Genomic DNA, 52,899 nt, shown 5'->3' on the forward strand with positions numbered 1-52,899 from the left:
ACGGACCCCTGGTCGCGTAATAAACTTCGTTACGATGATTCAACCAGTGGCCAGTCTTAACCAGTCTTGCCAAACTAGATTTAATTAACTAGAGAGTTATGAAGCCGGCTAGACCATCTGACGAACCACAATGATTGCGGTGCCCCCAACCGTCCATAATTCCATACTATTCAACAACATCTAGACGCTCTGACCTGCGTGACATACACCCACGCTCCGACAAGTGTTAATCACATGTTGATTACATGCAATGTGACATGTACACCGAAACGTTATTAGTACTAACAACATAGCTTTTATTTCCTGACTCGATGATCATCAGATTGTTTGCAAAAGCAGGACACACACACGCACACACACACGCACACACACGCACACACACGCGCACACACGCACACACACACGCACACACACACACACACACACACACACACACACACACACACACACACACACTCATATATATATGTATATATATACACACACACACATATACATACATACACAGAGACACAAACACACTCACACACAAACACACACACACACATACAGATAGACACACAAACACACACACACACACAGACAAACACACAGACAGACACACAAACGCAGAGACACAAACAGAGAGAGAGAGAGACAGAAATACACACACAGACACAAACACACACACAGACACAAACACACATAGAGACACAAACACACACACACACACACACAGAGACAGAAATACACACACAGACAGATAGACACATACACACACACAAACGCCCACATCACTCCGTCCCCCCAAAACAAAACAAGAGAAAATTGTAACAAACCAACAAACAACAGGAAACTCAAAATGATTAACCGCAACAACACATGTACACGCCATGAATTCCCCGCATTTAGGTAACCGTCTTTTATATTTTGGATTTAACCTTCACCAAAAACATTAAACCGTCTTTCCCTAATAAAATCCATTGTTTACCTATTTCTATTCTAATCAAGAGTTATCGGGCCCCGTCTGGTGAATAATATTACTCATCGTCAGAGATATATAATAACGAACACTGATACCCTATAAATGCCAAGTGTTCGTATTCACAGCTGACATACACAACTTCGTCTGATCGGTAAGCTTGATGAAGAACAGTTTGATATGTCTGTGTCAGCAGAACACCTCAAAGTCAGTCAAGGTCAGCCTTTTCACCTGCACGTCGTTAGCAGTCGAAACGGATAACCAAGTTTCTCGTAAATATGAACGCTCAGGATCTCATCCGTGGTGTCATTATGGGTCAATGATACTCGAAGCAAAATTGAGTGTTGTTTGTTGTTTTATCGCTGCACCCAAAACTATTCCAGCGATATAGACGGTGGTCTGTAAATAATCGAGTCTGGACCAGGCAACTTAGTGATTGGCATCATGCGCATCGATCCAAGCTATTAGGATAGGATGACATGCATAAACCAAGTCGGCGAGCCTGACCACCCGATCCTGTTAGTCGCCTCTTACGAGTTTTCTGTTCAGAACAGTTGTGTATAGAGTAGAAAATCGCTGATTTGACAGACGTGTACTTGGTTCTTTTCTGTGATTGCCAATCCTTATATGTGGTATTATGTGATACATACCTTTTATCAAACAATTAATGAAGTAATGCTTGCATAATGGTAGATGATTGGCATTTATTTTCCTGATCATCCAGTGAAACCATGTGCATCGATCTTCGCAATTGGGATATTGCATTAACCAAGTCAGCGAGCCTGACCAACCGATCACCTTAGTCGCCTCTTACGAGATGCATGGGTTGCTGGAGACCAATTCTAACCCGGATTCGGTAACCCAAAGAAAAACGTAACTCTTATGATATAAATGAAATATATACGTGTATATCAATCATGGTTATGAGTAACTTACAGACAGAATAACATAATCTTAGAAATTGGCACTAGTCCCATAATCCGTGGCAAACTTCCCAATAGTTAAGGTATCATAAATACTAGTTGAAATTTGCCCCTTTTAAGGGTTTTGCTATATGTTGTCATTATAAGGATTAGTGGACTAAAACTGTTAGTTTGTATCGCTGTAATTGTGTACACAACAGACCTCTTCCCAAAACGGGCTCCGGTAGTTGGATGTGTACCGTTTTCAATAAGAGGGTCATGCCTCAATATATCTTTTCAACAGTTAAATTAAAATTTTCAGGGAAAACGATAGGAGTCTGCGTTAATCGCTTCATTAAGTCGTACGATCGTGGGCGTAGATAAACCTTTGGTCTTGCGTATGTATACAACAGTTCCAACAGACTTTAATGTAGGCAGGTGTTTTAAACTTCCAGCCTTTGGTGTTTACATTTCACCACTTTTGAAGTACGATCGAGACTGATCTTTCTACGAAGATTTCAAACAGCGTCATACCACTCTAGCTTAAGGTTACAACAATCAAGGTCTCATAATGCTTCCAAGACGCTTTATAGTGGACATGTGGAGAACATTTCCAGATTTGACGCATCAGTGACAAGAATGATGTCCGAAGTAGTCCCATATTTCGACTTGTACCATTTGTTCCCGTGTATTTTCAGGTGAATTATTAACTTGCCTTTGCATGTGTTTGTGACGGATGCCACCGGTGGGGCAGGATATGTTCGCCTTTTCGCGAACACCTGTTATCATCACTATTTGATAGTGATTAAATAACACGTGCTCATGATATAGTCGGAATCGAACACTCGACTCTGCTTTTAGCAGTGATTTCTTATGAATATGGAAAGGGTTTTGTCGTTTGTATTTACATCACAGAACAGAATGATCAATAGGGATGCTCTTTAATTGATTTGTTTAGATGGGATTTAACGCATTACAAAGCACATAGATATATTCTGTGTGGCATGAACAAGTTTGTAAATCAAATATGAAGCCGAAGAATGATTTCCCAGTGGAAATTACATGTCTGGTTCAATTGTATTTTAAAACGTCATTTGTATTTGATAAATGCATTTCTATGGAAGCGTATCGGAGAAACACGACACCCAAACTGTCTTATCATCTCTTTTGATGAATATCAACTTTGCTACACTCATGGCATTAGATTTTGTATTCAGGATATGTAAAATGGTATGTATATATACTGCATAGTTGTAAATGTTGAAGAGAATATTTCTGCGTATATACGTGTATTATCACACTACTCGCGATTATTTGGAATACCTTCAGAATGGACTGTAAAACGTTTTAGCTATACATGTATGAGTGAGTGAGTGCGTTTGGAATTGAACAATATTTCAGTTATAACACGGCGTGTCAGCCTGATGGGACCGATGACGGTTTCGTGTGTGAAGTGACTGATTTTGAGCCTTCTGTTCCACTTTTCAGGCCGGCCGACTTCATCCAAGCGAAGGACTCTGCACGGTTGCTGATCTTCTCAACACACTGCACACAAACGCGATGCAGTGGTCGTTCAGATAGCCTCTTCTTGAAACAAATGAATCTAGGCCCATTTGAAATGGCACTTCGCTTTGTGGACACTCATTACTGTACCGTCCAGCAGTACAGAACCATCAACAAAATCAACATTGACATTGACGTTAGGTCCCACATACTTCGCTCGTTTAAGAAAACTGTGGCATGCCCCGTTTTCATCATGAATCATGACATGCTTCACAAGAGGATCATCAGACAAATAAATGTGTGCTAAAATGCACAATACAATTCTATCATGAAGAGCCCCAGCGTTCAACAAACCACGCTCTCCCATTATGATTGGTAATTGTGTGGTGGGATTTGTTGTCTGACATGAATCTTCATGTGAGGGTGTCAATATCCTGGATTTCTTGTTTCGTCCCATTAAAACAAGAAAAAGATATGAAAGGACGGGTACAGCATAAGCATTTGTGACTTTGACTTTATGCGAGCGTTCAGCTCTGACCTCCAGATTTTCTTAAGTCTACATTTGTATCGTAACTGTATCAAATACATGTTTTAATGTTGTTTTGTACCTAGAACATGTGTTATAGTGGACAGAGGGTATTGAGGATGTTTGTGGTCAAGTATCTCTGATAGCCAACTGTCCTTGAACATCTACCGTCCTGGTTCACACATCTGCAGCTCTCTGTGATCATGATCTGGTCCTTAAACCATGAGATGGCATCTGTATAGATAATAACATTAAGTGTTATAATCAGCTACGATCCCCCATCGATAACAGGGACAATGATAACAAAACTGTACTCTTTCAATGCTTGTGAAGCGAACTGACAAATTATCTTTATATGTCTGAAATCCCTAAGGTTAAAGTGCCACTTCATATAAAGTACACCGGTGTTTGCTCAATAGTGAGATAGCAGTGTGGACATAGGAGTTATCGCACTCAGGGCTTAAGTCAGTTAGCCTCCCGCCGTTCCTCCACACACATTTTGACGTCTTATATCAGAAGAATGAAATATTGGACATCCTTTTTTTTCAAATAAAACGATTCATTTCTAAATATATAAATTATTAAAAAAAATTAAACAAATTATCTAAACCTCCTTAATTATCTAGAGGTCGATTATTCCTTCATATCGTGGTAGCGATCGGATCAATTTATCAACTGAGGCATTTATCATTTCACTTGACGCGTCTTGCTGAGGCTTTTAATTTTGTAACGTCAACTCTCATACTTTCTAACTTTGAAGTTGACTTAGTTCCTTTTTACACAGGGAGAGTGATCCAGTGGTTTAAGGCTCCACAAGACCGCTTGGAATCTATTGAGTGGGGTTATGATGATCGGATAAAATTGGGTTTAACGTCGCGTCCAAGATTATTGCACTTATATAGCGACGTGTATGCACGTGTGTGTGTGTCTGCTTGTACTAATCGGACTGAAGCCGATGTATAGTGCTAGCCCACTCAGATACCATGCCGCAGTTTAACATGAATACCCCATTCAGACACAGTATACAAAATCCGAGCCGAGCAGTCCTTGTTTCATCCCCTTAAAGCCTGGCGCCAGGCAAGGTAACAACAAGTTCCAACGTCTTTTGATATGACACGACCTTCCGGTGATTTACCGGTCTTCAGTTCTGCAGACACATATGATAGATCTAGCATCATATCATGGTGAATTGTGGGCAATACTATCTTATGATAGTATGAGTGGACATGACGTCTTCAGACTGTTGTCTTGTTTGTATTAAATATTTATATTAATTTAATGAAACTCTTGTAAGAACATTCAACCACATAATGGAATTTATTGTGTTCTATCGTGACAGCGAATACAAAGTGGATTTGAATTATCACGTTACTCCTGTTTTGGTAGGATGATAGTGGTTGCTGGTTCAAGATCCTCTAGGGGGCACGTGTGGCCCAGTCGTCTAAGGCGCCGCGATTCACTGTGCAGAGTTGCGTCCCTTGGGCACACCAGAAACCTTTCATTGTGGGTTCGAATCCCGGTTCATCTACATATTAATAGGCAAAGCCTTAATTATAAGGTAGTTAATGAATCCACATGCATCTATGAATACTCTATAATTGACACATTCACATAAACCACAAATTGACAGCATGTGAAAAGATTTACGACAAACATAGGGTACTAGGATGGGAAGGAATTCAAAGAACATAAAAACAGGGTTATACGTTGCCATCGATGGGAGTTACCATCTTAATTTTCAAAAGAAACTAAAATATAATCCCTTAGTTGTACATCTATTCATATTCGTACAAACAGAACTGATGGAAACCTTTATTTGGAAAGCATTGTAAACTTAAACCCTCCAGGAACATACGTCAAGGTCATAGTAGGGAAGACCCTTGAAACTACTTACCTCAGGTAATTTTAGAGGATGCTTTGCGATTCACATTCCAATACATGTGCAAATAGTATCTAAACATCACATGGGATACCTATATGCACTGAAATGATTAATGCAAATTGAATTCTGAAAGATTCCCGCTGTCGAGATCCAGTATCTCTGATCGAGTTCCTCGCCCATTAGTTGAGCTGCAGCAAATCTTATTATCCATAACATTATCCGCCTTTCTTTTTTCTGTCCGGTGTGGGAGTCAGATTCCAAACACCCAAAACATTTTATCGAACACGCAAGAAAATATTGACTTATTGCTTGATACAATTTCATCCAACTTAACCCTGTATGCAGTGTATGTCATATTGGACGTCAAATAGCTTCGTTATCATACAGTGTTATGGAGCAGCATTTGAACGCGTAAGCACATACTCAGGATTGGGGCTTGGAAGTGCTGACATGTGTATTATTAAACTGTGTACTTGTCTTAAACAATGGACTTTTCCTGAAAGGGATAGTAATTTAGTAACCAAATGATTAAGAAGACTTTTTCAACTTTATTTAACAATGTGTTTTCCGAAACAGGTCTATCAAAGCCATCATTGCAAATATAAATAGAATAGAATATCAACAGCACCTAAAGAATGGGTCGTTTATTATCAATAAGAGAAGAAAAAGTGTCGTTGGAATGAATTCACAATGCAGTTTTAGGTAGAATAATTTCGCATAGGTTTAGTTTTATGTTGCCTGACAGAATATACGATTGGAATAGGAGATAGAATTAATGTATTATGGTCGAATTATATCTGCACTGTACAATACTGCTACATCACCCGGCACGTGGGTACAGTACACGCATGCGTAGTTTGTTTGGTCTGTGTTGGAGGCACGGAGCACTACGTCTGCGTTGGAAGGGCGGATTCAGACCGTTTTGTAGTTGATTTTGATCACGGTGATGAAACGTTATTACAAACTACAACAATGTCAAGCTACATTACATGTTAACCATTTCGGCAGACAATAAACTTCCAATGAATACAGTGTGTTCAATAACTAACACATGCTTCTTTGACGAATTTCAGAATGAAAGTGTGACGGCTTTTGTGTTAACGCTTCTTTGAACAGTATTCAGCTATATTAGGGCCGAGCGTGGTTGCTTGGTGCGGGCGGAAAGCTCAAAGAGGTGCAGGTCGTTGCCGTTTGCCACAATATCGAAACCCATGAGGACTGATTAAAGCTCTGAGTGACCAATAATCATAATCGGAGGTAATCTTGGAATCGAACTCACTGTTTGCTAAACCATGCACAGCTAAGGGGCGCAACTCTGCACATCGAATTGCAGCGCCTGACACGTTGGGTCAGGCATGCCCCGCTGCGTGAAGGAAGTCTCGTGTTTGTCCTGTTGAACTGAGCGCAGAGAGACTTGACCTTGACCTGTGATATCACTAAGCTGCCACAGAGGCCAGTCAGACGGGGTCACTGTGATATAAACAACAAGATTAAACTGAATTTATGCTGAACTTTTAACCCGTAATGGCTGCGATAAACGAATTTAAATTTACGTATAAAACTGTATGTGACTTTAACATTTAAATGGAATTATGTTCTTATTTGAAAGTCTTTAACTTGTATCATGCTATATTTGTACCCATAATTTTATATCCCATAATTAAGGTGTTTTTCAAAAATCGGATGTAGCTTGAGATGGACCTTTCTGACCAATGGTTGCAACTAAAGTCTAGCTGTTAAAGTGATGGCTCGGCGGGCGGAAGGTTGGGGTTCGATTCCCCGATTGGGCATAATGTTACGTTCCTGGAATCCGCGGCCATGAAGAGTGAGTGAGTGAGTATGGTTTTACGCCGCTTTTAGCAATATTCCAGCAATATCACGGCGGGGGACACCAGAAATGGGCTTCACACATTGTACCCATGTCGGGAATCGAGTCTGGATCTTCGGCGTGGCGAACGAACGCTTTAACCATTAGGCTACCCGATCGCGCACGGCCATGAAGAAGTAGAAGAAGAATTTATTTATTGTACATAAACACCCACAGGGGGCAGGGTACAAAACATGAACATGACTTATCAAAACATTGACATACACAATAGAATACAAATATTGCTATGATTATATTGCCAGAGAGGAGATGCATCTTTTCTTTGCCTGAACATTTTGTGAATGAAATAATTTTTGCTAAAGGCTCTGGTGGATGTAATATTATTTTTAGCGATATTGGGTGCATAGGAAAAGTGGGTGATGAATATAGTTCCTGTCTCAGGTCTTTGTAGAGAGGGCATCGCAACAGAAAGTGTTTCTCATCTTCTATTTCATCAATATCACAGAAGGTACATAATCTTTCTTCTGTTGGAGTGTTTAAGTATCTTCCTCTCTCAATTTGACTGGACTTTTGCCTTTGCACCGGCGTGGCAGGATACGTTTACCTTAATGCGAACATCTGGTATCATCACTTGAGATAGTGATTCATAAACGCGTGCTAATGATATAGCCGGAATCGTAAATCGACTGCTTTTGTCAGATATTTCTTTTTAATGTGGAAAAGGGTTTTATTTAATTTTGCTGAAAGTTCTTAAACAGATTCACATCGAACCAGGGAAGATGACGAAAGATGAAGATGATATTTGCTCAAGTCTTCTGTTTTGAATGATGTTTATTTCGATAAAGTGGACTTGTTGATTAATTTTCTGAGAGAGCCAGTTATACTAAGCAAACTGACACAAATACATGTTTCTACATCCGATAGAAACAGATTTGTTCACTGTGTAACCGTACTATCAACAGGGATAGAATACCACCAAGCTACAGGCCCGTGAAGATCTGGGGTAGAATAGATCTTCAGCAACCCATGCATGCCGTAAAAGGCGACTATGTTGGTCGTAAAAGGCGACTAACGGGATCGGGTGGTCAGGTTCGCTGACTTGATTGATGCATGTCATCGTATCCCAATTGCGTGGATCGATGCTCATGATATCAATCACTGGATTGTCTGTTCCAGACTCGATTATTTACAGACCGCCGTCATATAGCTGGAATATTCCTGAGTGCGGCGTTAAACAACAAAACCAACCAACCAACCAAAGCTACACTATTTGATGCCGCTGAGTTGTCTCCCACATGTTACGGGAATATCAACAGAAAAAGACATGGTGTGATATCCTCTTCAGATTGAATGTAGTTGTGCTGTTCACTATCTAGTCCTGCACCATGCCCGTTTAATATATTTATTTTATGAAAAAAATAATAATCTAGAAATGCATACAAAAGCAAGTCTAGCCAGCTCAAGCTAGCTTTATTCCACAGCCCAGGGAATTTTTTTTAGTTTTAGAGTCAAGAAGGATATTGTGTAATATAAGATTTCAGAGACTAAATGTTTGTCTATTCACTATCCTCCACATGTGACTATCAAAAGATAAGTGTTAAGACATGAACACCGGATGCTCGACTTCGAATCACGTGTGTAAGTTCTTCGGGAATTTGTCTCTTCCTTAAACTCGCCTCTAAGATGCTATTTCTGGCTCCCTCAAGGCATGTCGTTTAAATGTTCCTACGACAATCAGACTCGTGTGAAATAGGCTGAAGAAACGCGATTTTCCCCCATCCTAACCCCACTCAATATTCCACTGCCCAAGTTCATTACACACTTGACACTGATGCTCATCATCAGCCCGAGTTTTATACGAAGTATGCCCCTGCACTCATTATTGTGGCCACCATGTGGTCAAGCACATCACGCCAAGCGATATATTGTGGCTGTAATTAAATGCCGCGGAGAATCGCTTGGCTACCAAAGCCAAACATTCAGGCGGTAGCCTGCTTCTGATTAAAAACACCCACTATGTGTTCAGCATATGTTATTTCTGAGATAAATGGCTGGATCCATCAGTTCTACATATCAAACCACGTTACTTGGTGTGGTCAGGCAGTACTCCACTGGGGTCCTACTTATAAGACGAACGCCTTCAGTGCAATCTTCCAAGGTCCTGGAATCAATGGTTAAGCCATGTTGAGGCATACACCCAGAGTACGGAAGGTGTGTCCTAAAGGCCACCTGTGATATGAGATAGATTGTATGGTTAGTTATGTTTCATGTCGAGATAATTGGGACATATGTTTAAAATAAGGTTAATGACAAGCACACAATCCAGATTCTTAAAAAGGTTCATGGTGTGTGCACAATACTGAGCTCTAAAACGGTACATGGCACATAAGAATCATAAGAAATCTCTACTAAAAGCATATTCTCAGAAAAAAAATGTTTAAATCAAAACAATTTGTTTCTCTTTCTCGAACACGATTTCGTCCCAAACTATATGTGATCTTAGACGCCCCCAAAGTGTTGACACATATGCATTAATGTATTTATGACAGTCACACATCACAAAATGAAATCCAAATGACGCATCCAAAGTACGAAGAAACGTTAAAACCTCATCCGTTTATCTGCAGCTTTGACACCTTTTCCTAAATAATTTGTCTCATTTTCACTTGAAAGAATGATCGTGACACGGAACTGGCTTATTGGCGTCATTATTCCAAGACAACAACCTTAATGAGAACTGGTTGATGAGGAAAATGATCGCGGCACTTGTTAATCTCACAACGAGCTTCGGAGACGAAAAGGTAGGTGTGATTACTCATCTCACTGTCACCATCAATAAGTCCATCTTTACACTGTGTTGTAGATTTCAATTAAATCGTAATGCGTTATCACATGCACGCACGCCCGCCCGCCCGCACGCACGCACGCACACACGCACTCACTCACTATGTATTTTACCAAAACTTTAACATAAAACACAACACTAAATACGTTCTTCAACATGTTTCATCCGCATCCTCAAGGAGAATAAAAGTTACACAGGTTATGACATCAACCGACAGTTACAATAATAACGTCATCAATCCATAATGGTATAATTTCTAACAAACAACTTGAGACAGTTTGGTCGTTTTTGGAACACAGACATCCAGTCATGTAGTTGGACACTGCAAAACAACTTGGATAGAAAACATTTGCTGTGGATCCAAGTATGTAATACAAAAGTTGAAAAAAACAGAGAAGAAAGGCAGAACGAAAATGTCGAAAATCAGGACTTGAGGTTCATAGACAAATAGACAAATCTGTAAACAAGCGAAAACGAATGTGAAGAAAGAAAGTGAACCTACCAAAGAGAAATAATGTCAAGAAGCAAAACTTTAAAATATAAACAACACCTCAAACTCTTTACACTTAAATGTGTAATGCAAAACTAAAGATAAGATACTTTGTACAGCTGAAAATGGTGAAGTACTGGCAGAATCCTTCAAACAGTACACAAAAGGAGGTCGCTCGTCTCTGACGATAGCCATTCTTAACCTAACCAAGGACCTGACCATCTGCCTAAAATGTTTGGAGACATGCAATACGTTATGTCACAAAAACATCAAAACGTGACATTATCACAGCCGCTTTGGAATCTCTGTATTGGCTTCCATTTCAGGCAAGTGGCGGCTGCCAGAAAATAGAAAGAAATTTCAGAATTCTTGAAAGACATGAAATCTCTGTCCTTATCGCAGCTCAAAACATATCTGTTTAAAAAAAAGTGACTTGTGGAAATCCCAAACAGGGCCCATGCTCTCAGTTGCAGTGCATGTTAACAATCTAGTATCATTTCCTCATTAACAAACTGACTATGAACATTGTAACAGTATTCTTAATGTAAGCGCTTTGAGCATACCCCACTGTATGGATAAAGTTCCATATAAAGAATCCTAGTAGTAGCAGTGGCAGTAGCAGCAGTAGCAGCAGCAGTAGAAGTAGTAGTAGTAGTAGTAGTAGAATCCTAGTAGTAGCAGTAGCAGTAGCAGCAGTAGCAGCAGCAGTAGTAGTAGTAGTAGTAGTAGTAGTAGTAGTAGTAGTTGTTGTTGTTGTTGTATTAGTAGCAGTAGTAGTAGTTGTTGTTGTTGTTGACTATGAACATTGTAACACTATTCTTAATGTAAGCGCTTTGAGCATACCCCACTGTATGGATAAAGTTCTATATAAAGAATCCTGGTAGTAGCAGTGGCGGTAGCAGCAGCAGCAGCAGCAGCAGTAGTAGTAGTAGTAGTAGTAGTAGTAGTAGTAGTAGTAGTAGAAGTAGAAGTAGTAGTAGTAGTAGTAGTAGTAGTAGTAGAAGTAGAAGTAGTAGTAGTAGTAGTAGTAGTAGTAGTTGTTGTTGTTGTTGTTGTTGTATTAGTAGCAGTAGTAGTAGTAGTTGTTGTAGTAGTAGTAGTAGTAGTAGTAGTAGTAGTAGTAGTAGTTGTTGTTGTTGTTGTTGTATTAGTAGCAGTAGTAGTAGTAGTAGTAGTAGTAGTAGTAGTTGTTGTTGTTGTTGTTGTTGTATTAGTATTAGTAGTAGTAGTAGTAGTAGTAGTAGTAGTTGTTGTTGTTGTTGTTGTTGTTGTATTAGTAGCAGTAGTAGTAGTAGTTGCTGTAGTAACATATAGCAATTCTTGACACTGAGATTTTTAAGAATAGCAAAACATTGGATAATGACACAGAAGCAGTTCCTCGCGTCACACCAAAAGACGTTTACCTTACAACTTTTCACGACAATTATGTACCATTGTGTCTAATGAAGAAACACGTGGTCACGGGCTTCGAGAACTAAAGGGCTACATATTGGTGGTTGGGTATCCGACAGCACTCAAAAGCAGTTATTGGCAGACAATAAATCAATAGCTTTTAGATCCAGCTATAATTTGTATTAAAACATATTTTAGAAACTTTAAGTATTTAAAAACAGAACAAAAGAATGGAAACTCTTCTAAACTCTGTTGACATTAAACGGCGACGTTCGAATCTCAAAAACACGTGACTTAATTCCAAGACGATCAGTTTAACCCCATCATGGATCGGCCATATGTCGCAACAAATCATAAGCATGAAAACATCGGCTACATGTCAACAATTGATGTAGAATTCAATTCGATCTAATTGCATATGCGAAATACACACTTTTTCTTTTTTTCCACCACAGCGTTGCAGCCTATATTCATATTGTGTTAAAAGTGCTGTGTCCGAGTTGGCTATTGTTGTGATGTCAGGGCCGCTATAAGGATTGTATTCAGTTTGTAAGCATGTCGACTGTGTTGTGCGTGTATATGACAGCATATATGCATCAATGGACCATATCCATTTCGCACACATGAAATGTTCCATTTTTGTAAATTATCAGTAACGATGTTGACAACATTCATAAACACGAACATGAAATAAAACAGCGCAGTCAGAATTATTCAGCTGCATCACAGCAGCCTGTTAATGAAACCTGTTGCAGTTATGAAGCAGACATATACTTGTAAATTGGCAATCAATTAGTGCAAGTAATGCATGCTGCTCATATAATATTCGGTCACGACTCCTTCATATTACGTTCAAAAACACTGTGTACATGTACCTCGGAATGGCCAACCGTGTTACATACGGCAGTCTGACAGGTATCATGTTTGTCGGGATGCATATCGAAATTGATGGCATGCGGCTAGACTAACATAACAGAAATAAAGTTGTCTTAATGAAAATATAGATCTTCAAAACAAAAATGTATATCCAAATAGAGCCCAGAAGTGGAGTTCGCCTCGCCCCCAACAATAGGGAGGAATTAGTCATAACACATATGGGTGTTTAAACAAATTCCGCATACTTCTAATAATGAATCATATATTTCCGGAGATATTGCTTTTTCTGAATGACATCGTCGAATAATGTGTTAAAACATCTACAACATTGGAAAAAGACGGACGGGTTTAACGTTGTCGGACAAAATGTCGGAGTATGTGCCACTTTGGACTTTCTGATTTGTCTGTCATGTTGCTTGATGTCTTGGGCTGAGGCACTCGAGACTTGCCTAGTCAGCGTAGTCCTAAGTTGGATTCAGGGGGTGGCTTAAGCACAAAAGTTGGATCACCATGACCGGGTTCGATTCCCCACATCCATAAACATACATCGTTAGAATACCTTTGTTTGTTTTCTCCGCCTAGATGTGGTAGAAGCAGTGCTAAATACTTGTAATGTGATCTCACTCACTCAGACTTGTTCTTACGTCACGCACGCTACCGACCGTGACGTCACTCTGTCTCCATGCAAAGACATCTCGGTCCAGTGGTGCATTGAAATCCATTGTATGGACACATGTTCCTGACAATTGTTACGTTGCATAACCTTATACTTATGTAAAGTTTGGATGTACCCTCGATCTGTTTCAATGAATCTATTTAAATATGAATATATTAATGAAAAATATCTAAACCGACGGCCATCGTGGTATTGTCCATTTGTTTACCAGCAATTCCCGGATAATGGATGCAATAGGCTTAGGTGTTCTTTCAAAATTTTGAAAAACCTGATTTTGTTTATTAAATGGTATCTAAATAATAATGAAATAGTGGATGTAATGAAAACAGTGACCGATTTAGATCCGTGGATGGACAGTTCCAGAGGAGCCCCAACATCCACATCTAAGCACGTGGATCATTTTCCTCACCGGGCAAAAGTAATTTTGTGTTGACGAAGTTATCGAAGCTATCGAAGTACATCCAGGCATGTAAGCTGGTAGAACTGCCCCCTGCTGACCGCTGTCCGTGGCTTGTGTTACTGACCAAAGCTCTGCATGCAGGTCACTTCTGGCCCCGACGCATACAAGTAGCCACACATTAATTGGTGTTTATCGCCTGTTAATTTCCTTCTGTCTGGCTGTGTTCCTGAAAGGCGTGTTGGCCGGCAGTGTGGATGGCGGACAGCTCTCTGCTGAGACATATTTAATTGCCAAACTCATTTGAACATACGAACTCAAGATATGCTTTGTAAAATTTCCTTTACGCCTCTTGATAATCGACAATACTCATCTTGCCTTTCAGGAAGTGTGTCTTCTCTATCATTTGTAAAGCTGAAGACTTGTTGGTGATTGCAAGCGTTTAATTAATGAGTTTGGTTCAGTATGCGAGCGTTTGTTGTCGTCATGCCTACGTATGGTTTAATGTTTCTATGTGTACGGCTTATATCGTTTAGCGTATCCGAGCGTACGGTTTAAGATATCAGAATCTGTGGTGTCACGTTACCATTCATGTAGTTTCACGTATCTCTTCGAATGGTTTAACGTTTACCTGCCTATGTGTAAACGTATCCGGTATATGTTTTTGCGAATTGTTAAACATATCCCTGCGTATGGTTTAACGTATCCCTGCGTATGGTTTAACGTATTCCTGCGTATGGTTAATGTATCCTTACTTGATGTTTAACGTATCCCTGCGTATGGTTTAACGTGTCTCTACGTGTTGTTTAACATATCCCTGCGTATGGTTTAACGTATCCCTGCGTATGGTTTAATGCATCCCCGCGTATTGTTTAACGTATCCCTGCGTATGGTTTATTGTATCCCTGCGTATGGTTTAACGTATACCTACGTGTTGTTTAACACATCCCTGCGTATGGTTTAATGTATCCCTTCGTATGGTTTAATGTATCCCTGTGTTTTGTTTAACGGTTCCCTGCGTATGGTTTAACGTATCCCTTCGTATAGTTAAATGTATCCCTGCGTATGGTTTAATGTATCCCTGCGTATGGTTTAACGTATCCCTGCGTATGGTTTAACGTATCCCTTCGTATAGTTAAATGTATCCCTGCGTATGGTTTAATGTATCCCTACGTATGGTTTAACGTATCCCTGCGTATAGTTAAATGTATCCCTGCGTATGGTTTAACGCATCCCTGCGTATGGTTTAACGTATCCCTTCGTATGGTTTAACGTATCCCTTCGTATAGTTAAATGTATCCCTGCGTATGGTTTAACGTATCCCTTCGTATAGTTAAATGTATCCCTTCGTATGGTTCAATGTATCCCTGCGTATGGTTTAACGCATCCCTTCGTATGGTTTAACGTATCCCTGCGTATGGTTTAACGTATCCCTGCGTAAGATTTAACGTATCCCTGCGTATGGTTTAACGTATCCCTTCGTATGGTTTAACGTATCCCTTCGTATAGTTAAATGTATCCCTGCGTATGGTTTAACGTATCCCTTCGTATAGTTAAATGTATCCCTGCGTATGGTTTAACGCATCCCTGCGTATGGTTTAACGTATCCCTGCGTAAGATTTAACGTATCCCTGCGTATGGTTTAACGTATCCCTTCGTATCGTTTAATGTTTCCCTTCGTATTGTTCACGTATCAATTCGTATGGTTTCACAAATTCCTAGGTAAGGTGAAACGTATCACGAGACGATGATAATATAGGGAGCAAAAAACAATGTCTGTATCGATTAGAGAATTCTTTTTTGAAACGACTTTATATTTTCTTTACCAATTACACTTGATGTGGAACTGAGTTGTCAGAATAAAAATGGGAAAGACACTTCATTGGATTATATTCCAGATCCTGCTCCGGAAAAAAAAAGAAGAAAGCATACATTATTTTTAGCCGGTAGCTAAAATATGACCTGTCGAGCGATGAAACAAACAAATAAATCATGAAACAAATGATTTCTATAAGCATAGGCGCACAGCCTGTTCCTGTTTTATGCACACATCTACACAATAACTGATCACAGTGTTCTCTGCAGGAGAAGTATGCAAACCTAACCAAAACTTCAACACATTCCCCAGGACATACTTCTGAATCGAAATTAGATTCATATTTAAAATAGGCTACGGTATTCTTTCAATATCTGCAAGTCCAATAAATAATTTCGCACTAATGCTTTGTCGTGTAAAGTTGCTCATGGTGATTCTAAGGAATTGTGTAATTGCCCGTCACCGACAGCCATATGAAACCTTTCGATCGATATTTTTTATGACAATTTGGCATGAGTATCAAACTAAAATATACAGCTAAAAAAAAGTTAAAGAACCCCGGATTCATCCAAAAACAGTACAATGCACAGCGGGCATATTCATTACCATCAACAATTAACAGATAGAGATTATGAGCCGAATATGTATTTGTATCATCAATATTATATATTAGGAATTTAACTATTTTTGATTGTCTCTCGCGAGCTCTTTCTTTGCATAATACCTTTTATGCCGAATAATATGTACAACAGGACGGTACATTCGACTGGTAATCTATAATTGTCAATTCGGGGATTTTGAAACATTGAATGATAAATAATATTATTGGCAGTGCATATATCAAGTCATTTCATCAGTTTTGTAAACAATTGAATGATATAAGATATTCGTTTCAGTGATGCTTTGGTGAGAATATTCTTGGTTTCGAGAGTAGTCCAGACAAATCAGGACTTGTCATGATGGAGTGAGTGAGTGAGTGAGTTAGGTTTAACGCCGCTTTTAACAGTATTCCAGTTATATCACGGCGTGTCAGCTTAATGTGGGAGGAAAGCCCGAAGTGATGCAGGTCTGAGACGTTTACCACTTCGATGAAACCAACGAGCACGGGTATGGTGCTGACAAACCAAGAAACATAATCGGGGCGAACCGAGATTCGAACCCACAATCATAGGTTTCTGGCGTGCCCGAGGGACGCAACTCTGCACAGCGAATCGCGGCGCCTTAGACGACTGGGCCAACCGTGCCCCCTGTCATGATGGAATCTATTAGATCTGGTATGACGTGGGTACATGGTGAGTTTGGGTAGCCAACTGCACACGAACTGACCGCAGTCATTGATGCTTGTGACCAATACCGCCAGCTGTTCTAGTCGAGGCGGTATAATAGACGCAAAGAGACATGCAAATGACACAAATGAGTTAGCGACGTCGATTAACACGGGCAGGGTGTGTAAGTGATGTCAGTTTGCGATTGACGTTGTCCACCATCTGCAGTTGACAGACCAACGAGTGATCCGGTCAGTCCAAGATGAGACATCATTCTTGCGCCGAAGCATTTGCTGCAATGATTGCCATTTTTCTGCACAACGAGTGAGTGAGTGAGTGAGTTGGGTTTTAACGCTGCTTTGATAAGTATTCACGTTACATTACGGCGTCGCAGCTTAATGTGGGAGGAAAGCCCGAAGTGATGCAGGTCTTAGACGTTTACCACTTTGGTGAAACACTCGAGCACGGTAATGATGCTGACAGACCTAGAAACATCCAATCGAACAGGTTTTAAGCGTACCAAAAGGCACGCAACTCTCCATGGCGAATTGCAGCGGTTCCGAACCAGAATAACCAGCCAGATTTGCATGTTTGAATTCATAGTACTATTAATAAACTCGAATTTATGTAATAGAAATGTGCCCCATGGGGATTCCGGGTTTGAATGGGTACCAATGTTGGTCATAAAAGGCGACTAAATGGGTCAGACCCGGGGCTTTGGTTAGCGCGTCATCTACGTGGATCGATGCTCGTAATATCAATTACTGGGTTGTCTGATCAAGACTAGATTATTTATGACAGGGTGTTGTCATATTGCTAGGTTATAGGGGTGTGTGGCGTTAGACAACTTTAAACACAAAAATACTATGTGTTCTTTCCAAGGGATTCAGGGGCATTTGTGTGCCCACTCTTGAAAGTGGCGTCAAACCAAAATTACTCACTCACTCGGATTCCCGGGAAGAATGGGTGCCTATCATCCTATCTGAGGGTCGGGTGGTTACAATGTCAGACCTGGCTCATTGGGTCGGGTTGCTCTAGGGGTCGACAAGCATTAGGTACGACGTACTCGAGACCCCTTTCTCGGAATTCCTGAAATTGGTGTATTTGTAATTATTTTTTCAAGTTCTACCGCTAATCCTTTAGATAGACCACTCTGATCCTCCAGTCATATGTAAGCATTCTTTGACAGATGCATTCACAGTGAAGGCTTCATCAGTTCAAAATGTTCTCTAAAAGTTCATACCGCTTTCGTGGCCCGGAGGAGAGGGGAAGGTCCGGGGTTCGATCCCAAATGACGTTAAATTATGGTACTTGTTGTACCCTGTCTGGCGCTCGGCATTAAGGGGCTAAATCAAGGACTTGCCGGCTCGGAGTCAGTATACTGTGTCTGAGTGGGATATCCATGTTAAACTGCGGCATGGTATCTCAGTGAGCTAGCACTATAAATCGGCATCAGTCCGGACTAGTACACACACACACACACACACACACACACACACACACACACACCTGCATGTACGTCGCTGTATAAGTGCAATAATTTTGGACGCGACGTGTAACCCCATTTCACCTCATCTCACCTGAACGTTCAGCTGTCTAGGTGTAAAAGGATATATTATGACCGCATCAATAAAGTGATACGACAACGTGACTTTTACGAGTTACTTCCCCTGAACTACTTCGTATTTCGGGTCGACTGATGTTTTATATATCATACCCTCTGAGGATGCGAATGCATCTTAGAACTTTAGGTTTGTGGAAAACTTTGTTAAGCCGCTGTTGATATAGTAGATCAATGAAAGTCAGTGTCTTTAGCTATTAGTTTATTTCTGTGTTTCAATATGCCCAAAAGTATATACCCTTAAGGTACCCAGCAAACTGTTTGTCGTAAGAGACGACTAAATCATGTCGGTGGTCAGGCTGTCCACTTCGTTGACAACGTGTCATCGCATGCCGACGACGTGGGGCGTTGCTCATAATATCAATCACTGGTTTATGTGGCCCAAACATGATTATTTACAGTCATAAAGCGAGGACTGCAGTGCAGAACTAAATAACAAAACACAACATATCAAGTCGTTGAAAATGTGTTCAAAAGTCTGGAGTCTTGAGTCTGAAAAGTTGTTTATTCCAGTGTTTTCAATTTAAAAATGCGGGGATAGCGAGCTCGGCAAGGAGAGTGCTGGTCCAGATCCTACGAAGGTAATTCTTCTTAGACCATGTATTCTTTCAAAGACGCGTATATTGTTCGGGGGTTTGTGTTTTATATTGCAGAATATTCGTTGCTGAATATCGTATATCTCGTTCGTATTTAAATCAATACTGATTTTTTCTCCTCAGCAGATGAAGACAGCCTTGAAGATAAGGGAAGAATAGGAGCGGAATGCCCCGGGTCTTAGATTCTTATAATTTCGCAAACCATCGGCGTTATCTTGAAGTCGCGGTGTATTTTGGGTTTATTAGATCAGTAATGTTTTTTTCATCAACAGTTTTAGGTTGCCTGGCGACGATTTAAAATCCTAAGGTGCTGTGAAGCACTCAAATAATGTAATGATGTGTGTGATTTCTTGCAACCTTTTTATCCAGGTAGAAGCATAATATTTGAAATTCTAAACCTAATAATACAACACAAACACATGTCATATCGTACTTTTTACGTGGATGTACATAAACCCACCACAACCCGACCACTATCTGAATAAACTTATTAACATTATGAGAGGTGGGTGAGTGAAAGTTGTTTAACGCAACATATCAATCAACCTATGCTTGTCGTAAGAAGCGACTAATGGGATCGGATGGCAGGCTCTCTGACTTGGTTGATGCATGTCATCGTATACCAACTGCGTAGATGGATCCTCATGAGCGGCGTTAAAGAACAAACAACATCTGTATCACAGCGAGTCTGGTCGAGGGAAACTAATAATTGATACCAACATGATCTACATGTGACAGTGACATGCTGTATACACATTACACACTGTACCTAGTGGGTTGTATTTTAGGCAGTTCTGGGAGCGGTATTCTATGGAATACTGTAAGGGGCATTCTCGCGATCTCGACCTTTGGAAACGAGGTAAATATGCCCAAAACACGAGATATGCCCAAAATCTCGCGATCTCGCGATCTAGCATTCTCGTGTTTTGGGCATATTTACCTCGTTTCCAAAGGTGGAGATCGCGAGAATGCGAGATCGAGAGAATGTCCCTTACAGTATTACATAGTATTCGTCATCAGCCGTGTTTCGTTTCGAATGTACGCACCGGAAGTGAAGATTTATCCGGGGAGACAACTCTGTCTAATTTCCTTAGGGTTTCTAATTGAGCCTATAGCTACCCAGGTGGTGCTTTCAAACACTGATACAATGTATGACTCTCGAGTCTGGTTCTTCCATCGTGTTTTTTTTCTGAAATGTTGCAAACGTCGACGTGAAATACGAAACGATGTAAACAATGTAACAAATGTTATATTTGGGATTGCATTTTTTTTTGTAAAGTACTAACTTCAATACTATTTTGGTTGAGTCCCATCCGGATTTCGAACCCATACTCTTAGAAGCACGTAATCGCCAGGGTCCAAAGTCAGCTATCTCCCACTCCCACTCCCACTCCCACTCCCAGTCCTACTCCCACTCCCACTCCCACTCCCACTCCCACTCCCGCTCCAACACCTACTCCCACTCCTACTCCTACTCCAAGTCCTACTCAAACTCCCACTCCCACTCCCACTCCAACACCTACTCCCACTTCTACTCCTACTCCAAGTCCTACTCCAACTCCCTCTCCTACTCCCACTCCAACTCCCACGCCTACTCCCACTCCAACTCCCTCGCCCACTCCAACTCCCGCTCCTACTCCCACTCCCGCTCCCGTTCCCGCTCCCACTCCAACTCCCAGTCCCACTCCCGCTCCCGTTCCCGCTCCCACTCCAACTCCTACTCCCACACCTACTCCAACTCCCACTCCCACGCCCACTCCCACTCCCACGCCCTCTCCCGCTCCCGCTCAAACTCCCGCTCCTACTCCAACACCTACTCCCACTCCCACTCCATCTCCTACTCCCACTCCAACTTCGCCGCGAATAGCTGCAAAATTGCTGATGCGGCGTTAAGCAATATTCACTCACTCACTCCCACTCCCACTCCAACTCCCACTCCAACTCCCGCTCCTACTCCCACTCCAACTCCCACTCCTACTCCCACTCCAACTCCTACTCCCCCTCCCAGTCCTACTCCTACTCCCTCTCCTACTCCCACTCCCACTCGCACTCCAACTCCTACTCCTACTCCCACTCCTACTCCCACTCCTACTCCTACTCCTACTCGCTCTCCAACTTCTACTCCTACTCCTACTCCCACTCCAACTCCTACTCCCACTCCAACTCCAACTCCTACTCCCGCTCCCACTCCTACTCCCGCTCCCACTCCTACTCCCTCTCCAACTCCTACTCCCGCTCCCACTCCAACTCCAACTCCAACTCCCACTCCCACTCCCACTCCCACTCCCACTCCTACTCCTACTCCCACTCCAACTCCTACTCCCACTCCCACTCCCACTCCAACTCCTACTCCCACTCCTACTCCCACTCCCACTCCAACTCCAACTCCTACTCCTACTCCTACTCCTACTCGCTCTCCAACTCCTACTCCTACTCCTACTCCCTCTCCAACTCCTATTCCCACTGCTACTCCCACTCCAACTCCTACTCCCACTCCAACTCCAACTCCTACTCCCACTCCCACTCCAACTCCTACTCCCGCTCCCACTCCAACTCCAACTCCCGCTCCCACTCCCACTCCCACTCCAACTCCCGCTCCAACTCCAACTCCTACTCCCACTCCCACTCCCACTCCAACTCCTACTCCCGCTCCCACTCCAACTCCAACTCCCGCTCCCACTCCCACTCCTACTCCCGCTCCCACTCCAACTCCAACTCCCGCTCCCACTCCCACTCCCACTCCAACTCCCGCTCCAACTCCAACTCCCGCTCCCACTCCCACTCCCACTCCCAGTCCTACTCTCACTCCAACTCCCTCTCCCACTCCTACTCCTACTCCAACTCCAACTCCAACTCCCACTCCCACTCCCACTCCAACTCCTACTCCCGCTCCAACTCCAACTACCGCTCCCACTCCCACTCCCACTCCAACTCCCGCTCCAACTCCAACTCCCACTCCCAGTCCTACTCTCACTCCAACTCCCTCTCCCACTCCTACTCCAACTCCTACTCCCGCTCCCGCTCCAACTCCAACTCCAACTCCCACTCCAACTCCCTCTCCCACTCCTACTCCTACTCCTACTCCTACTCCAACTCCTACTCCCACTCCCACTCCCACTCCAACTCCAACTCCTACTCCCACTCCCAGTCCTACTCCCGCTCCTACTCCCACTCCAAGTCCTACTCCTACTCCCACTCCTACTCCCACTCCCACTCCCACTCCCACTCCCAGTCCTACTCCCACTCCCACTCCCACTCCAACTCCTACTCCCGCTCCTACTCCCACTCCAACTCCTACTCCCGCTCCCACTCCTACTCCCACTCCTACTCCCACTCCTACTCCTACTCCAACTCCTACTCCTGCTCCTACTCCCACTCCAACTCCAACTCCTACTCGCACTCCCTCTCCAACTCCTACTCCCATTCCTACTCCCACTCCAACTCCTACTCCCACTCCCACTCCCACTCCAACTCCCACTCCGAGTCCTACTCCCACTCCTACTCCCACTCCTACTCCCACTCCTACTCCCACTCCAACTCCTACTCCCGCTCCTACTCCCACTCCTACTCCCTCTCCAACTCCTACTCCAACACCAACTCCTACTCCCACTCCCAGTCCTACTCCCACTCCCACTCCCAGTCCCACTCCCACTCCCACTCCCACTCCCACTCCCACTCCTACTCCCAGTCCTACTCCAACTCCTACTCCTACTCCCACTCCTACTCCCAGTCCTACTCCTACTCCCACTCCTCCTCCCACTCCCACTCCCACTCCCACTCCCACTCCCACTCCAACTCCTACTTCCACTCCCAGTCCTGTTCCCTCTCCCAGTCCTACTCCCACTCCCACTCCCACTCAAGTCCGACAACTCCGATGTAAACAATGGATGCTGTTAACGTGGCCAAATTGACAGTAGGTTCGTTCACTCACTCTGCTCTTAGTTTGTTTCCATTACGAGGGAAGAAATATGGGTACTGTTATACCATGGCTGACTTGGTGAAGGTTAAACAATCAACTCACAGTGAGATATCCTTTATGTAACACCGCTGTATACGTGACATCACATACTGCACGGTGTAATAGTTATACTGTACTCAAAGACTAACTAAATGTGGTCATATCGATTTATCGATAACTGAATATTGATAATAAATCAATGATATTGACTATGTGGCTTTACATTTTAACATTTTTCCTATATACAAAACAAAGACATTCTTATGACAGATCTGGATAGATTGAAAGTTTTATTGCGTATTAGGGTAGAATAAAGTCACATCTCAAAGTTTCTTTCCCATTAAAACTGCTTTAATTTAGAATTTGATGTTACACCAAAATCTACGTAAAAAATAAACAAATTGTTATGGCACAACTTGAATTTGATTTTTTGATTTTCTTAAAAATTCATGTATAGTAAAAGATGTTGAAAAGCCTTCAGAATCCATTTTCAACGAATTGAAACACCCTTACACGTTACATTTCCCAAAACTATGGACTTCATTGCTTCTTAAATATTGACAATACGATAAATAAGATTCGAGTTACTTTGACTTTGAGTATGTATATAATTAATGTTGCAGACAGTTACACAATGAGTGTTCAGGCAGTGACTCGCGGTCAGCATCAGAACTACCAACACACTGCAAACAACGTAGATGGAAGCTGGTGATTCTGTGCGGGTCTTTCATGACAACTCAACATTTCAGAGGTCACAGATCCATGGACAATGGTTAATAAATACCTACAAATACATACAAACACTACAAACATCATTTCTTGAGAACAACACGAGGGACGCCGAAATACACAAACTCCTTCGTCCCTAGACAGCCCGGCCCATTAGGAGCTGAGTTTTCACTTGGTCCATAAGATCTATGGCCAGCGCGATAGTCTGATAACGGGTTGGTCTGTTTGGTCGGGTTCATCATAGATTGTGCTATCTCCTTTGAACCCTTTTCGTATTTAATCAATCGTCTCAATGGAACATTAGTTAAAGATCTGCCCAGAGGATGCTCCCGAAAGTCGTTGTCACTGAACGATTTTGCTTCGTCTACAATTTTTCCGTTCACTGCGCTTCTCCACATTGTCCATAGATGAAGGTTCTTCATCGGGTCAAATGCCTTCTTCAGTGCTTCCTCGGGTTTGATCTTTCCTTTCACGGGCTTGTCAGGCAAACGGTCAGTTTCCGATATCTTCGACCTTCTAGTGGACACAGAGGGGGGTTTCTTTGCCATAACTGGAATAGGAAAAGAGATTATGTTAGTTAAGTGACACTGTGCTAGTGTGTATTGGGTGAATAAATAGTTCATATGTGTATCTGATGGCTGCTGAGTATTTATCATAAGCTGACGAGAAAAAGAACTTATACACCGATTTTTGTTTGGGGTTAAAAGCGAAACAAACAAGAAATGGTCATTCGATAGTGGTGTATTTGATACGGATATCCCATTTGATTTTTGGACCTAAAGTTTCCTGTGTATCGGCGACTGTTTTCAGCCTTGTAACGTTTTCATAGCGTTTGAAATGTTTTGGTGAAATCAAATTTTCAAATGTATAGAAATTACTTTCTTTTGCCAGGCAGATTACAATCGGTAGATTTCTCGGGAGGAGAATGACAATGCATAACAAGAGTTTGCCACTAACGTGACTGTATCCCCCGCCCCTATTGCAGAATTTATGACATAAATCTAAACAATAACCGAGGTGGAACTTGTCATGGAAATTGTAAAAAAAAAGAAGCGTTTGGAACCTAAGTCCATCTTGTTGCCATGGAAACGTAAATAATAAAAACTTCTAAAATTTCTAAATAGCAAAAGGCACCAGTTCAGCATGTACTTGACAGACCTGCAAAGTTTCATGAAAAAAATATTGATTGGTTTCTGAGTTATGCTCCGGAAACGAGACGTGACGGACGGACGTACGGACGGACGGATGGAGCCCGTTTCTATATCCCCCGCCAACTTTGTTGGGCGGGGGATAATAAGGTGGGCCTAGCTGTGGGATTATTTACGGATAAATATGCAAATAAAAAAGGTCGGGTAGGTACTGCTTTACAAACGATCATGGCATCGCCATTGTTTATAGGCGATATGGTCTTGACAATCAGGAATGTGGACCATTCTTGCATTATTGTCAAATTATAGTCTATGTTACCGAAAATCAGCGTCTAACTAGGGAGTAGAGTCGCCAACATTGAAAATAGGAATTGGGAACCAGAGCGAAGACGAGCAGCGCCCGAAAATGCATTGGGGATAAGTTTCCATATCTGCGCCTGTTGACCTCTGCGGCTTGGGGTCTTTTTTTTCTCCAAATTTAAAACAGTTTGTGTGGGATATCCGACTGCAGTTTGTGACCTGACCGGGCAGTCTCTAAACAAACGCGATGTCTCATGGACTAGAGTAGCTGCCCTTTGAATAAGGGCATTGGCTATAGCGTGTGGACCGATTGAGAAAGATATTATACGTTTGAAAAATATATGTGAAGGCAATTGTCTTTATGGTGGTTACGCCATTGTCTAAAAAACAAGTTGGAACGATATTGTGTGCTGTCCTTGTCCTACAGACTAATCACTGACATTGTGATGTAATATATTTATTTTCGTATTGAAGAAAAATGCAATCTCACCTTTGTGAGAGATGAGAATGATCTTTTCGATAACAGAATTTAAAAATGACATTAAAATATGTAGAGGTTATCACGCTTTTGTCTTTAGGGACATTAGTGATTGAGTGAGTTGGGTTTAACGCCGCTTTTAACAGTATTCCAGTTATATCACGGCGTGTCAGCTTAATGTGGGAGGAAAGCCCGAAGTGATGCAGGCCTCAGACGTTTACTACTTCTTTGAAATCCACGAGCACGGGTATGGTGCTGACAAACCGAGAAACATAATCGGGGCGAACCGAGATTCGAACCCACAATCATAGGTTTCTGGCGTGCCCAAGGGACGCAACTCTGCACAGCGAATCGCGGCGCCTTAGACGACCGGGCCACCCGTGCCCCCTTAGAGATAGTAAATACCATATATTAAGAATAAACACTCTGTACTTGGCTCGCCAGGCTATGTAATACAATGTTAATCCTTATACAATATATTTACCTTCCCAAAGGTCAATATCCCCTGTTACGAATAAACACGATTTATCATATACTGGGTAGGTTTCTCGGCAGGATAAAGCCAACGGATAAAAACGATATCCGTTGGAGTCATATGCGGATAGAGATGCAAATATCAAAGGTCAAGTAGGGACTACTTTCACTGTTTATAAACAAACATGGCGTCGCCTTTGTCAATCGGCGTTCGAGAATTAACCATCGGGAATCTGGATAAACTTCAGAGATAATTGCTATCATTATCAAAAGAACAGTCTAATATACTGAAAATCAGTGTCTAACTGTGATGTAGCGAAGGCATTTTATAAGTTTTGGCAACTGGAGAAACAATTTTGCGAGTGCACGAGGCCTAGCCAAGCGGAATCAGTAGCCATATCTGTGCTTGTAGACCTCTGCGGCTTGAAACCTTCTCCACAAATTAAAATAGTTGGATTTGGCCGAAATATGTTTGAATTGTTACCTTGTTTCGTTTTGTCGCTGTGTGTACATCTGACTACACTGCTTAACGACAGACCGACTGTCAACAACGTCTGACTGTGGCCCTGACGTCTCGTAGACTAGGTTTAGAGTAGCTTCCCTTTGACAAAGGGCAGTTACTCTAGCGGACAGACGGATTGATTGCCGCGAAAGGAAATTAAAAACAATTGTTGTTTGCGTATATGTTGCTTCACCACTGTATAAGAAACAGATTTCGGTTGGAACTATATTGGCTACTGTCACTGTCCGCCTGACACATCACTTACCCTGTGACGTAATAAATATGAATGCGCGCATTCGATGAAAACTCGCAATGTTTTGGTAATGTTCATGAGAGAGGGAAAGCGATTTTGAAGCACAGAATTAAACAATGACATTATATGATAAAGAGCTTATCACGCTTGTGTGTTTGGGGATGGTAAATATCCTGTATTAGGAATAAACATTATGTATTTAGCTCGCCAAGGCTCGCTAAATACAATGTTTATTCCTAATGCAGGATATTTACCATCCCCAAACACACTCGCATGATAACCTCTATTTATTTGTGTTCGCCAGGAATTGCGAAAATAATCTTTGTTCCTAATACAGGATATATTCCATCCCTAAGCACACTCGCGTGATAAGCTCCGAGTATTAGATGAATAAAGATGGTTTCTTGACGCTATGCAGGCCACGGATTGTAGACACCCGGGTGTATTGATTGATACATGGACATTCAGAAGGAAATATCTAGTAGTAAGCAATTGGATCAAACAGATGGATGGGAAAAAACACAAAAACATGGATAGGTATATAATAAAGATTGGTAGAACATAATACTAGAACATAGTTAGATATACAGGCATATAGATATACAAGAACACACATATATGCAGATGGGAAAACAAAGTTATACAGACTGGGTAGACATGCAAGACAATTGTTACTTAGATATACATACAGATGGGGGAGACATACGAGAACATAGCTAGATATACAGACAGATGAGGGGGGGGGGGGGGCATACGAGAACATAGCTAGATATACAGACAGATGGGGGAGACATACGAGAACATAGCTAGATATACAGACAGATGGGGAGACATACGAGAACATAGCTAGATATACAGACAGATACGGGGAGACATACGAGAACATAGCTAGAATTACAGACAGATACGGGGAAACATACGAGAACATAGTTATATATACAGATAGAGGGGGGAGACACACGAGAACATAGCTAGATATGCAGACAGATGGGGGGAGACATAAGAGAACATAGCTAGATATACAGACAGATGAGGGAGAGATACGAGAACATAGCTAGATATACAGACAGATACGGGGAGACATACGAGAACATAGCTAGATATACAGACAGATACAGGGAGACATGCGAGAACATAGCCAGATATACAGACAGATGGGGAGAGATACGAGAAAATAGCTAGATATACAGACAGATGGGGGGAGACATACGAGAACATGGTTAGATATACAGACAGATGGGGAAGACATACTAGAACATAGCTAGATATACAGATAGGTGGGGGGAGACATACGAGAACATAGCTAGAATTACAGACAAATAGGGAAGATATACGAGAACATAGCTAGATATACAGACAGATAGGGTAGACATACGAGAACATAGCTGGATATACAGACAGATGGGAGAGAGACATACTAGAACATAGCTGGATATACAGACAGATGGGGAGACATACGAGAACATAGCTAGATATACAGACAGATGGGGGTTACATACGAGAACATAGCTAGATATACAGACAGATGGGGGAGACATACGAGAACATAACTAGATATACAGACAGATGGGGGAGACATACGAGAACATAGCTAGATATACAGACAGATGGGGGAGACATACGAGAACATAGCTAGATATACAGACAGATGGGGGAGACATACGAGAACATAGCTAGATATACAGACAGATGGGGGAGACATACGAGAACATAGCTAGATATACAGACAGATGGGGGGGGGTGACATACAAGAACATAGCTAGATATACAGACAGATGGGGGAGACATACGAGAACATAACTAGATATACAGACAGATGGGGGAGACATACGAGAACATAGCTAGATATACAGACAGATGGGGGAGACATACGAGAACATAGCTAGATATACAGACAGATGGGGGAGACATACGAGAACATAGCTAGATATACAGACAGATGGGGGAGACATACGAGAACATAGCTAGATATACAGACAGATGGGGGAGACATACGAGAACATAGCTAGATATACAGACAGATGGGGGAGACATACGAGAACATAGCTAGATATACAGACAGATGGGGGGGGGTGACATACAAGAACATAGCTAGATATACAGACAGATGGGGGGAGACATACGAGAACATAGCTAGATATGCAGACAGATGGGGGGAGACATACGAGAACATAGCTAGATATACAGACAGATGAGGGAGAGATACGAGAACATAGCTAGATATACAGACAGATACGGGGAGACATACGAGAACATAGCTAGATATACAGACAGATGGGGGGAGACATGCGAGAACATAGCCAGATATACAGACAGATGGGGAGAGATACGAGAACATAGCTAGATATACAGACAGATGGGGGGAGACATACGAGAACATGGTTAGATATACAGACAGATGGGGGGAGACATACGAGAACATGGTTAGATATACAGACAGATGGGGAGACATACTAGAACATAGCTAGATATACAGATAGGTGGGGGGAGACATACGAGAACATAGCTAGAATTACAGACAGATAGGGAAGATATACGAGAACATAGCTAGATATACAGACAGATAGGGTAGACATACGAGAACATAGCTGGATATACAGACAGATGGGAGAGAGACATACAAGAACATAGCTGGATATACAGACAGATGGGGAGACATACGAGAACATAGCTAGATATACAGACAGATGGGGGTTACATACGAGAACATAGCTAGATATGCAGACAGATGGGGGAGACATACGAGAACATAACTAGATATACAGACAGATGGGGGGAGACATACGAGAACATAGCTAGATATACAGACAGATGGGGGGAGACATACGAGAACATAGCTAGATATACAGACAGATGGGGGGGGTGACATACGAGAACATAACTAGATATACAGACAGATGGGGGGAGACATACGAGAACATAGCTAGATATACAGACAGATGGGGGGTGACATACGAGAACATAGCTAGATATACAGACAGATGGGGGGAGACATACGAGAACATAGCTAGATATACAGAGAGATACAGGGTGACATACGAGAACATAGCTAGATATACAGACAGATGGGGGGAGACATACGAGAACATAGCTAGATATACAGACAGATACAGGGTGACATACGAGAACATAGCTAGATATACAGACAGATACAGGGAGACATACGAGAACATAGCTAGATATACAGACAGATGGGGGAGACATACGAGAACATAGCTAGATATACAGACAGATGGGGGGAGACATACGAGAACATAGCTAGATATACAGACAGATGGGGGGAGACATACGAGAACATAGCTAGATATACAGACAGATGGGGGAGACATACGAGAACATAGCTAGATATACAGACAGATGGGGAGACATACGAGAACATAGCTAGATATACAGACAGATGGGGGGAGACATACGAGAACATAGCTAGATATACAGACAGATGGGGGAGACATACGAGAACATAGCTAGATATACAGACAGATGGGGAGACATACGAGAACATAGCTAGATATAAAGACAGATACGGGGAGACATACGAGAACATAGCTAGATATACAGACAGATGGGGGAGACATACGACATGTTTGTTCCACAGGGCCAAGGAGAAGTCATGTAACGATCGTGTAATTGTTTTGAAGAGTGAGTTAGTTGGGGTTAAGATATTATTTCAGTCAAGCCATGGGGTTCAGATTAATATCAACGTAAGAGTCTAAAACCCGTGATGTTTGGAGCTGAAACACCGAGAATCATAATTGGAAACAATGTGTATTCAAACGCGGTTGTTATTCACATCGAGTTTCGGCATTTGGCCGAATGTCCATCCTCGCCGTTTAATAAATTATCCCCACTAAATTGGAACACAAAGTTTATCGTAAACTATCGATTCAGACTGAATCACCATGAAATACTTGCAATATATATGCCCCTTCGCAAAACAACCAATGCCTCCAATGACAACCAACTTGATCGCCTCTTGAGTGAGTGATTAATTGAGTGAACGAGATATGGTTGGTTTATAGCCACTTTCATAGCCGCTTTGCATAATTTTTATTATTTCAGCTATGACACCGCTTTCAGTTTGATGTGGGTCTCAGCCGTTAAAAGCCCACGAGCATAATATGTGTAACCACCAACGATTGAATTTTGGGTGAAACGAGGAATGGAACCTGCAACCAGTGGATCAATTGTGTTTCCATTTGGACTACTTGGCCACCCATGCACCCATGAAAACTGCAAAACCGCAATTATCAATAACTTTATATACTGAACCGCAAAAGAAACGTAACCATGGATAGATATATGAGAAATTATCCAATTTATCCATTTATCCAAACACTGTAAACATACTTTGAGACATATTATAAAGATGACACTTCGCAAAACGGATCATGAAGGTTGAATTAGAGTGTCAAATGTTCTTAAAGTGAAACACAACACTAGTGTCTCCGCCATGTGCATTGATGATTTCCGTGCAACGTCGATACATGGAATGGATGAGGCGGTTGATGAAGGCTATAGGCACTTGAGCCCACTCTGAGGAACGCCTAGTTCAGCTGCAGTTGTCGGCCTTGGTCGGGCGTCATTCAGCAGTCTTTGAATCTCGTCCCACAGGTGCTCAATGGGATTTAAATCGGGACTGCGGGCAGGCCACTGCATGGTTCTGATGCCATTCTGCTGGAGGAAGTGTGGGCACGGGCGTTATCATGCTGAAACTCGTGGTTGCGGTGACGTGCCAAATGAGGTATGACGTGTGGTCTCAAGACTTGATCAATGTACCGAGCTGCTGTGACACCATTGCCTCTCCCTGGACCGATGTTTTGGAAGACCACAGGGCCGACCCTCTGTGCAAGACCAATTCCATCCCACACCATGATGCTCGGACCACCCCACGAGTCTCTCTCAACAACACAAGCATCCAAATAACGTTCCCCACGGCGTCGCCAGACTCTCTCTCTCTCTGCCATCTGTTGTTGAGATACAACAACGAATGAATGTTATCCGATCTGGGTGGCTTTTTATAGGGCGAGAAATGGGGGAACGCATGTGCATTTAAATTTGCACGGAACATACGTGCATCGGGTTACCATGGCCGTTGCTGGGCGATCGGTTTTATTGTCACTCGCTTTGTTTTGTTTTTTATCATCAAATTCCGTTTTCCGGACAAGGTATTGTCAAATTTCAAAATCTTTGACCAACATTACCCATATATTTAAATGACAACTTTTCATGCAATGTTACTTGGGGTGACGTTTCCCTTGCGGTTCAGTATATAATAATTCCAACTGAACAGACAAACTTGGCAAGATGAGAAGTGAAAACTAGGCATTGCTCAGTACTGAATAGGACGGGGTTTGGACAAGGCTGATGAATCGATCTCCTCCCTGCTCAATAGCAGAAGGAGTCCTGGGAGGTCTAGTGTATGAATGGCTCACAATACACACAGCCTGTACACCAAGAGTTTCAATGTGAACTACATGTTCGAGGCCAAGCTGACGGGTACGAGAGGGGGTGAACTGAGCAAAGGCGAGAAACATTCTTTGTCATGAAATGCTCGTAGGAGTGTTACGCCAACAGCCATAACTGCAGATCTGAAATGTTTAGGAGTGCTGTTTGCGTGGGACAGCGTGTGCGTAACGGGATATACACTTGTATTGTTAGGTTTACACCTACTTGCCTTTTGCAGTGAAGCACTTGACATCATTGCCTAGTTACCTAAGTCAGTGGTAGAATCAAAAGACGAACCAAGTGGTCGCTGTTATCCGTGCCGATAGCATACATAATGCATTTACTCTTTGTGTGTATATGGTTCGTCTTTAAAGACATATGCATATCCATGCACCTCATGGGCGGATACAGAAGGGGGGGGGGGAAGAGAGGGGGGAGGGGGTTGCGGGGGGGTGCACCCCCACCCCCCTTTTTATTTCGAAAAAAATCTTTATTTCTATATAAATTACCACCAAAGACAATAAATAGATCTTAATTGTGCACCCCTCCTTTTCAAGAAAGCTGTATCCGCCATGCATCTGTCAAGTATCCAATGTGTTATAGTGAGTGAGTGAGTGTAGTTTTACGCCGCTTTCAGCAATCTCACGGGGAAAAAAACGGGACAGAAATGGGCTTCACACATTTTACCTATGTGGGGAACGCAACAGTGTCTTCGGCGTGACTAGCGAACGCTTTAAGCCCAAGGCTACCCCACCACCCCCTATGTGAAATAAACAGAAAGTGTGAAATTGAGAAAACAGCATCATAGATTATCTACATTATTAAAATGTTTAACAATAATTGTAGAGGTACATAACGTTTATAATGACATCATTATTACACTCAATCTTCATGAAATTAATAACATTCTAAATATCTTCGTCTGAACACCATTCTGACTGTATCGGACGACTTATATGGGGTTTGGGTGGTTAAAGAATTTCCTAGCTGATTGTGTGCCATCTACGACGTGCGGATAGTTGCTCATTCTGTCAACCCCTGGTTTGTCTGGCCGGACTCAGTTATCACTCCAAGGCGGCTGGGGGTATATGGGTATATGGGGTAACCGTAGTATTCTTAAATGTGGCATAAAACCACATTCACACACACCCGTCAGTACAATGTATGGATACAATGTCAATATAGTTAGTAACCACCCATATTGACATGTCCGCTTTGTGTGTAGACTGTAAAATGAACGTGCACAGGAATATTGAAACTGAGAAGTGTGGTTAGTTCACATTATTTTAGACCTCCTCCGTGGTCTAGTGGCAGAGCGGAAGGTCCGGGGTTAGATCCCCGTCCGCGTCATACCAAAAGCCGTTGAAAGATGGTACTTAACCTTAACATGTTAAACTGCGGCATGGTATTTCAGTGGGGTTGCGCGATAAAATTGTCATTATTCCGGACAAGTACAAACAGCCACACCACACACACGGACGCACACACGGACGCACGCACACACACACATACACAAACACATGGATGCATGTCACTACATAAGTGAATGATCTGGGCGCGACGTTAAACACGATTTCACCTCACCTCACAATATTCTATCAAAACTTGCTGACGTTAGGTTTCATAATTCCGCCCAGATCAAGAATAAACATACAATAAGGACAAGGTGAGCCGCTACATGTTCTTAATAAGATTATGCGATACTCGTATTAAATCTTTTTATAACAGATGAAATGGCTTGATGTCTGTTCAGTATTTTGTGATCGATATCATGGATGGTGTGGAATCTCCAATAGTAAGTACGTTAATATCAAATATACTCTAAGCATGACATAAATCTGCTACCAAGACCCGCTTTCACCAAAGTGACATTTTTTATTTATACGCTATCACTGGATTGTCTGATCCAGATTCGACTGTTTACAGGGCTCATTCGTATGAGGAGTATCTTACTTTTGTATGCAAATTGTGTGATTGGTGCTCCCTAGAGGACAAGACGTGCTTGCCCTTTTCGCAAACACCTGGTGTCATCAATGATTTTCAGTTATCCATTCATTTAATTGTCATCCATATTTCCCCAATGGAATATGTTTGGGCATAATATCGATTATTTATCTGTCGTTATATATTGGAGGGTGTGCATTTAAGAGGATTCACAGTCTTCATCTTATAACTAAGTCTTCATGATTAAGGCAACAGGATGCTTCTGTGTTAAAATCGCTTCGGAAAACAAGCCCGTCTATTTCGAAACCCGGCAATGCACCTACACGTTAAGACAGATCATATACTTGCCATTGATGTTTAACTGGGTGCGTGATTATAATATTATATTCGACCATTCTCCTTTGTGCTACAAGCTGTTTTACCAACAAGACAAATAACACATAAAGGATTTCAACATAATCACACAGTGCCCGTCTGACTTTGTTATCTGCACACAGATACCAGACGACACAAGGTGGGTCTTCGTGTTTTCAATATCAAACACGTAAACGTCTCTGTGTATTCATCGAGATGTAGGGCGGATCCAGCTGCCGCCAGCAGCACGATACTCCTCTCATACAAATGGGTGTGGATAAGGGTGGGGATCACGATCACTGCCATGTTCAATGAGGTATCATTTGAGCTTTGCAAACTAACACATTGGCTTGTTAAGGTTGTAAAATAGCGGGCGTTGTTTAACGGGAGAAATGAACGTCACACCATAGAGACACAGTGAAACATATCAATATCATTCATTTGATAGATAATGCAATGTGCATGTGAGGCCGTTTTAGAAGGTAGTCTTGCTGATGTTGTTTAACGGTTGTAATTAAGTCAACAAGGGCACCTGTTTACTCCACCCTACACATACAATGAAAACATCATCTGGGTTCAGAGGCGGACGGGTAGCCTAGTGGTTAAAGCGTTCGCTCGTCACGCCGAAGATCTGGGTTCGATTCCAGATATGGGTACAATGTGTGAAGCCCATTTTTCTGGTGTCACCCGCCGTGATATTGCTGGCGTAAAACCATACTCACTCACCCATCTGGGTTAAACGGCGGTGTTTCAGTCAACACATTTCTTTGTATGTTTGTTTATTTGTTGTTTAACGCCGCACTCAGCAATATTCCAGCTGTATGACGGCGGTCTGTAAAATAATAGAATCTGGACCAGACAATCTAGTGATTGACATGAACATCGATCCAAACAACTGGGATACGATGACATTCATCAACCAAGTCAGCGAGCTGACCACCCGATCTCGTTAGTCGCCTCTTACGACAAGCATAGTTGCCTCTTACGGAAAGCATTCTAACCCGGATCTTCACGCGTCAGAGTCAACAAGTACACTAGTATGCGCCACAACATATCGCACACACATCAATATGGTCGCACATATGAGGAGCACATGTCAATATATTGTTACTAGACATGAATACGTATGTAAATGTGGAAATGATCAAAGGGTGTGACTTAAATATTTTTATAGATATTCCATGCAGTTCGCCTCTACATATGACACTCCTCAAAAGAGAACTAAAACGGATCTGCGAACAACCTGGATAAAAAAAAAACATCATAGAAATAATATTTTATTTAAGAATAAACTAATTAATGTGCTTATCTAAGTGTTAAAATCAATTTAGTTGCGTTTCTTGAGGTATTCACTGGCTGAAGACTGCAGTGTTATATAATGTGTGTACTTGTACGTCTGTGCTTTTTCCCACGGTTATTTAGTGAGTGGGCTTCACACGTTGTACCCATGTCGGGAATCGAACCCGGGTCTTCGGCGTGACGAGCGAACGCTTTAACCACTAGGCTACCCGACAGCCCCCATGATAATCTAATTAACACACATATGCATATATTATATGACACGGTAAATATATGGACTGATGAGCGAACACACAGCTATCAGTAAAACACGGTTAGATCTACCAGCCATATTGTAATAACGTGTTCCCAACCACAAAGAGCTTGAAATTCAATACCTTTAATACCTTTTAACTGATAGTGTTATTCAAGAGACCGTGTAAAGAGGCCCTCCTTAATTTGTTGTTAGTTACTATCATGTATTCCAGTCAGTGTCAATGTGCACTAGATGATTTTTTTAACTTGGTTGGAGTAAACAACGTTTAGTATATTGTTAATAACGCGGTGCTTCAACTTGTAACTTGTGTCGTATACTCGTCCCATGCAATGACTGTGGATTTTATATTATTTAATGATATATTTCACTAAAGCATAGACAAGTCGTTATCAACCTAACCCTTTTCTAGTTCCCTGATTCCACAGTAGGGATGCTGGTGGTGGTGGTGGTGTGTGTGTGTGTGTGTGTGTGTGTGTGTGTGTGTGTGTGTGTGTGTGTGTGTAGAGGTGGGGAGGGGGGGGGGGGAGAGAGGAGCGGCTAATCATCATAGACGCCGAATTCGCTGTGTAACTAGTGTAAAAAATGCCAAGTTTATAATTATGTCACTGAAATACTGGTATTACATAAAATAGTTGTTTATCGAAATAACTTTTATAACGTACGTCAAGTATCACCAACATGACTGATTGCACAGGTATGTCATAGATTATAAAGTACGTCAAATATCAAGTAAATCACCAACATGACTGATTGCACAGGTGTGTCATAGATTATAAAGTACGTCAAATATCAAGTAAATCACCAACATGACTGATTGCACAGGTGTGCCATAGATTATAAAGTGCGTCAAATATCAAGTAAATCATCAACATTACTGATTGCACAGGTGTGTCATAGATTATAAAGTACGTCAAATATCAAGTAAATCATCAACATGACTGATTGCACAGGTGTGTCATAGATTATAAAGTGCGCCAAATGTCAAGTAAATCATCAACATGACTGATTGGGCAGTTGTGGCATTGATTATATAGTACGTCAAATATCAAGTTAATCATCAACATGACTGATTGCACAGGTGTGTCATAGATTATAAAGTACGTCAAATGTCAAGTAAATCATCAACATGACTGATTGCACAGGTGTGTCAAAGATTATAAAGTAGATCAAATGTCAAGTAAATCATCAACATGACTGATTGCACAGGTGTGTTATAGATTATAAAGTACGTCAAATATCAAGTAAATCATCAACATGACTGATTGCACAGGTGTGCCATAGATTATAAAGTGCGCCAAATGTCAAGTAAGTCATCAACATGACTTATTGCACAGGTGTGCCATAGTTTATATGTCAAATAGTATGAACAAGTAAGGATAAGAATTTATGGATGAACAACTTCTTTATCACAACAAAACAAACCCCGTGTGTTGTTCATTAAGATCACTATAACATGTAATTTATATAATTCAACAATCAATAAAGATTATCCAGATACATATTCTGAAATAATCACACAAATAACTTGTGTGAGACTAAACATGGATTGACTTAATCCCTCACAAGTATTTGACACAATACTTAAGACATGTGAAAAGCATGCTCCAAACAATGACTTGTTTGTTCAACATGAAGCGCAAAATAATAATTTATATTCATATTTTTATATTTTTTTATTTATATTTTTAAACAAGGATAATACCTGTACCAGGATGGTAATAAAAGCAGCTCGAGACAATTATCTTGTCTGCGGATAAGGTTGGTTGGTTTGTTCTTTAAAGCCGCACTCAGCAATGTTCCAGCTATATGACGGCGGTCTGTACATAATACAGTCTGGACCAGACAAACCAGTGCTTGACATCATGAACATTGATCCATGCAATTGGGATACGATGACATACATCAACCAAGTCAGCGAGCCTGACCACACGATCCCGTTAGTCGCCTCTTACGACAAGCATTGAGGCCTAGGCCTTTTAGGATCGGTAGGAGGTAGGTAGCAATGCTGAACTAAATGTACTCAACAACCGTCCCTTCAGAGGAACATGTCATTATCACTGTATTTTCTACTTTAGACATAACCAGGACAGCAAATTCATCGGAGTAAAGTCGCCTGATCACTCATGTGTTAACTTCAACATGGTATAATACCCAACCCGACTCAATACACCCGCACAAAGCCAAGGGACATCATGCATTTATCAAGTCCAAGCCACAGGGTATAGAGATAGTCGTTATAAAGTCCCCAGACAGCCATTGCTGTATATCAGGTTACACTATTGCGAACAGGGCTCCTTTGTTAAACGTATTCTTGAGTCGTTAACTGACATAGTTTGGTTGGCTGGACCAAATATCTGGACGACGACTAACATCAAGTTTGACCCATAGAAAGGGCTGATTGATAGTGACCGACATGGCTAAAGCCTAATCCGACAGATAGTGCAGTTGATATACCTGGCTTTCAACGTTCAGATAACTATGTTTAGGAATGATTGGTGACAGGTTGGTTAAGTTATTATTTTGAGATGTATTACTTAAAATCAGTCATGTTTAGGATAAAGTGGACTTAGAGTGACCATATAGAACTCACAGAGCCTCCGAATCTCAAGTTTGTTTTGGGATAATATAGTGAGTGAGTTGGGTTAAACGCCGCTTTTAACAGTATTACAGTTATATCACGGCGTGTCAGCTTAATGTTGGAGGAAAGCCCGAAGTGATGCAGGTCTCAGACGTTTACCACTTCGGTGAAACCCACGAGCACGGGTATGGTACTGACAAACCTAGAAACATAATCAGGGCGAACCGGGATTCAAACCCACAATCATAGGTTTCTGGCGTGCCCAAGGGACGCAACTCTGCACAGAGAATCGCGGCGCCTTTAGACGACTGGGCCACCCGTGCCCCCTTGGGATAATATATATATGTAATTATACTAATTTTAAGTTAGCATGAATGGTTGTCTTTTAGGGCAGTTTCACATGTTTAGGGTAGTTTGAAACAGTTTGATACAGTATAACCGCTTTAATTTCACGGGACATGTAGATGGAGTGAGCGAGTGAGTGAATGAGTCAGACTGAGTGAGTGTGTGAATGAGTTAGAATGATTGAAATTTGAATAAAACGCCCATGCTCTGAAGTACCTGAGCGACTGAGAAATGTATACATCTAAGCAGGAGCTCTGTTGTATATTGGTCGACATCATGGGGTACTTCACGATTGGAACTTCAGAATGAACTTAGGGGTTAGAAAGCAACAGATGATATCCTGGAGTAGTATCCCTTCGTCTTCAAAACCAACGTAAATTCTACATCCATACTTCATGTTACGTACACTTTTACCAACAACTTGTTGTTGCCCTGTCTGGCGCTCGGCGTCAAGGGGAAAACAGGGACTGATCCGTTGGGAGTCATAGGTATGTTAAGTATGATCAATATGGTAACTATATGGTAACAATATTTTAACCTTGGTAACGACGGTAACCATGATCATTATGACAGCAATCTACCAGAACCCCATGTTTCATAAACACATGCTTATGATATGATCGGAAACATACAATGGACCCTGATTTTAGTGGAGATGTCCTATGATCAAGTTAATGTTTTTGGTGTTTTTCATTCACCTCAAAGGTACGCTACATTGTTAAGTGGTTCCTATTCATCGACACATCTCACATAGCTCAACACAGGCTCGACGTGACACAAGCGGGGATACCTGGGCCTCCCCTTGCATTCATTGCGAGTGTCTGTACGGGGATGCGTATGGTCCATTTAACATCAGACATGAGCTAGGGCTAAGCTGATGTTCACTCTCGGCGGTTACTGGGGATAATTTGAAACGGAAATTTGAATTTCTTGCATTTTTTCTTGATCGTGTCTGAAAGATAAACGGTGCATTTATCATCCTGACAACATTGTTGAAATAAACCTGCGATACCCCTGGTGTTACAGTAACTTTAGTGTGATGTCCGTTGACCATATTGTTTCCGGATCTATTCGAATGGTAATTTTCTTTACAGATAAAACGTGCAACATTTTAAACCTTCCGTGTGTATCTCTAAAGAGAGTTTACTCCAACATTCTTATCGTTTAACATAATTTTATAAGTAGACATCGGCTCACGTTAGAGCAAAACCACTATTTGAGTGGGTGGATGGATGGGTGGTTGGTGGGTCTGTTGGTGAGTGAGTGAGTGAGCGAGTGAGTGAGTGAGTGGGTGGGTGGGTCGGTGAGTGAGTGAGTGAGTGAGTGAGTGAGTGACAGGGTGGGTGAGTCTGTGAGTGAGTGGGTGAGTGAGTGAGTGAGTTGGGTTTAACGCCGCTTTTAACAGTATTCCAGTTATATCACGGCGTGTCAGCTTAATGTGGGAGGAAAGCCCGAAATGATGCAGGTCTCAGACGTTTACCACTTCGGTGAAACCCACGAGCACGGGTATGGTGCTGACAAACCTAGAACATAATCAGGGCGAACCGGGATTCGAACCCACAATCATAGGTTTTCTGGAGTGAGTGAGTGAGTGAGTGAGTGAGTGTTACATATTTAGATTCCTGCATGAGGCATCATTATGACGAGCAAAGGCTGTAACCGGTAACTTATCCAAAATAAATTGCAACACAGTTAGGATGACAAATTATATATATTATATTGACAATAAGTTCAAAATCTTCTCTGAAAGAATTACGTGGCGATTCCTGTACGAAAGAGCTCCAGGTGGTAAGTCCCGTTGACTAGCCTGGTTTTGACTCATCATGTCCCACTGCCTTGGATCGTTGTTCATACTTTCAGTCTCTGGTTTGCAGGGTTCAGACCCGATTTTAAGACCGACGTGTTATAGCTGGACAATTGCTGACAACGGTGTTAAATAACCTCAAAATTTAGCAGCAAAACACGCCATCAAACAGCTGACTACTAGTATACCCTAAAAACTGGTCACGTTTGTTAAAATAATTAGGCACCGTGGTGGCCTTTCAAAACAAATACACTGTACAAGTAATTTAACCTCACTTCGGCTTATATCTAACATTTGAAACCATGTAAATGAGAAGCGAGATACTTCCGTTAAGATGTTATAGTGCGTGAGTGAGGATAGTTTTACGCCGCAATATTCCAGCAATATGAAGACAGGGAATACACTGCACATAGATGAGGAATCGAACCCGGATTTTCGGCGTGATGAGCGAAAGCTAAACCACCAGACTACCCCACCTTCCCCTTAAGGGTTATGTACGTGCAACTCAAGCAATCAGAAGATGTTGAATCCTCGCAGTACCGGGTCAGAGTGAGTGAGTGAGTACGGTTTTACGCCGCTTTTAGCAACATTCCAGCAATATCAGCGGGGGACACCTGAAATGGGCTTCACACTTTGTAGCCATGTCGGGAATCGAACCCGGGTCTTCAGCGTCACGAGTGAACGTGGAAACCACTGGGCTACCCGACCGCCCCCCGGGTCAGAATAGATCTCTAGTGGTTGCCTGAAGAACGGAAAGAACGTGCCATTGTATTCCGTTCTGGTTTGCTGGTTACCACTGGTTCGCCTGGCCGAGACAGATTCTTTGCAATGTGTCCTATTATATTGCTGACTGCGGCGCAAATAATTCTATTTTTTTGTAAACTCGATGGATATTTACACAAGTGCAATGAATATATTTACAATGTGCCAGATCTAAATGTACTGCGATTGCCTATTCAAAATGTTATCGTTCGATTTGTAATAACATTTTTTTGTAAATGAGAATCGTTCATTATCTTTTTAAATCACAAATGTATTTTCAAGGTGTACCGATCTTCCTGTTTTAAGCATATTTAATAAACAAAATAAGCAATTCCATTCAAATTTTCCAGAGACAATAAAAAGGTGACACTGTTCATATTTGGGGCGACAGCTTGACGCAGAACAATGTTTAAAGAAAGGTTTGGTGTTAATGTCGTTTTATGCAAGTGGGTGCCCTAACCATATTTCAGTATTTCAATGCACTTTAAAAACTCCAGTATTTGGATACGTAAAATGATAGCGACAACCATTGTTGGTAGTGATCGAGCTAGACGTAACGCCGCTTTTAACATTATTCCTTCTTATACAACGTGCACACGTGGGCGGAGAGACTATTGAGTCAGATGGTGTTGATAATAAAGGTAAACCTGAGAGAATGTGTGAGTTGTGTTCAGCTTAACGAGAGGACACTTTGAAAGATTTACAATGCTGTCCACTTGGCGACTATATTGATAGGGTGCGGTAGGCGCATTCAAAATGAAGGATGATCTACCAACAAAATGTCATTTATAGTTCGTTTTCTTCTGTGAAATGAAATTATTTCATGCACTGGCAATAACTATGGGTTTTTATAACAGCCTTGCAAGAGAATGTATGCACTATGTTTGATGGCGGCAAAAAATGATACCGTGATGTAAAAAGTGGTTATTCGATAAAGATGTATTTGAATGTATCATAGGCGATAATACATGCATCACTTAATGGGGTATCACAACAGGTGACGTTCACATGACGTCTAAAGGAACACGAAGGTCGCAGTTTAAATCAAATTTTAAAGTGCATACTTTCTTTTGCCCGGCAGGTTACATGATAGTAAACATTATTGTATGATAAGTGAGTGAGTATGGTTTTACGCCGCTTTTAGCAATATTCCAGCAATATCACGGCGGGGGACACCAGAAATGGGCTTCACACATAGTACCCATGTCGGGAATGGAACCGGGGTCTTTGACGTGACGAGCGAACGCTTTAAGCACTAGGCTACCCGACCGCCCTTGTTGTATGCTGAAAAGGCGGAGAGGCAGGCGACGAGGTAGCCTAGTGGTTAAACCATTAGCTTGTCACGCCTAAGGCCTGGGTTCGATTTCCCGCATGGCTACAAGTTACGAAGCCCATTTGTTGGTTATCCCACCACAAAAAGCTAGAAAGCTGCATAAAAGTGGTTTAAACCACAGCTCATTCACTACCACAAGAAAGGTGGTTGTCAATATTCACAAAACAAAGGTCGTTAAAGATGCTGATAGTGCAATCTTTAGTTTCCACCCGTAAGATACCCGTATGTATGTTGTTTACATGCATATGTCAACCATATACCAGTGCATACACAAATCTCAACACATACCTGCCAGTTTTGGTAATTTATTATGAGTAACACTGAATATTTTCGTCTAATGTACTACATGCACTGGCAGTGAGTAATTGCCTAAGTAATAGCTGAACAACAAAACTGCGAATCCGGAACAAATTATATGAATTAGGCAACTTCAAAGCAAGTGTATTTTGCAGGAACAATTGGAACAAAATCGTTATGAAGTGGGTTTCACCTGATTGTAAACGTGTGATATTGTAAGAGAATGCGGTTTTACGCCGCTTTTTTTACAATATTCCAACTGTCACAAATGGAAAAACGAAATGGGCCTCACACTTTGGACCCCGTGATGTAAAATCGAATATAGAACATCAACGACAGAGAATAAAAAGGCATTGCGTAAAAGGCAAAATGTCAGTGAAAATTATATGAATGAATCACTGAAAATCGGTGATGACATCATGGGTTCGCAAAAAGGGTAGGCCTCTCCTGCCCTACCGGTAGCACCCACCACTCACGCAATTTGCATGAAAAAACAATGAGTGTTTTTTACCAGACGCCATACAGTCTCACCCCAGGCCTACAGCACAACCCAGGCCTTTTGCGTGGTGAACGCTTTAACCATGACACCCCACAGATACCCCACTGACATTTTGTTAATACATGAACACATCTCAGTCAAACTGTCTTGTCTTGTAAAGGGTAAGGATGGGGTTTAATAAGGACGTAACTTTTGAATTATGACTCCGGGAAGTGAAGTTGTTGCACTATTTGACGGGTGTTGGACTATTTGACGGGTGTTGCACTATTTGACGGGTATAGGACTATTTGACGGGTATAGGACTATTTGACGGGTGTTGCACTATTTGACGGGTGTTGGACTATTTGACGGTTGTTGCACTATTTGACGGGTGTTGGACTATTTGACGGGTGTTGGACTATTTGACGGGTGTTGCACTATTTGACGGGTGTTGCACTATTTGACGGGTCTTGGACTATTTGACGGGTATAGGACTATTTGACGGGTATAGGACTATTTGACGGGTGTTGCACTATTTGACGGGTGTTGCACTATTTGACGGGTGTTGGACTATTTGACGGGTATAGGACTATTTGACGGGTATAGGACTATTTGACGGGTGTTGGACTATTTGACGGGTATAGGACTATTTGACGGGTGTTGGACTATTTGACGGGTGTTGGACTATTTGACGGGTGTTGGACTATTTGACGGGTGTTGGACTATTTGACGGGTATAGGACTATTTGACGGGTATAGGACTATTTGACGGGTGTTGGACTATTTGACGGGTGTTGGACTATTTGACGGGTATAGGACTATTTGACGGGTATAGGACTATTTGACGGGTGTTGGACTATTTGACGGGTATAGGACTATTTGACGGGTGTTGGACTATTTGACGGGTGTTGGACTATTTGACGGGTATAGGACTATTTGACGGGTATAGGACTATTTGACGGGTGTTGGACTATTTGACGGGTATAGGACTATTTGACGGGTGTTGGACTATTTGACGGGTATAGGACTATTTGACGGGTATAGGACTATTTGACGGGTGTTGGACTATTTGACGGGTATAGGACTATTTGACGGGTGTTGGACTATTTGACGGGTGTTGGACTATTTGACGGGTATAGGACTATTTGACGGGTGTTGGACTATTTGACGGGTGTTGGACTATTTGACGGGTATAGGACTATTTGACGGGTGTTGGACTATTTGACGGGTATAGGACTATTTGACGGGTATAGGACTATTTGACGGGTTTTGGACTATTTGACAGGTGTTGGACTATTTGACGGGTGTTGGACTATTTGACGGGTGTTGGACTATTTGACGGGTATAGGACTATTTGACGGGTATAGGACTATTTGACGGGTGTTGGACTATTTGACGGGTGTTGGACTATTTGACGGGTGTTGGACTATTTGACGGGTATAGGACTATTTGACGGGTGTTGGACTATTTGACGGGTGTTGGACTATTTGACGGGTGTTGGACTATTTGACGGGTGTTGGACTATTTGACGGGTATAGGACTATTTGACGGGTATAGGACTATTTGACGGGTGTTGGACTATTTGACGGGTGTTGGACTATTTGACGGGTATAGGACTATTTGACGGGTGTTGGACTATTTGACGGGTATAGGACTATTTGACGGGTGTTGGACTATTTGACGGGTGTTGGACTATTTGACGGGTGTTGGACTATTTGACGGGTGTTGGACTATTTGACGGGTGTTGGACTATTTGACGGGTATAGGACTATTTGACGGGTGTTGGACTATTTGACGGGTATAGGACTATTTGACGGGTGTTGGACTATTTGACGGGTGTTGGACTATTTGACGGGTATTGGACTATTTGACGGGTGTTGGACTATTTGACGGGTGTTGGACTATTTGACGGGTATAGGACTATTTGACGGGTGTTGGACTATTTGACGGGTGTAGGACTATTTGACGGGTGTTGGACTATTTGACGGGTGTTGGACTATTTGACGGGTGTTGGACTATTTGACGGGTATAGGATTGTTTGTGTGAGCAGTGATGGGCTTAGTGAATTATCTTCTTGTTCTCATTCACAGGTCTCACAAAACAGTATTGGTGGTTATAAAGGATTAAAAAAAATTGATTCTGAAATATGTATGTTTATACTTCATTAGCTACAAAATTGCATGCTGCATGCTGGTTCTCAATGACGTGACAAAGTAATCTACAACAGATGGAACACCCCATTCACCGAGACAAGGACGAGACGCATCATAAAATCTAGATGCATATCATCCAATATACGTTACACAATACGTTTGAGACATGCCTCTCGGGGACAAGTAATGCGAATCTATTGAATTCAATTGTGGTGAATTTTGCTTGTGTGAGCATGCACTTGGCTGTTATCATGGTACTGAATATTGCTGTTGATTGCTATACATATCCAGACATACAATATGTTTTCATGAATACTTTTGTTGGGTTGTAGAAGTGTTTACAGTACAATCTGGTCCATATTTATGCTCAATGAACGTTTAACACTGCTCAGGAGTACCTTTTGATTTTATAGGAATATGTAAGTAGCTTTTAAACACTGATATAATCACGTATCTCATAAACATATCATTTTAAATAGTCATGGCATTGTATCTAGTTAGCTTAGTATCTTACACTGTAAACGTGATACTAGAAGTCACAATTTTATGCATGTCGCGTTTCACTAGTGTTATTCAAGAATATAACCCATGTTAATCATATCTATTTATGAAAAGCTTAAAAATGTAGCATTTCTAGATTCAACGTAATGTTAAAGTAAACGATATTAACAATCAACGCCAGAGTAAGGAAAAGGGGTATCAAATTTCACATTAACAGTTTCAACTATGGTGATAAAATTCCTGCAATGTCTTCGATAAGGTGTTAATCCTTTGCCCCAAATCTCCAATACTTACCTCTTAACCTGTCTAAGGTCACTCGATGCGGAGCAACCTTGGATATATAGCCGGACCAGTAGTCCTAACTTGTTGATAGCCTATCCGTGACCGCAGCACGAGAGATAAAAGCCATCTTCACGTAGCTATATACACATGTACATTGCAGTCAATCACAGCTGTCCGCGCCTCGTCTTGTAACCGCCATGCACATGTTACGGGTAACATATTCCAGACATGACTTTAAAACAGCAGAAGCTTGACAACGTAGTTTAAAGATATGGCGTGAAGAAATGTCAACACGGCTTGTCTCAGCCGAATGTCGAAACACAACTACTTGTCGAATTCCAATACACCACTACCCTCTATACCCCGACCGCTGTAGGAAGTCCCGTGTAGATAAGAAAACCTTGTCCACGCTTAGATGACTATACGTTACTAGTCGAAACGGGTGAGCGATCACTGAGAAAACATTTAGGAAACCGCAACTATTGCTTCCGAGATGAAATGGAGGCATGTTTACTTCGAACAAACCGGTTGAAGCTTATTGTTGGAGGAGGTATAAAACATGTTTTTTCAACGTGTTGGCTGGGGAAGGCGGTGGGGTGTATGAATGACTATATATACGAATGGAATGCTTGTTATCGCGACACTGAGGTAAATCCGATGAAACGGTTTTTGCTTGAGGTATTGCTATCATTTTATTACAACAGCCTCATTAATAAACTATTTGCACGGATTTGCGCAATTCAGTTTTGCCCCGTTAACCGCCTTCCATCCTGGATCCATCAGCGATCACGGAGTTACCGCCCTTGATTTCTGTAATCCTGTCATTTCTGGTCTATTTCGTTTGTGTAGAATATTAACAGTGGTGTTAAATGGATTTTCGTATATTGTATATTTGTACGTGAAGCAATAATGTATGATTATTAGGCATAACGTAGGGTGTCACGGTCACACGGTGCATAACTGGATGAGTTTGTATCCATGTCGGGAATCGAACCCGGGGTTTCAGCGTGACGAGCGAACACTTTAACCACTAGGCTACCCGACCGCCCCCTCAGTGAGTAAGATAAGATACGAACATTTCCAACATACTGTTAGTTAATTACCATGGCACATTTGCAGAAAGTTGTCATTTCTACACCGTACCGACCGATAAGGCGATACAGGAGTTGAGTACACGCTGGTGGGTTCCAGTGGCCAATCAAACTACAACAAATGACGATAAAGAAAGTTAAGTCATACTACATAACATGCTGATTACTTAACACAATTTAGACATGTTGCTTATAATAGGGTTTTGTGGCGGCCGGGTAGCCTAGTGGTTAAAGCGTTCGCTCGTCACGTCGAAGACCCGGGTTCGATTCCCGACATGGATACAATGTGTGAAGCCCATTTCTGGTGTCCCGCGCCGTGATATTACTGGAATATTTCTAAAAGCGGCGTAAAATCAAAACTCACTCACTAATGTTGCTAAGAACAGTATTTCAGTTATATCACGGCTATGATATGTCATCACTTGGGTGAAAGCCTTGAGCACGAGTGGGATGCTTTCAAACCTAGAGTTTGATTCCCGACATGGGTACAATGTGTTAATCCCATTTCTTGTGTCCCACGCACTGACATTGCTGGAATATTGCTAAAAGCGGCATAAAACCACACTCACTCACTCACTCAAACCGAGAAACATAATCATTGCGTATCTGGGATTCGAACGTAAGATCATGGCAAACCTCGGGGCACAAGTGCCCCATCGTTGTTTTAGCAGTAGCAGTATCACGGAGAGTGAGTGAGTTGCGTTTAACGCCGCTAACAGTAGTCCAGTTATATCACTGCGTGTCAGCTTAATGTGGGAGGAAATACAGATGTGATGCATGTCTCAGACGTTTACCTCTTTGGTGCAACTCACGAGCACGGATATGGTGCTGACGAACCTGGAAACATAATCGGAGCGAACCAGGATTCGGACCCACGATCATAGTTTTCTGGCGTATCCAAGGGACGCAACTCTGCACAGCGTATTTCCGTACCCCCTCCACCGAGTGAGTAATCATACACGCAGGGACACCAGAAATGGGCTTCACACATTGTACGCATGTCGGGAATCGAACCCGGGTCTTCGACGTGACGAGCGAACGCTTTAACCACTAGGCTACCCGGCCGCCACAAAACCCTATTATAAGCAACATGTCTAAATTGTGTTAAGTAATCAGCATGTTATGTAGTATGACTTAACTTTCTTTATCGTCATTTGTTGTAGTTTGATTGGCCACTGGAACCCACCAGCGTGTACTCAACTCCTGTATCGCCTTATCGGTCGGTACGGTGTAGAAATGACAACTTTCTGCAAATGTGCCATGGTAATTAACTAACGGTATGTTGGAAATGTTCGTATCTTACTCACTGAGGGGGCGGTCGGGTAGCCTAGTGGTTAAAGCGTTCGCTCGTCATGCCGAAGACCCGGGTTCGATTCCCGACATGGGTACAATGTGTGAAGCCCATTTCTGGTGTCCCCCGCCGTGATATTACTGGAATATTGCTAAAAGCGGCGTAAAACCATACAAACTCACTCACTCACTTACTCTCTGAGCTACATATATGTGGGATCGCCTCCGTGGTCTAGTGGTAGAGCGTCCGCCCGGAGAGCGGAAGGTCCGGGGTTCGATCCCCGACCACGTCATACCAAAAGACGTTAAAAGATGGTTCTTGTTGTTACCCTGTCTTGCACTCGGCAGTAAGGAGCTAAAACAAGGACTGGTTGGCTCGGAGTCAGTATACTGCACAGGGCCACGGATAGCCATACTATACTGACTGTACTGATTACATTAAAAAAAAATTGTTTTGGGATGGAAACATTGTTCGGTTTTCGATCAGCGGAGGTGTCCCCCCTTCTCTCTTTTTAATGTAATCAGTACAGTCAGTATGGTATGGCTATCCGTGGCCCTGTGGTATACTGTGTCTGAGTGGGGTATTCAACTGCGGCATGGTATCTCAGTGAGCTAGCACTTTAAATTGGCATCAGTCGGCATAAGTCCGTGCGTGCACGTCGCTATATAAGTGCAATAATCTTGGACGCGACGTTAAACTCCATTTCACCTCACCTCACCACATATATATATGGTCAAGCATATGAGTAATGATCGGAGAGTTCCATTTTGATAACTTCTGGATTAGGGTTGGAATATTTTGAACTTTGATATGACCATGTCCACTATACTGGAAAAGAAGTCAGATTATAACGGTGCAGTTCCCAACATTACTTTAAAGATTCAATGGGGAGGGACATGGTCGTCCCTACACCACATTAAGACTGCAATTTTATTTTAAAAAGACAGAATGGATTATTCACTATTTTGTAATTGGGAATTAACTTGAACATACAATTAGAGATCATTATTAGAATTTTAGTCAAACTTTAGGGAATACATTTATATGCTCTCTACATACTCTATATGCACTCCTAATGTCTGTGCCCACTTCAGGGAATGAGAGGCTCAATCAGCATTCTGCATCACGCTGATTTCACCCCTGGCTTGTCTCTCCTGGTAGTTGACAAAGCTTTCTTCAAAGATCCTGATATTTCTTCTTTGTTTTCTTTTCTCTTTTTTTTTGGTAGTGGGGGAGAGGGGGTGGGGTGGGGTTGGGTCGCTGACCTGCTGGCTTCTGCACCAGTCGTATCTAGGAGATCAGGAACTGGAACATTTCGAGGAAGTTAGGATGAGCCTTCCCGATGATCTTCTTAAAGGCACCCGTGCCATCCTTCCAAGAGGTTGTTGATGCGTGGCACAGACTTGATGTGATGGTTCGAACTGGTCTTCCTCTACCCAGAACCTAGTTACGCACTCGGTCAGCTGCAGACATCTTGGATATTGGGGCATGTTGGCGACGTCTGGAACCACGTACACTTCCGTAACCTGAAAACAAATAAGCAAAATTTACGTGGTAACAAGGGCGATAATTATGAGGAAAACTGAACATGTGGTCATTATTGAATCATTTGAATCAGTTGATACAATTTACATTATTTACAATTACATTATTCGCATAACATACTTACATAAACCAAGGGTATCACTGGCAGAACAACACACTATCTGACAAATCAAGCCTGACGTTCTGGGTCTTCCTCCACCGTCGTCAAACAATATGAATTGGTCCCGGGACTCTTGTCTTGGAATGGGGGATATGACAATATCTCGTCTGCGGGATCGCATTCGAGGGGAAATTGTTCGTCTGGCTTTACAAAGCTGATTCTTCACTGAGTGAAACGTTGGCATTGTTCGACAAAAGTTCGATTCATCTGTCCATACGCTATCTCTCGTGGTAGACACTTCTTCTATAAGTGGGTTCGAGTTCCGGTTCGCCCCGATTATGTTTCTAGGTTTGTCAGCACCATACCCGTGCTCGTGGGTTTCACCGAAGTGGTAAACGTCCGAGACTTGCATCACTTCGGGCTTTCCTCCCACATTTAGCTGACACGCCGTGAAATAACTGGAATACTGTTAAAAGCGGCGTTAAATCCAACTCACTCACTCACTAAGATCGCTTTGGTATATACACAGTTTCAGAACGCTAACATTACGTGAGATACAGCTCCCTACTGATTGACATTATGTGAGTTCAAATAAGTTCAAATTTTTTGACCAACCGCGTTTTAATCCCTTGAAACAACACAGCAAAAGAACATACCACATCAAAGAATTTTCACAGGGATGACTTCCCAGGAAACGCCTGTTAGGGCACGGATGGGTAAGTCGTTTCAGACGTCACGAGGTGCGCCCCTTAGACGTACCAGGATCTGATGGCCGTTTATTGGAATCCCATCAGTTTCATCACAGTTGTAACCGTCTAAGGCTTCAACCCCTGTGGATTTTCCATCCAGTTAGGCTGGCACGCCGTGATTTAACTGAAATACTGTCAAACGCTATTTGAACCGTACATCTCACTCATTGGATGCGTGGATATCAACCGCATTCTATTAGTGACTCAGTGCATATATTATCTTTCGTGCGTTCGTCTAACTTTGCAACTAAACATGTCTGTGCCATATTTGTGTTATACGCTTTTCATTGTATTTCTATTGCATTTGCGAATATTCTTTGCATTTCTCTACAATGCGTACCAAATGCATACCCTGTTATTAAATGTGAAGGGAATGTTAATTCCGTAGAATGGGAAGATGGGAAGATAATACCTTTTCGTATACGAATTCATTCGTTTGTTTACTGTAAACCGTCTTGGTACAGTTTATGTGTACATTGGGCAGGCTTGGATAAAAAAACGCAAAGCACACTCGTGTTTTGCGATCGTCTTTATTGTCCGTGGGAAACAGGATGTACATATGCTTTCATAGCGCATGACCACTTGTGCACTGTTTATTTGAACAAAAAACATTGTGTTCGGTATGTCACTTGTTGATATTTATACGAATAACTTGATAAGACTTGAGTCACGAAAAGACGTTACACCCAATCCCGTTTGAAAGCGCTCACACCAAGTTTATATAAATACGTTTCTTACGTGAGCATATCATCTTTGCATGTAGTTGGGGTGAGTGAGTAACGAATTACGCCGTTTTAGCAATATGCCAGCATTATCTTGGCGGGGGACACTAGAAATGCTCACAGTTAAAACTCGCCAAAGAGATTGCCAAATGC

At 42.1% G+C, this 52,899-nt stretch overlaps 2 protein-coding genes across 2 annotated transcripts; one reads left to right on the top strand and one right to left on the bottom strand.

Moving 5' to 3' along the window:
* The first annotated feature begins 10,355 nt into the window (after positions 1–10,355).
* LOC139479360 (uro-adherence factor A-like) lies at positions 10,356–23,456 on the top strand. The gene is made up of 3 exons (XM_071262218.1): positions 10,356–10,403; positions 20,932–21,435; positions 21,585–23,456. Exons 1-3 carry the CDS (start codon positions 10,356–10,358, stop codon positions 23,454–23,456), a joined length of 2,424 nt encoding a protein of 807 aa, XP_071118319.1.
* A 224-nt stretch (positions 23,457–23,680) lies between these two features.
* On the bottom strand, positions 23,681–47,613 carry LOC139479274 (uncharacterized). The gene is made up of 2 exons (XM_071262138.1): positions 47,261–47,613; positions 23,681–24,813 (listed from the first exon to the last, which is right to left on the bottom strand). Exon 2 carries the CDS (start codon positions 24,809–24,811, stop codon positions 24,347–24,349), a length of 465 nt encoding a protein of 154 aa, XP_071118239.1. The 5' UTR covers positions 24,812–24,813; positions 47,261–47,613; the 3' UTR covers positions 23,681–24,346.
* Positions 47,614–52,899: the final 5,286 nt, after the last annotated feature.

This window comes from Haliotis cracherodii, unplaced genomic scaffold (assembly GCF_022045235.1).
Source record: "Haliotis cracherodii isolate W230 unplaced genomic scaffold, xgHalCrac1.p SCAF_4, whole genome shotgun sequence".
Classification (NCBI taxonomy): Eukaryota; Metazoa; Mollusca; class Gastropoda; order Lepetellida; family Haliotidae; genus Haliotis; species Haliotis cracherodii.

Excerpts from the sequence above, each read along its gene's own strand:
- LOC139479360 (XM_071262218.1), top strand. The coding sequence starts at position 10,356 with ATGATCGCGGCACTTGTTAATCTCACAACGAGCTTCGGAGACGAAAAG. Across the intron at positions 10,404-20,931 it reads CGAGCTTCGGAGACGAAAAG|GGTCCAAAGTCAGCTATCTC; the intron begins GTAGGTGTGATT and ends CGTAATCGCCAG. Across the intron at positions 21,436-21,584 it reads ACTCCCACTCCAACTTCGCC|TCCTACTCCTACTCCCTCTC; the intron begins GCGAATAGCTGC and ends TCCCCCTCCCAG.
- LOC139479274 (XM_071262138.1), bottom strand. The coding sequence starts at position 24,811 with ATGGCAAAGAAACCCCCCTCTGTGTCCACTAGAAGGTCGAAGATATCG.